At 44.5% G+C, this 72,089-nt stretch overlaps 4 protein-coding genes across 6 annotated transcripts in view; 2 read left to right on the top strand and 2 right to left on the bottom strand.

Moving 5' to 3' along the window:
• The window catches only part of LOC139387577 (guanine nucleotide-binding protein G(olf) subunit alpha-like), an 86,598-nt gene extending 79,534 nt beyond the window's left edge, over positions 1-7,064 (top strand). Inside the window, exons 9-11 of the mRNA XM_071133908.1 lie at positions 2,492-2,622; positions 6,361-6,431; positions 6,665-7,064. Of these exons, the coding sequence (XP_070990009.1) occupies positions 2,492-2,622; positions 6,361-6,431; positions 6,665-6,811 (349 nt within the window). The 3' untranslated portion in view covers positions 6,812-7,064. The remainder of the gene's footprint in view (positions 1-2,491; positions 2,623-6,360; positions 6,432-6,664) is intronic.
• An 8,494-nt stretch (positions 7,065-15,558) lies between these two features.
• On the bottom strand, positions 15,559-30,148 carry LOC139387126 (metallophosphoesterase 1-like). 3 transcript variants are annotated; one of them, XR_011629132.1, is made up of 10 exons: positions 29,746-30,148; positions 29,389-29,497; positions 27,961-28,064; positions 24,497-24,577; positions 23,909-24,020; positions 22,325-22,402; positions 20,433-20,555; positions 17,162-17,302; positions 15,729-16,498; positions 15,559-15,588 (listed from the first exon to the last, which is right to left on the bottom strand). XR_011629132.1 is itself a non-coding variant. In XM_071133146.1 (9 exons), the coding sequence occupies exons 1-9, from the start codon at positions 30,000-30,002 to the stop codon at positions 16,310-16,312; spliced, it is 1,194 nt and encodes a 397-aa protein (XP_070989247.1). In that variant the 5' UTR covers positions 30,003-30,148; the 3' UTR covers positions 15,713-16,309. The 3 variants fall into 3 exon arrangements, 2 of the variants coding, with proteins under 2 accessions (XP_070989247.1, XP_070989248.1); XM_071133146.1 differs by lacking the exon at positions 15,559-15,588 and having other exon boundaries at positions 15,713-16,498; XM_071133147.1 differs by lacking the exons at positions 15,559-15,588; positions 22,325-22,402 and having other exon boundaries at positions 15,713-16,498.
• Positions 30,149-33,830: 3,682 nt separating this feature from the next.
• LOC139386891 (cathepsin Z) lies at positions 33,831-47,477 on the bottom strand. The gene is made up of 6 exons (XM_071132756.1): positions 47,328-47,477; positions 40,780-40,943; positions 40,255-40,434; positions 38,875-39,022; positions 38,189-38,354; positions 33,831-34,583 (listed from the first exon to the last, which is right to left on the bottom strand). Exons 1-6 carry the CDS (start codon positions 47,465-47,467, stop codon positions 34,470-34,472), a joined length of 912 nt encoding a protein of 303 aa, XP_070988857.1. The 5' UTR covers positions 47,468-47,477; the 3' UTR covers positions 33,831-34,469.
• An 18,134-nt stretch (positions 47,478-65,611) lies between these two features.
• The window catches only part of LOC139387576 (piezo-type mechanosensitive ion channel component 2), a 291,891-nt gene continuing 285,413 nt past the window's right edge, over positions 65,612-72,089 (top strand). The window contains exon 1 of the mRNA XM_071133907.1: positions 65,612-65,851. Coding sequence (XP_070990008.1) covers positions 65,788-65,851 — 64 coding nt within the window. The 5' untranslated portion in view covers positions 65,612-65,787. The remainder of the gene's footprint in view (positions 65,852-72,089) is intronic.

Here is a 72,089-nt window from a genome sequence, read left to right as displayed (position 1 = left end):
AACATAAACCATGTAGACTATATGTCCATCATGGAACATAAACCCCTCCATGTAGACTATCTTGTCCGTTTACCAAAGACACGCTCCTCCAAACATTATTCAGTCCTATAAGGCCACATCAACGGCAGTCCTAGGCTTTATCTTGCTTATTGAAAACATGCCTCACACATACAATACCCTTTACAGGAGCCTAGGCTTTATCTAAAACATGCCTAACACACACAATACCCTTTACAGGAGCCTAGGCTTTATCTAAAACATGCCTAACACATACAATACCCTTTACAGGAGCCTAGGCTTTATCTAAAACATGCCTCACACATACAATACCCTTTACAGGAGCCTAGGCTTTATCTAAAACATGCCTAACACATACAACACCCTTTACAGGAGCCTAGGCTTTATCTAAAACATGCCTAACACATACAATACCCTTTACAGGAGCCTAGGCTTTATCTAAAACATGCCTAACACATACAATACCCTTTACAGGAGCCTAGGCTTTATCTAAAACATGCCTCACACATACAATACCCTTTACAGGAGCCTAGGCTTTATCTTGCTTATTGAAAACATGCCTAACACATACAATACCCTTTACAGGAGCCTAGGCTTTATCTTGCTTATCTAAAACATGCCTAACACACACAATACCCTTTACAGGAGCCTAGGCTTTATCTAAAACATGCCTAACACATACAATACCCTTTACAGGAGCCTAGGCTTAATCTAAAACATGCCTAACACATACAATACCCTTTACAGGAGCCTAGGCTTTATCTAAAACATGCCTCACACATACAATACCCTTTACAGGAGCCTAGTATTTTATACTGAGGAGAAGTGTGACGCATAAACATCTATACTTGTTGAAGCCAATGTCAGCATATTGAGCAAACACTGGATATTTTTTTTTTTACTGTATCAATCCACAATGGACTAGGACGAGAATATTCCCGTGCCCCCAGCCAAATTGGAGATGACAATGCTAATGCCGTCAATAACCTACAGAACTGGAAATGAACCGTCTTCAGCCATGGAACACGTTGATCGGCCAGTGAGTGGCCAAGCCTTCGTCACACCTTACAACTCTATTAGTCATTAAAAGCCAAACTTTCACGCCAACGGCAGCTATTACACTCATAATAATGGCTGTGAAAAATAGCAAAAATATTTCTGACGCACCCTTGACCTACAGTGGTTCCCTCCTTTTAAATGTTGCGTCGTATTGCAGCACACCTTGCAGCATTCTGTGGCACTGCAAGTGCTTTGGTTTACAGTCACATTAGGTTTGTTAAGATAAAGCCCCCGGAGTGAGACTAAAGACTTATACGATACAGAACAGTACAGCTTTAGAATCTACAGAATCATTTAAAGTTACTAGACTACCCGAATATGCCCATGAATCTTACACAGTTACATTTTTATGCTAGAACTGACAGTACAGGACTAGTCTAAAGCACCCCCACACCATCACACCTCCTCCTCCATGCTTCACGGTGGAAACCACGCATGCGGAGATCATCTGTTCACCTACTCTGCGTCTTACAAAGACACAGTGGTAGGAACCAAATATCTCTCATTTGGACTCATCAGACCAAAGGACACATTTACACTGGTTGAATGTCCATTGCTTGTGTTTTTTGCTCTAAGCAAGTCTCTTCTTATTATTGGTGTCCTTTAGTTGTGGTTTCTTTGCAACAATTCGACCATGAAGGCCTGATTCACTCAGTTTCCTGTGAAGCATTTATTTGGGCTGCAATTTCTGAGGCTGGTAACTCTAATGAACTTATCCTCTGCAGCAGAGGTAACTCTGGGTCTTCCTTTCCTGTGGTGGTCCTCATGAGAGCCAGTTTCATCATAACGCTTGATGGTTTTCCAGACTGCACTTGAAGAAGCGTTCAAAGTTATTGAAATGTTCCTCAGTGACTGACCTTCATGTCTTAAAGTAATGATGAACTGTTGTTTCTCTTTGCTTATTTGAGCTGTTCTTGCCATAATATGGACTTGGTCTTTTACCAAATAGGGCTATCTTCTGTATACCACCCCTACCTTGTCACAACACAACTGATTGGCTCAAACACATTAAGAAGGAAATAAATTCAACAAATTGACTTTTAACAAGGCACACCTGTTAATTGAAATGCATTCCAGGTGACTACCTCATGAAGCTGGTTGAGAGAATGCCAAGAGTGTGCAAAGCTGTCATGAAGGCAAAGGGTGGTTACTTTGAACAATCTCAAATGTAAAATATATTTTGATTTGTTTAACACTTTTTTTGGTAACCACATGATTCCGTATGTGTTATTTCATAGTTTTGATGTCTTCACTGTTATTCTACAATGTGGAAATAGTAAAAATAAAGAAAAACCCTGGAATGAGTCCGTGTGTCCAAACTTTTGACTGGTACTCTATATTTTAATCACACAGTCAAGTCTTTATCCTGGACCTGACATTTTTTAATGTTTGTTTGTTTGTTGTTAATCTCCAGATGGTTACGCACTATATCGGTCATATTATTTCTGAACAAGCAGGACATGTTGGCTGAGAAGGTATTAGCTGGAAAATCCAAAATCGAAAACTACTTCCCTGAATATGCCCGCTACACCTTACCCAATGAAGGTAGGCAGCTCACCACACCACATTAACCCACACCATCCCACATCACATTAACCCACACCATCCCACACCACATTAACCCACACCATCCCACACCACATTAACCCACACCATCCCACACCACATTAACCCACACCATCCCACATCACATTAACCCACACCATCCCACACCACACCACATTAACCCAGACCACACCACATCACATTAACCCACACCATCCCACACCACATTAACCCACACCATCCCACACCACATTAACCCACACCATCCCACACCACATTAACCCACACCATCCCACACCACATCACATTAACCCACACCATCCCACACCACATCACATTAACCCACACCATCCCACACCACATTAACCCACACCATCCCACACCACATTAACCCACACCATCCCACACCACATCACATTAACCCACACCATCCCACACCACATTAACCCACACCATCCCACACCACACCACATTAACCCACACCACACCACATCACCCCACACCATCCCACACCACATTAACCCACACCATCCCACACCACATTAACCCACACCATCCCACACCACATCACATTAACCCACACCATCCCACACCACATTAACCCACACCACATCACATTAACCCACACCATCCCACACCACATCACATTAACCCACACCATCCCACACCATCCCACACCACATTAACCCACACCATCCCACACCACACCACATTAACCCAGACCACACCACATCACATTAACCCACACCATCCCACACCACATTAACCCACACCATCCCACACCACATTAACCCACACCATCCCACACCACATTACATTAACCCACACCATCCCACACCACATTAACCCACACCACATCACATTAACCACACCATCCCACACCACATCACATTAACCCACACCATCCCACACCACATTAACCCACACCACATCACATTAACCCACACCATCCCACACCACATTAACCCACACCATCCCACATCACATTAACCCACACCATCCCACACCACATTAACCCACACCATCCCACACCACATCACATTAACCCACACCATCCCACACCACACCACATTAACCCACACCATCCAAAACCACATCACATTATCCCACACCATCCCACACCACATCACATGAACCCACATCACATTAACCCACACCATCCCACACCACATCATCCCTCACGACACCTCACCACACCACCCCTCACCACAAACCCCTCACTACACCACACCACACCAGGCTCACTACACCACACCATGCTCACTACACCACACCATGCTCACTACACCATACCACACCATACCACACCATACCACACCATGCTCACTATGCCATACCACACCATGCTCACTACACCATACCACATCATACCACACCATGCTCACTACACCATACTACACTATACCACATCATACCACACCATGCTCACTACACCATACCACACCATGCTCACTACGCCATCCCACACCACATCACATTAACCCACACCATCCCACACCACATTAACCCACACCATCCCACACCACATCACATTAACCCACACCATCCCACACCACATTAACCCACACCATCCCACACCACACCACATTAACCCACACCACACCACATCACCCCACACCATCCCACACCACATTAACCCACACCATCCCACACCACATCACATTAACCCACACCATCCCACACCACATTAACCCACACCACATCACATTAACCCACACCATCCCACACCACATCACATTAACCCACACCATCCCACACCATCCCACACCACATTAACCCACACCACACCATCCCACACCACACCACATTAACCCAGACCACACCACATCACATTAACCCACACCATCCCACACCACATTAACCCACACCATCCCACACCACATTAACCCACACCATCCCACACCACATTACATTAGCCCACACCATCCCACACCACATTAACCCACACCACATCACATTAACCACACCATCCCACACCACATCACATTAACCCACACCATCCCACACCACATTAACCCACACCACATCACATTAACCCACACCATCCCACACCACATCACATTAACCCACACCATCCCACACCACATTAACCCACACCATCCCACATCACATTAACCCACACCATCCCACACCACATTAACCCACACCATCCCACACCACATTAACCCACACCATCCCACACCACATTAACCCACACCATCCCACACCACATCACATTATCCCACACCATCCCACACCACATCACATGAACCCACATCACATTAACCCACACCATCCCACACCACATCATCCCTCACGACACCTCACCACACCACCCCTCACCACAAACCCCTCACTACACCACACCACACCATGCTCACTACACCACACCATGCTCACTACACCACACCATGCTCACTACACCATACCACACCATACCACACCATACCACACCATGCTCACTATGCCATACCACACCATGCTCACTACACCATACTACACCATACCACACCATGCTCACTACACCATACTACACCATACCACACCATGCTCACTACGCCATACCACACCATACCACACCATGCTCACTACGCCATACCACACATGCTCACTACACCATACCACACATGCTCACTACACCATACTACACCATGCTCACTACACCATACCACACCATGCTCACTACACCATACCACACCATGCCGCACCATACTACACCATACTACACCATACCACACCATGCCACACCATGCTCACTACACCATACTACACCATACTACACCATGCTCACTACGCCATACCACACCATACCACACCATGCTCACTACGCCATACCACACATGCTCACTACATCATACCACACCATGCTCACTACGCCATACCACACCGTACTACACCATACCACACCATACCACACCATGCTCACTACGCCATACCACACCGTACTACACCATACCACACCATACCACACCATGCTCACTACGCCATACCACACATGCTCACTACACCATACCACACCATGCTCACTACGCCATACCACACCGTACTACACCATACCACACCATACCACACCATGCTCACTACACCATACTACACCATACTACACCATGCTCACTACACCATACCACACCATGCTCACTACACCATACCACACCATGCCGCACCATACTACACCATACTACGCCATACCACACCGTACTACACCATACCACACCATACCACACCATGCTCACTACACCATACTACACCATACTACACCATGCTCACTACACCATACCACACCATGCTCACTACACCATACCACACCATGCCGCACCATACTACACCATACTACACCATACCACACCATACCACACCATACCACATCGTACTACACCATACTACACCATACCACACCGTACTACACCATACTACACCATACCACACCATGCCACACCATGCTCACTACACCATACCACACCATGCTCACTACACCATACTACACCATACTACACCATACCACACCATGCCGCACCATACTACACCATACTACACCATACCACACCATGCTCACTACACCATACCACACCATACCACACCATGCTCACTACACCATACCACACCATACCACACCATGCTCACTACACCATACCACACCATACCACACCATGCTCACTACACCATACCACACCATGCTCTATTTGAACTCCTTGGATGTCCTCTCTTGTTTTATCAGGCAGTTGAACCCGCAGTGTGTTTCTGTCTGTCTCTGTTCTACAGCAACTCCTGGTGAACCTGGTGAAGACCCCAAAGTGACTAGAGCTAAGTTTTTCATCCGAGACGAGTTCCTGGTAAGTATTCAGTATTACTAATTCATGTTCAAACCTACAATCTGGGATTTAAAAAAAACAAAAAAACAAATTGGCTGCCGTTTTGTTCAAAATGTCCAAACGTTAATGTAATATACCAATCACAGACTGTAGCTTTAAAAGTCCCTGTTTAACACCTGTTGTCATACTCTTGTTGATAACCCTGGCCTGATGTAGACTAATCAAACATGCCCTCTCACCTCTCCCGTCCTCAGAGGATCAGCACAGCCAGTGGAGATGGCAGACACTACTGCTACCCCCACTTCACCTGTGCTGTGGACACGGAGAACATCAGGAGAGTCTTCAACGACTGTCGAGATATGATTCAGAGGATGCATCTGAGGCAGTACGAACTCTTGTGAAGGAATAGACAGACAGACACATATATACACACACACACACACACCCATCAAGCCTTCTGGGGTTTTATTCAACCATTTTGCATCCTCGACCCCAAAAACTGACCTGCCCCTTCCTAACCCCACCCTCTGTCCCGTCCCTCTGTCCTGATGGGGACTACTAAGTACTACTGAGGTGACATCCTCTTCCTCTTGTTGGGAGACTGACTGGGGTGACATCCTCTTCCTCTTGTTGGGAGACTGACTGAGGTGACATCCTCTTGTTGGGAGACTGACTGAGGTGACATCCTCTTCCTCTTGTTGGGAGACTGACTGAGGTGACATCCTCTTCCTCTTGTTGGGAGACTGACTGAGGTGACATCCTCTTCCTCTTGTTGGGAGACTGACTGAGGTGACATCCTCTTCCTCTTGTTGGGAGACTGACTGAGGAGTCATGCTCTTGTTGGGAGACTGACTGAGATGACATCCTCTTCCTCTTGTTGGGAGACTGACTGAGGAGTCATCCTCTTGTTGGGAGACTGACTGAGGTGACATCCTCTTCCTCTTGTTGGGAGACTGACTGAGGTGACATCCTCTTCCTCTTGTTGGGAGACTGACTGGGGTGACATCCTCTTCCTCTTGTTGGGAGACTGACTGAGGTGACATCCTCTTGTTGGGAGACTGACTGAGATGACATCCTCTTCCTCTTGTTGGGAGACTGACTGAGGTGACATCCTCTTCCTCTTGTTGGGAGACTGACTGAGGTGACATCCTCTTCCTCTTGTTGGGAGACTGACTGAGGTGACATCCTCTTCCTCTTGTTGGGAGACTGACTGAGGAGTCATCCTCTTGTTGGGAGACTGACTGAGGAGTCATTCCTCCTTTTCACAGACATGAAGGAATGGAAGGGGAGTTTCCTGAGGTTTCCTGAAGCCTGAGGTTTCCTCCTCCTCCTCCTGTACTGCCGGGACATGTTGTTGGATTGGGCTAGTGGACTGACTCTTGCTGGCTGGCTGGCTGCCTAGGTGGGAGGTGGTGTGTACTGGACTGACTGACTGACTGGCTGGCTGGCTGGCTGGCTGGCTTGCTAGGTGGGTGGTGTGTACTGGACTGACTGACTGGCTAGCTGGCTGGCTGGCTTGCTAGGTGGGAGGTGGTGGTGTGTACTGGACTGACTGACTGACAGGCTAGCTGGCTGGCTGGCTGACTGGCTGGCAGGCTGGCTGGCTGGCTAGGTGGGTGGTGGTGTGTACTGGACTGACTGACTGGCTAGCTGGCTGGCTGGCTGGGAGGTGGTGGTGTGTGGATCAGTGTGTGTGTGTGTGTGTGTGTGTGTGTGTGTGTGTGTGTGTGTCACCCCCCCCCACCCCCCCCCCCCCCCGAATCACTTCCCGAAGAGAGAGTGATCACGGAGAGATGGAGAGAGGGAGGAGGAAGACAAACGAGGAAGAAGAACAGAAAATGCACTTTGCTTTAATGCACAGGTTGTTAAATACCTTTTGTTGTTGAGGAAGGATCAACACAATGTAGCATCACAATATTTAATACTCTGTCTTACACAGTACCAGTGTTCCACGTCGACTGAGGGATGTTGTTTGAGGCCCTAAAGGACTGATACAGAGCAGGGGAAGAGAGGGAGGGAGGGAGGGACAACTGGGAGCCAGGAAGAAAACAATGGAATGAACAGATGAACGAACTAATGAATGAAGAAAAGAATGGGACTAAGCCCTGTTATCTCTGCTTTCTGCCTGGCGTGACGCCGTCCTAGAGGGAACAACTAACCGACACATTGACTGACTGGCTGACTGACTGACTGACTGACTGGTCTGTCAGCAACAACAACCATCGTTTTAGCTTAGAACATCTATGACCGAGGGACGGGAGGGGCGGGGGACAGACAGAGGGGCGGGGGACAGACAAAGGGGCAGGGGACAGACAGAGGGGGGACGGGAGGGGCGGGGGACAGACAGGGGGGGGGACAGACAGAGGGGGGGGGGGGGTGGAGGGGCGGGGGACAGACAGAGGGGGGGGACAGACAGAGGGGGGGGGGGGGGGGGGGGGGGACAGACAGAGGGGCGGGGTCAGACAGAGGGGGGGGGGGGGACAGACAGAGGGGCGGGGTCAGACAGAGGGGGGGGGACAGACAGAGGGGGGGGGACAGACAGAGGGGGGGGGGGGGGTGGGGGACAGACAGAGGGGGGGGGGGGTGGGGGACAGACAGAGGGACAGGGGACAGACAGAGGGGGGGGAGGGGCGGGGGACAGACAGAGGGGCGAGGGACAGACAGAGGGGGGATGGGAGGGGCGGGCGGGGGACAGACAGAGGGGGGGGAGGGGCGGGGGACAGACAGAGGGGGGGGGGGTGGGGGACAGACAGAGGGGCGGGGTCAGACAGAGGGGGGGGGGGACAGACAGAGGGGGGGGGGGTGGGGGACAGACAGAGGGGGGGGGGACAGACAGAGGGGGGGGGGTGGGGGACAGACAGAGGGGCGGGGGACAGACAGAGGGGGGGGAGGGGGGGGGGACAGACAGAGGGGGGGGGGACAGACAGAGGGGCGGGGGACGGGAGGGGCGGGCGGGGGCGGCGACAGAATTGATTCCTTTTATTATTGTTTTCTGTTTATTTTGTTAGTTTAAAAACTTGTACTGAACTGAACACTGCTTCTTGATTTATCCTGTACAGACTGTAAAATGTAATAGTATTTTGTACAACTACTTTATTGAAAGAAACAAATCTACTTGTAGATCGTTGTGCCTTGATTATGTCTGTACCTGTACATTGAGCTGGGATGTTTCCTGACCCCTTGACCTGCGCTGTACAGCTTGATGTCAACAACCCTGTCTATAGAAGCACATGCAGCGCCGACAGATCAGACTGGTGAGGCGACAGATCAGACTGGTGAGGCGAAAGATCAGACTGGTGAGGCGACTCTCTGACTGCGGTGACAGATCAGACTGGTGAAGCGACAGATCAGACTGGTGAGGCGACAGATCAGACTGGTGAGACGACTCTCTGAAAGAGGTGACAGATCACACTGGTGAGACGACTCTGACTGCGGTGACAGATCAGACTGGTGAGACGACAGATCAGACTGGTGAGACGACTCTCTGACTGAGGTGACAGATCACACTGGTGAGACGACTCTGACTGCGGTGACAGATCAGACTGGTGAGACGACAGATCAGACTGGTGATGCGACTCTCTGACTGAGGTGACAGATCAGACTGGTGAGGCGACTCTGACTGCGGTGACAGATCAGACTGGTGAGACGACAGATCAGACTGGTGAGACGACTCTCTGACTGAGGTGACAGATCACAATAGTGAGACGACTCTGACTGAGGTGACAGATCAGACTGGTGAGACGACAGATCAGACTGGTGAGACGACTCTCTGACTGAGGTGACAAATCAGACTGGTGAGACGACTCAGACTGAGGTGACAGATCAGACTGGTGAGGCGACTCTCTGACTGCGGTGACAGATCAGACTGGTGAGACGACAGATCAGACTGGTGATGCGACTCTCTGACTGAGGTGACAGATCAGACTGGTGAGACGACTCTCTGACTGCGGTGACAGATCAGACTGGTGAGACGACAGATCAGACTGGTGATGCGACTCTCTGACTGAGGTGTTGTAGAGACACCCCTTTCTCTTTACAGAGTTTCTGCTTTATAATAAAAAGGAAATGCTGTTTAGCAAAACAAATAAAAAATAGAACCCTGAATATATTATGCAAATGAACCACCAACCTGCGAGGAGAAGATGAGACGTAGCGAATGAACGCCATGACTTGTGTCCCTGTTGGCACTGTAATTGAACCCTGTTTTTTATTTAACCTTTATTTAACTAGGTAAGTTAGTTTAAAGAACAAATTCTTATTGTCAATGACGGCCTAGAAACAGTGGGTTAACTGTCTTGTTCAGGGGCAGAACGACAGATTTTTACCTTGTCAGCTCAGGGATTCGATCTAGCAACCTTTCGGTTATCAGTCCATCGCTCTTAACAACGTGTAACACTGTAATTGGACCCTATTGGGCACTGTAATTGGACCCTATCGGGCACTGTAATTGGACCCTATTGGGCACTGTAATTGAACCCTGTCGGTAGCCTATTCCCTACATACTTTTGACCAGGGCCCATAGGGGCCCTATAGCACTACACAGGAAGTAGGCTACCATTTGGGAGCCACAAGCCTTTTCCCTCCCATCTTATCCAACATTTTTTTGGGGGGGAGGGGATTCTTCCCACAGCTTTTTAAAGGAAAAACACATTGGAAAGTGTTGAAACTGGACATTGTTTTTTTATAATAGAAGCCCAACTCTTTGAATGTATGTCTGAGAATCTGTACGTGTGGGAATTATGAAGATGATGATGATGAAGGAGAGCGAGTCTGTACTTGTAAAGTTGGTGTGTGTTACCTTTTATACATGGGATGTACATGTACAGGTATATATAAATATATATGTACAAAGTATATATGTTTAATTATGTGTGTACCTAGGAGGTGTACGGTCGGTATACATACCTGTATATGGTAAAATATTTATACATTACAAACATGCACTGAGGGGACAAAACATTAGGAACACCAGGTAATACTGTAGTCTCCATTGACTGTTCAAAACATTAGGAACACCGGCTCTTTCCATGACACAGACTGACCAGGTAATACTGTAGTCTCCATTGACTGTTCAAAACATTAGGAACACCATGACATAGACTGACCAGGTAATACTGTAGTCTCCATTGACTGTTCAAAACATTAGGAACACCATGACATAGACTGACTAGGTAATACTGTAGTCTCCATTGACTGTTCAAAACATTAGGAACACCATGACATAGACTGACCAGGTAATACTGCAGTCTCCATTAACTGTTCAAAACATTAGGAACACCATGACATAGACTGACCAGGTAATACTGTAGTCTCCATTGACTGTTCAAAACATTAGGAACACCATGACATAGACTGACCAGGTAATACTGTAGTCTCCATTGACTGTTCAAAACATTAGGAACACCATGACATAGACTGACCAGGTAATACTGTAGTCTCCATTGACTGTTCAAAACATTAGGAACACCAGGTAATACTGTAGTCTCCATTGACTGTTCAAAACATTAGGAACACCATGACAGACTGACCAGGTAATAATGTAGTCTCCATTGACTGTTCAAAACATTAGGAACACCGTGACATAGACTGACCAGGTAATACTGTAGTCTCCATTGACTGTTCAAAACATTAGGAACACCATGACATAGACTGACCAGGTAATACTGTAGTCTCCATTGACTGTTCAAAACATTAGGAACACCATGACATAGACTGACCAGGTAATACTGTAGTCTCCATTGACTGTTCAAAACATTAGGAACACCATGACATAGACTGACCAGGTAATACTGCAGTCTCCATTGACTGTTCAAAACATTAGGAACACCATGACAGACTGACCAGGTAATAATGTAGTCTCCATTGACTGTTCAAAACATTAGGAACACCGTGAAAGTTATGATCCCTTATTGATGTCACTTATTAAATCCACTTCAATCAGTGTAGATGAAGGGGAGGAGACGGGTTCAAGAAGGATTTAAGCCTTGAGACAATTGAGACATGGATTGTGTATGTTTGCCATTCAGAGGGTGAATGGGCAAGACAAAATATTTAAGTGTCTTTGAACAGGGTATGGTAGTAGGAGCCATGTGTACCGGTTTGTGTCAAGAACTGCAACGCTGCTGGGTTTTTTCACACTCAACAGTTTCCTGTCTGCATCAAGAACGGTCCACCACCCAAAGGACATCCAGCCAACTTGACACAACTGTGGGAAGCATTGGAGTCAACATGGGGCCAGCATCCCTGTGGAAACGCTTTCAACACCTTGTAGAATTCATGTCCCCGACGAAGTCAGGCTGTTCTGAGGGCGAAAGGGGGTGCAACTCAATATTAGGAAGGTGTTCCTAATGTTCTTTACGTTGAGTGTAAGTCAGCATGTTAAAGAAGGGAGAGGGAGAGGAGGAAGGATATGAAGAGCCCTGATGCGTTCCGACATGGCTCAGCCAGGCTGTCAGCAGCACCCAACAAGACAAGATCACCAATGGAAACCTATTATGGAACCCTATTCCCTATATAGTGCACTACTTTAGACCAGAGTCCTATGGGGCCCTATTCCCTATATAGTGCACTACTTTAGACCAGAGTTCTATGGATCCCTATTCCCTAATAGTGCACTACTTTAGACCAGTGTCCTGGAGTCCTATAGAATCCTATTCCCTATATAGTGCACTACTTTAGACCAGAGCCCTATGGAACCTTATTCCTTATATAGTGTACTACTTTAGACCAGAGTCCTATAGAACCCTATTCCCTATATAGTGCACTACTTTAGACCAGAGTCCTATAGAACCATATTCCCTATACAGTGCACTACTTTAGACCAGAGTCCTATAGAACCCTATTCCCTATATAGTGCACTACTTTAGACCAGAGTCCTATAGAACCATATTCCCTATATAGTGCACTACTTTAGACCAGAGCCCTATAGAACCCTATTCCCTACATAGTGCACTACTTTAGACCAGAGTCCTATTGAACCCTATTCCCTACATAGTCCTATGGGTTCCCTTTCAGAGTCCAGCCAGTGTTCATTGTGTGACTATTTCCTCTAGTCAGTTATGTTGTAATTCTGCTGAGTTATAGCGTGGTCTAGGTGGAAGCAGCTGTCCCCTTTAAACACATCCGTTTTCGGTAAGTCACGTCATCTGTTGCTATAGATGGTGATACTTTTCATAAATAGGTCGCTATGGTTCCCAGGCTACTTTCCACCTTTTTTTTAAACAACAACAACAACAACCTACTCGTGCTGCACTTTTCTTAACTAAATGACTGTGTCAATAAAGTAGCCGATCGCTATTTAAACCTCAGTTCAGGCCTAGTTAGTTCCTGGTCAACTAGTTAACTGGTTATCAACCCACCGTAACAGAAAAGGGTTACTACCTCCAGATGAACTGGGTTCTTCCGCAGCGTTCTACACTCACGACAAAATTCACCTGAACTCTAAAAACTGTTGACATAATTTCCTTTATTGGTATTTACATCAGGAATTTAAATAGATTTACATACATTTGCATACAGGAGGAGAAAAAAAGTTTTTTTATTTGTTAAATAACGAAAACAGCAGTAATAAAAGTCCATTACCGTTGTCAGAGAGACGTGTGTCTTTAATACATTAAATGCTGCTTGAAGACATGCACTTCTGGTATCAGTATATATAATAGAGATCAGGACCCGTTACCCACAAAGCCTCTCTGGGTAGGACTGCTGATCTAGAATCAGGTTGGTCTTTGAACAAGATTTTTATTTTTTAAAATAATAATATTTAACTAGGCAAGTCAGTTAAGAACAAATTCTTATTTACAATGACGGCCGACACCGGCCAAACCCGGGACGACGCTGGGGCCAATTGTGCGCCGCCTTACGGGTCTCCAAATCACAGCCGGTTGATGACCTGGACAGGAACAGCCTGATCCTAGATCAGCACTCCTCCTCTGAGTTGCTTTATGGTTACGGGCCACACAGAGGAAGATGGGAGACAGTGAACCTTGTACTTCCTGGTGCGAAGAGAGGAACATCTAGATGACTGACAGTGAAGTTGTCCTTCATCGTAGTTGAATGGTCCCTTTCCGAACGCCAGAACAAGGACAACGACCAGTACTCTCTGTACAAGGTGAGGGTATGAAAACACTGGCTCGGGCCTCTGGCGTTGTCAGGATAGTGGATCAGGATAGAGAACAGTGGTCAGGATAGTGGATCAGGTTGTCTGTTCTCTATCCGGATCCACTGTCCTGACCTCTATCTTGACCCCTGTTCTCTATCCTGACCCCTGCTCTCCATCCTGACCCCTGTTCTCTGTCCTGATCCACTGTCCTGACCTCTGTTCTCTGTCCTGATCCACTGTCCTGACCTCTGTTCTCTATCCTGACCCCTGTTCTCTGTCCTGATCCACCATCCTGACCTCTGTTCTCTGTCCTGATCCACTGTCCTGACCTCTGTTCTCCATCCTGACCCCTATTCTCCACCATGACCCCTGTTCTCCATCTTGACCCCTATTCTCCATCTTGACCTCTGTTCTCCATCTTGACCCCTGTTGTCCATCTTGACCCCTATTCTCCATCTTGACCCCTGTTCTCCATCTTGACCCCTGTTCTCCATCTTGACCCCTATTCTCCATCTTGACCCCTGTTCTCCATCTTAACCCCTATTCTCCATCCTGACCCCTGTTCTCCATCCTGACCCCTGTTCTCCATCTTGACCCCTGTTCTCCATCCTGACCCCTGTTCTCCATCCTGACCCCTGTTCTCTATCCTGACCCCTATTCTCCATCCTGACCCCTGTTCTCCATCCTGACCCCTGTTCTCCATCCTGACCCCTGTTCTCCATCTTGACCCCTATTCTCCATCCTGACCCCTGTTCTCCATCCTGACCCCTGTTCTCCATCCTGACCCCTGTTCTCCATCTTGACCCCTATTCTCCATCCTGACCCCTGTTCTCCATCCTGACCCCTGTTCTCTATCCTGACCCCTTTTCTCCATCCTGACCCCCGTTCTCCATCCTGACCCCCGTTCTCCATCCTGACCCCTGTTCTCCATCTTGACCCCTATTCTCCATCCTGACCCCTGTTCTCCATCCTGACCCCTGTTCTCCATCCTGACCCCTATTCTCCATCCTGACCCCCGTTCTCCATCCTGACCCCTGTTCTCCATCTTGACCCCTATTCTCCATCCTGACCCCTGTTCTCCATCCTGACCCCTGTTCTCCATCTTGACCCCTATTCTCCATCCTGACCCCTGTTCTCCATCCTGACCCCTGACCCCTGTTCTCCATCCTGACCCCTGTTCTGCATCCTGACCCCTGTTCTCCATCCTGACCCCTGACCTCTATCCTGAACTCTGTTCTTTGTTCTTTTTGGAATGTGGAATTTCACAGCTTTAAAGAAAGAAAAATACAGAATTTCAAAAACGTCCAAGTCTCTGTGGGGGGGAGGGGGTCACACAGGTTCTCTCCAGGTAGAGGCTGTCCTTAACTACAGATCTAGAGTCAGATTACTTTACCTCCCAATAGGATGACCAATTTTCCTTTTGGAAGGCTACTGGGTGTGCAGGCTTTTGTTTCAGCCCTACTCTAACAAACCTGTCAGCAAACCAGCAAGACTTGGTCCTGTGTTCACATGAACATGTCAGTCAGTGCTGTGGTGGAGCACAACCCTGCAAACCCACGGCAGCCTCCCAGGGCAGGAGCACCAGCCACCCCTGCTTTAGGGGGAGGACAGCGTGGCTACGTCCCAAGTTGCGCCCTATTCCCTACGTAGTACACTACTTCTTACCAGAGCACCTATGGGGCTAACCTGGTTAAAAGTAGTGCACTTAATAGGGAATAGGGTGCCATTTGAGATGGGATGTAGCCCATATCTCACCCTGTATCATTCAGCAGTCAGGGACAACCTCTACCTGAGACCGTCAGAGAAACTTGTGTTTGCTGATTGGACAGAGGATGAGGCACCGGAAAAGGCCTCGCATCCACAGGCAGTGGACCAGAGGGAGGAGGAAGAGGAGGCTGGCTCCTGTAGAGCAGTAGAGGGCTATCACTGTACTCTCCTCTGGAAGGAAACACTTAGACAGGCCATAACCACTGGAGGAGAACGAACCCTTGGAGAGGAGAGAGAGAGGGGTGACGGAGAGAGAGAGGGGTGACGGAGAGAGAGAGAGGGGGGTGACGGAGAGAGAGAGAGGGGTGTGATGGAGGGGGGAGAGAGGGGGGGGGGTGATGGAGGGGGGAGAGAGAGAGGGGTGTGACGGAGGGGGGAGAGAGAGAGGGGTGTGACGGAGGTGGGAGAGAGAGAGGGGTGTGACGGTGGGAGAAGAGAGAGGGGGGTGACGGAGGGAGAAGAGAGAGAGAGGGGTGACGGAGGGAGAAGAGAGAGAGGGGGGGTGACGGAGGGAGAAGAGAGAGAGGGGGGGTGACGGAGGGAGAAGAGAGAGAGGGGGGGTGACGGAGGGAGAAGAGAGACAGAAGGGGGGTGACAGAGGGAGAAGAGAGAGAGGAGGGGGTGATGGAGAGAGGTGTGACGGAGGGAGAAGAGAGAGAGAGGGGTGATGGAGGGGGAGGAGAGAGAGGGGGTGACAGAGGGAGAGGAGAGGGTGATGGAGGGAGAAGAGAGGTAGAGGTAGAGATGTGTGTGTACATCCTGGGATTAAAGGAGATGGCTGAAGCACAAACTGGTGTTGGATCAGGCTGAGGTACCAAGGCATTATTAGAGTTGCGGTACAGTAGGTATAATTAGTTCATTTATTTGTGAGTTAGTGACTTACCAGTATGAAACTGGGGTTGTTGCGGTTCCTCCAGTTGAAGGACGGAACACTGATCTCTGGGTACTTGTTGTCATGGAGAACCTGACAACCACTGTGGGTGTGGCCACTGAGAACCAGGCGGGGCTTAAACCACTGCAGCAGCTGGGTAGGAGGGTGAGAACCAATCAAACACTCTTGATAACCAGTTCCTGTATCTAGGTTTAGATCACCACTCTAATGAAAACCACTGCAGCAGCTGGGAAGGAGGGTGAGAACCAATCAAACACTCTTGATAACCAGTTCCTGTATCTGTGTTTAGATCACTAGATGAAAATCTGACTTTACATTCAGAAAGTATTCAGACCCCTTCCCTTTTTCCACATTTTGTTACGTTCTAAAATAGATCAAATTATCCCCCCCCCCTCATCAATCTACACACAATACCCCATAATGACAAAGAGAAAACAGGTTTCTAGATATTTTTGCCAGTTGTATTAAAAATAAAAAAACTGAAAAACCTTATTTACATAAATATTCAGACCCTTTACTATGAGACTCAAAATTGAGCTCAGGTGCATCCTGTTTCCATTGATCATCCTTGAGATGTTTCTACAACTTGATTGGAGTCCACCTGGGGTAAATTCAATTGATTGGACATGATTTGGAAAGGCACACACCTGTCTATATAAGGTCCCACAGTTGACAGTGCATGTCAGAGCAAAAACCAAGCCATGAGGTCGAAGGAATTGTCCGTAGAGCTCCGAGACAGGATTGTGTCGAGGCACAGATCTGGGGAAGGGTACCAAAAAATGAACGGTCACCTTCCAATAGGACAACAATCCTAAGCACACAGCCAAGACAATGCAGGAGTGGCTTCGGGAAGAGGCTCTGTCCTTGAGTGGCCCAGCCAGAGCCCGGACTTGAACCCGATTGAACACTGCTTGGAGACATCTGAAAATAGCTGTGCAGCAACACTCCCTATCCAACCTGACAGAGCTTGAGAGGATCTGCAGAGAAGAATGGGAGGTTCCTAGCTTGTAGTGTCATACCCAAGAAGACTGGAGGCTGTCGTCACTGCCAAAGGTGCTTCAACAAAGTACTGAGTAAAGGGTCTGAATACTTATGTAAATGTGATAGTTCTTAAAATACATTTTCAAAAATGTCATTGTGGGGTATTGTGATGTCATTGTGGGGTATTGTGATGTCATTGTGGGGTATTGTGATGTCATTGTGGGTATTATGGTGTCATTATGGGGTATTGTGATGTCATTGTGAGGTATTGTGATGTCATTATGGGGTACTGTGTGTAGATTGATGAGGGAAAAAAACTATTTAATCCATTTTAGAATAAGGCTGTACCGTAACAACATGTGGAAAAAGTCCAGGGGTCTGAATACTTTCTGAATGCTCTGTATAACCTATAGTACCGGGTGGCCCTCAACAAAATAATAATTTACTGGATAACCAAGACGCCCATAAGTAAGAGAGGTCAGAGAGAGCTGCATGATGACCACTGGCCACACTATAGATGGGGAAAGCTAACATGATGACCACACTATAGATGGGGAAAGCTAACATGATGACCACACTATAGATGGGGAAAGCTAACATGATGACCACACTATAGATGGGGAAAGCTAACATGATGACCACACTATAGATGGGGAAAGCTAACATGATGACCACACTATAGATGGGGAAAGCGGCAGGTAGCCTAGTGGTTAGAGGCAGGTACCCTAGTGGGGCGGCAGGTACCCTAATGGGGCGGCAGGTACCCTAGTGGGGCGGCAGGTAGTCTAGTGGGGCGGCAGGTAGCCTAGTGGGGCGGCAGGTACCCTAGTGGGGCGGCAGGTAGACTAGTGGGGCGGCAGGTAGCCTAGTGGTTAGAGGCAGGTACCCTAGTGGGGCGACAGGGACCCTAGTGGGGCGGCAGGTAGACTAGTGGGGCGGCAGGTACCCTAATGGGGCGGCAGGTACCCTAGTGGTTAGAGGCAGGTCGCCTAGTGGAGCGGCAGGTAGCCTAGTGGTTAGAGGCAGGTAGTCTAGTGGGGCGGCAGGTAGCCTAGTGGGGCGGCAGGTAGACTAGTGGGGCGGCAGGTAGCCTAGTGGTTAGAGGCAGGTCGCCTAGTGGGGCGGCAGGTAGCCTAGTGGTTAGAGGCAGGTAGTCTAGTGGGGCGGCAGGTAGCTAGTGGGGCAGCAGGTAGCCTAGTGGGGCGGCAGGTACCCTAGTGGGGCGGCAGGTAGCCTACTGGGGCGGCAGGTAGCCTAGTGGGGCTGCAGGTAACCTAGTGGGGCGGCAGGTACCCTAGTGGGGCGGCAGGTAGACTAGTGGGGCGGCAGGTAGCCTAGTGGTTAGAGGCAGGTAGCCTAGTGGTTAGAGGCAGGTAGCCTAGTGGTTAGAGGCAGGTACCCTAGTGGGGAGACAGGTACCCTAGCGGGGAGGCAGGTAGCCTAGCGGGGTGACAGGTAGCCTAGTGGTTAGAGGCAGGTAGCCTAGCAGTGAGACAGGTAGACTAGTGGTTAGAGGCAGGTAGACTAGTGGTTAGAGGCAGGTAGCCTAGTGGGGCGGCAGGTAGCCTAGTGGTTAGAGGCAGGTAGCCTAGTGTGGCGGCAGGTAGCCTAGTGGTTAGAGGCAGGTAGCCTAGTGGGCCGGCAGGTAGCCTAGTGGGGCGGCAGGTAGCCTAGCGGGGCGGCAGGTAGCCTAGTGGTTAGAGGCAGGTAGCCTAGCGGTTAGAGGCAGGTAGACTAGTGGTTAGAGGCAGGTAGACTAGTGGTTAGAGGCAGGTAGACTAGTGGGGCGGCAGGTACGATAGTGGTTACAGGCAGGTAGACTAGTGGTTAGAGGCAGGTAGACTAGTGGTTAGAGGCAGGTAGACTAGTGGGGCGGCAGGTACGATAGTGGTTACAGGCAGGTAGACTAGTGGTTAGAGGCAGGTACCCTAGCGGTTAGAGTGTAGGGGGGGCAGGTAGCCTAGCGGTTAGAGCGTTGGGCCAGTAACCGAAAGGTTGCTGGGTTGAATCCCCAAGCTGACAAAGTAAAAATCTGTCCCTGTTCTGCCCCTGAACAAGGCAGTTAACCCACTGTTCCTAGGCTGTCATTGTAAATAAGAATTTGTTCTTAATGACTAAAAACTAAAAACATGATGACCATAGTGACTGCCAGTCTGTTCATGTTGTCATGTCATCTCCCTGTCAGTTATTATTCAAAACATATTGCGCTTGAAAATAACAGCAATGGAGGTTGGCAAGAGCACACACTGATCTGGGACCAGTCTATCAGTGGTCCACGTACCCTGTGAGAGGCCTCCTGAGACAGCACGTCGTACTTCTCTCTGAACAGCAGGTGGCGCTCTTCAGGAGGAGCAGCATCCCGACCCGTACAGCCCGCATCACTCACCCGGTACAGAGGGTAATGCTGAGGGAGAAACAGACAGGAAAAGCTGTTGAATACCTGGCTTCCCAACAGGTACATGAAATAGTACAGAAAAAAACAAAAGACAATGTCACAAGTTCCAGATACATTTGAAAATGTGAAACAACTGCAGCTATAACGAACAGTGTCGTCAACCAGCGTCTTAAAAGCAGGACACTAACTCTCCTCACTTTATCTCTTGAAGAATGAAGAGGCATAGATGACATGGAGACGGGGGTTTGGCGACGAGTATGAAGCGAGGGCCAGCCAACGAGAGCGTACAGGTCGCAGTGGTGGGTAGTATATGGGGCTTTGGTGACAAAACGGATGGCACTGTGATAGACTGCATCCAGTTTGTTGAGTAGGATATTGGAGGCTATTTTGTAAATGACATCGCCGAAGTCGAGGATTGGTAGGATGGTCAGTTTTACAAGGGTATGTTTGGCAGCATGAGTGAAGGATGCTTTGTTGCGAAATAGGAAGCCAATTCTAGATTTAACTTTGGATTTGAAATGTTTGATGTGGGTCTGGAAGGAGAGTTTACAGTCTAACCAGACACCTAGGTATTTGTAGTTGTCCACGTATTCTAAGTCAGAGCCGTCCAGAGTAGTGATGTTGGACAGGCGGGCAGGTGCAGGCCGCGATCGGTTGAAGAGAATGCATTTAGTTTTACTTGTATTTAAGAGCAATTGGAGGCCACGGAAGGAGAGTTGTATGGCATTGAAGCTTGCCTGGAGGGTTGTTAACACAGTGTCCAAAGAAGGGCCAGAAGTATACAGAATGGTGTCGTCTGCATAGAGGTGGATCAGAGACTCACCAGCAGCAAGAGCAACATAATTGATGTATACAGAGAAGAGAGTCGGTCCAAGAATTGAACCCTGTGGCACCCCCATAGAGACTGCCAGAGGTCTGAACAACAGACCCTCCGATTTGACACACTGAACTCTATCAGAGAAGTAGTTGGTGAACCAGGCGAGGCAATCATTTGAGAAACCAAGGCTGTCGAGTCTGCCGATGAGGGTGTGGTGAATAACAGAGTCGAAAGCCTTGGCCAAATCAATGAATACGGCTGCACAGTAATGTTTCTTATCGATGGCGGTTAAGATATCGTTTAGGACCTTGACTTAATAGTGTAGTGGTTATTACTATGTAACAGTGTAGTGGTTGTTACTATGTAACAGTGTAGTGGCTGTTACTATGTAACAGTGTAGTGGCTGTTACTATGTAACAGTGTAGTGGCTGTTACTATGTAACAGTGTAGTGGTTGTTACTATGTAACAGTGTAGTGGTTGTTACTATGTAACAGTGTAGTGGCTGTTACTATGTAACAGTGTAGTGGCTGTTACTATGTAACAGTGTAGTGGCTGTTAATATGTAACAGTGTAGTTGTTATTACTATGTAACAGTGTAGTGGTTATTACTATGTAATGGGGTTATTACTATGTAACAGTGTAGTGCTGTTACTATGTAACAGTGTAGTGGTTATTACTATGTAACAGTGTAGTGGTTGTTACTATGTAACAGGGGTTGTTACTATGTAACAGTGTAGTGGTTGTTACTATGTAACAGTGTAGTGGTTGTTACTATGTAACAGTGTAGTGGTTGTTACTATGTAACAGGGGTTGTTACTATGTAACAGGGGTTGTTACTATGTAACAGTGTAGTGGTTGTTACTATGTAACAGTGTAGTGGTTGTTACTATGTAACAGTGTAGTGGTTGTTACTATGTAACAGTGTAGTGGTTGTTACTATGTAATAAAGATTGTATCTACCTGCAGGATGATAGGTGTTGTAGAAGGATAGGTCCACGCGTCTTGGCAGTATTCTCTTATAATTCTGGACTCAGAATTCTGGCAGATAACAAAACATTAAAGTGAAACAGAGGAGAGGAGCATTGTGGTACATACAGTCGCAATATACACACTGTTTTATCGCGCGTGCAATATTTTCCAAGACCCTTCTCCCCCGATTGCTTAGTTTTTGGGCAGCCAGCTCTAGCAAGAGTCTTGGTGGTTCCAAACTTCCTCCATTTAAGAATGATGGAGGTCACTGTGTTCTTGGGGACCTTCAATGCTGACATTTTTTGGTACCCTTCCCCAGATCTGTGCCTCGACACAATTCTGTCTTGGAGCTCTACGGACAATTCCTTCGACCTCATGGCTTGGTTTTTGCTCTGACATGCACTGTCAACTGTGGGACCTTATATAGACAGGTGCGTGCCTTTCCAAATCATGTCCAATCAACTGAATTTACCACAGGTGGACTCTAATCAAGTTGTAGAAACATTAAGGATGATCAATGGAAACAGGATGCACCTGTGCTCAATTTCGAGTCTCATAGCACTTTCATGTACTTTATGTACATAAAGTATTTCAGTTTCTAATTTTGAATAAATTAGGAAAACCTGTTTTCTCTTTGTCATGATGGGTATTGTGTGTAGATTGAAGAAAAACATTTTTTAAATCCATTTTAGAATAAGGCTGTAATGTAATTATGAGTTAAACAGTATGTAAACATTATTAAAGTGACCAGTGTTCCATTATTAAAGTGGCCAGTGTTCCATTATTAAAGTGATCAGTGTTGCATTATTAAAGTGACTAGTGTTCCATTATTAAAGTGACTAGTGTTCCAACTAGTGTTGGAGGGTACTATGGTGTTGAATGCTGAGCTGTAGTCAATGAACAGCATTCTCACATAGGTATTCCTCTTGTCCAGATGGGATAGGGCAGTGTGCCGCGTGATGACGATTGCATCGTCAGTGGACCTATTGGGGCGGTAAACAAATTGAAGTGGGTCTAGGGTGTCAGGTAAGGTGGAGGTGATATGATCCTTGACTAGTCTCTCGGAGCACTTCATGATGACAGAAGTGAGTGCTACACTCTATGTACATAAGTCATTTAGTTCAGTTATCTTTTATTTCTTGGTTCTTCAGTTATCTTTGCTTTCTTGGTTCTTCAGTTATCTTTGCCCACCCCCGCCTTTCTTCTTACCAGAGAGTTCATTGTTCCTGTCTGCGATGTACTAAGATCCCAGCTGGCTGTTTGGATAGGGACAGTATGTCCAGAGAGAGCCATGCTCTCATGAAACAGAGTATGTTACAATCCCCGATGTCTCTCTGGAAGGAGATCCTCGCCCTGAGCTTGTCTACTTCTTGGAGCGGACTCTGGAATAAGTTAAATTTCCCTGAGGGGGTACGAACAAAGGATCCACTTCAGGAAAGTCGTAACGAATCAGACTCCAGCTTTAACTCCTTTAAATGTCTGAGTTGTAGAGGGCACTCACTGAGAACAGTTTAGGTCCCTGGACTCTGTGTGTGTTTGTGGGTATGGGTGTGTGTGGGTGGGTAGAAGACCCACCTGTAGTAGTGAACAGTTGAGGTCCCTGGACAGTGTGTGAAGCTGTTTCTCCACTGATTGGCAGATAGGACAACCGTCACCATGCAACGCCACGCTGTTGACCAACAGAAAGCTAGAGAAAAAAACAACGAGAGACACAAACCTGTTCACCAGCAGAGTGACAACACCTTAGGGTTCATACCGTAGAGAGAGAGACAACACCTTAGGGTTCATACCGTAGAGAGACAACACCTTAGGGTTCATACAGTAGCAAGCGAGACAGCGATAAAAGAGACAGGGTAGAGATGATAGAGTGGGGATGGAGAGAGAAAGAGACAGAGGGAAAGAGGAAGAGAGAGGGGAACAAGCGAGACAGAGATAAGGGAGACAGGGTAGAAATGATAGAGTGGGGATGGAGAGAGAAAGAGACAGAGGGAAAGAGAGGAAGAGAGAGGGGAACAAGCGAGACAGAGATAAAGGAGACAGGGTAGAGATGATAGAGTGGGGATGGAGAGAGAAAGAGACAGAGATAAGGGAGACAGGGTAGAGATGATAGAGTGGGGATGGAGAGAGATTTACATAAGGAGGTCAAACAGCGCAGTGACTTACTTCACTCCTTTCTTGGTGACCATTCTGGTGGAGGTGGTATTGAAGGCCTTCTCAAAGCGTTGTAACTTGAACCAGTCCATTCTTCAGGAGGACAAAGAACCAAGCCAGTTAGACTTCAGTCCAAGTCCAAATTGCTGTGTGGATTATTTGTGAGACTTTATGGGCTTCTTATCATCTTGTTAACAGTTTGACACAATTCATAATTTATCACGAATGTTCATGTAACAGAGAGGTTACCGTACCGGAATGTTCACGTAACAGAGAGGTTACCGTACTAGAATGTTCACGTAACAGAGAGGTTACCGTACGGTACTAGAATGTTCACGTAACAGAGAGGTTACCGTACTAGAATGTTCACGTAACAGAGTCTGCCGTACGGTACTAGAATGTTCACGTAACAGAGAGGCTGCCGTACAGTACTAGAATGTTCACGTAACAGAGAGGTTACCATACGGTACTAGAATGTTCACGTAACAGAGAGGTTACCGTACGGTACTAGAATGTTCACGTAACAGAGAGGCTGCCGTACGGTACTAGAATGTTCACGTAACAGAGAGGCTGCCGTACGGTACTAGAATGTTCACGTAACAGAGAGGTTGCCGTACAGTACTAGAATATTCACGTAACAGAGAGGTTACCGTACGGTACTAGAATGTTCACGTAACAGGGAGGCTGCCGTACGGTACTAGAATGTTCACGTAACAGAGAGGTTACCGTACTAGAATGTTCACGTAACAGAGAGGCTGCCGCATGGTACTAGAATGTTCACGTAACAGAGAGGCTGCCGTACGGTACTAAAATGTTCACGTAACAGAGAGGCTGCCGTACGGGTACCAGAATGTTCACGTAACAGAGAGGTTACCGTACGGTACTAGAATGTTCACGTAACAGAGAGGTTACCGTACTAGAATGTTCACGTAACAGAGAGGCTGCCGTACGGTACTAGAATGTTCACGTAACAGAGAGGTTACCGTACGGTACTAGAATGTTCACGTAACAGAGAGGTTACCGTACTAGAATGTTCACGTAACAGAGTCTGCCGTAAGGTACTAGAATGTTCACGTAACAAGAGAGGCTGCCGTACGGTACTAGAATGTTCACGTAACAGAGAGGTTACCGTACGGTACTAGAATATTCACGTAACAGAGAGGTTACCGTACTAGAATGTTCACGTAACAGAGTCTGCCGTAAGGTACTAGAATGTTCACGTAACAGAGAGGCTACCGTACGGTACTAGAATGTTCACGTAACAGAGAGGCTGCTGTACGGTACTAGAATGTTCACGTAACAGAGAGGCTGCTGTACGGTACTAGAATGTTCACGTAACAGAGAGGCTACCGTACGGTACTAGAATGTTCACGTAACAGAGTCTGCCATAAGGTACTAGAATGTTCACGTAACAGAGAGGCTACCGTACGGTACTAGAATGTTCACGTAACAGAGAGGTTACCGTACGGTACTAGAATATTCACGTAACAGAGAGGCTGCCGTACGGTACTAGAATGTTCACGTAACAGAGAGGCTGGTATACGGTACTAGAATGTTCACGTAACAGAGAGGTTACCGTATGGTACTAGAATGTTCACGTAACAGAGAGGTTACCGTACGGTACTAGAATGTTCACGTAACAGAGAGGTTACCGTACTAGAATGTTCACGTAACAGAGAGGCTGCCGTACGGTACTAGAATGTTCACGTAACAGAGAGGCTGCCGTACGGTACTAGAATGTTCACGTAACAGAGAGGCTGCCGTACGGTACTAGAATGTTCACGTAACAGAGAGGTTACCGTACTAGAATGTTCACGAAACAGAGAGGCTGCTGTACAGTACTAGAATGTTCACGTAACAGAGAGGCTGCTGTACGGTACTAGAATGTTCACGTAACAGAGGCTGCTGTACGGTACTAGAATGTTCACGTAACAGAGAGGCTACCGTACGGTACTAGAATGTTCACGTAACAGAGAGGTTACCGTACTAGAATGTTCACGTAACAGAGTCTGCCGTAAGGTACTAGAATGTTCACGTAACAGAGAGGCTACCGTACGGTACTAGAATGTTCACGTAACAGAGAGGCTGCTGTACGGTACTAGAATGTTCACGTAAGAGAGGCTGCTGTACGGTACTAGAATGTTCACGTAACAGAGAGGCTGCTGTACGGTACTAGAATGTTCACGTAACAGAGAGGCTACCGTACGGTACTAGAATGTTCACGTAACAGAGAGGTTACCATACGGTACCAGAATGTTCACGTAACAGAGAGGTTACCGTACGGTACCAGAATGTTCACGTACTAGAATGTTCACGTAACAGAGAGGTTACCGTGCGGTACCAGAATGTTCACGTAACAGAGAGGCTGCCGTACCGTACTAGAATGTTCACGTACTAGAATGTTCACGTAACAGAGAGGTTACCGTACGGTACTAGAATGTTCACATAACAGAGAGGTTACCGTACGGTACTAGAATGTTCACATAACAGAGAGGTAGGGCTATACATTGAATTATTTCACTATTCCACATTATGCTTTGGCCTTTTCGTAATCCGCAAACGAGAAGGCAAAAACATAGATTTTGAAAAGGCCTCATTAACTTGACATAACATTCATAATTCAGATTTACAGTATGGACATGGCAACTTGGGCTACAGTATAATGTGCCATCAGTCTAGATTATACAGTATAATGTGCCATCAGTATCGATTCTACAGTATAATGTGCCATCAGTCTAAATTCTACAGTATAATGTGCCATCAGTATAGATTCTACAGTATAATGTGCCATCAGTCTAGATTATACAGTATAATGTGCCATCAGTATAGATTCTACAGTAGAATGTGCCATCAGTATAGATTCTACAGTATAATGTGCCATCAGTATTGATTCTACAGTATAATGTGCCATCAGTCTAGATTCTACAGTATAATGTGCCTTCAGTCTAGATTCTACAGTATAATGTGCCATCAGTATTGATTCTACAGTATAATGTGCCATCAGTATAGATTATACAGTATAATGTGCCATCAGTCTAAATTATACAGTATAATGTGCCATCAGTATAGATTCTACAGTATAATGTGCCATCAGTATAGATTCTACAGTATAATGTGCCATCAGTCTAAATTCTACAGTATAATGTGCCATCAGTATCGATTCTACAGTATAATGTGCCATCAGTCTAAATTCTACAGTATAATGTGCCATCAGTCTAAATTCTACAGTATAATGTGCCATCAGTATAGATTCTACAGTATAATGTGCCATCAGTCTAAATTCTACAGTATAATGTGCCATCAGTCTAGATTCTACAGTATAATGTGCCATCAGTATAGATTCTACAGTATAATGTGCCATCAGTATAGATTCACCAGTATAATGTGCCATCAGTATTGATTCTACAGTATAATGTGCCATCAGTATCGATTCTACAGTATAATGTGCCATCAGTTCATGGTGGATGTTCACTTACTCGTAGTGGAAGCCGATGTCGTGGTTTCCAACCAGAACTACCAGCTCTGTGTCACTGGGATGTCTAAACATCTTCTGGAAACGACAGACATCATCCTCCCAGTTCTGTTAGATGGGGAAATAAAACCCATGGTACAGTTGAAGTTGGGAAGTTTACATACACCATAGCCAAATAAATTTCAACTCAGTTTTTCACAATTCCTGACATTTAAAGTAAAAATGCCCTGTCTTAGGTCAGTTAGGATCACCACTTTATTTTAAGAATGTGAAATGTCAGAATAATAGTAGAGAGCTTTTATTTCTTTCATCACATTCCCAGTGGGTCAGAAGTTTACATACACTCAATTAGTATTTGGTAGCATTGCCTTTAAATTGTTTAACTTGGGTCAAACATTTTGGGTAGCCTTCCACAATCTTCCCACAACAAGTTGGGTGAATCTTTGTCCCCATGTGCAGTTGCAAACTGTAGTCTGGCTTTTTTATGGCGGTTTGGGAGCAGTGGCTTCTTCCTTGCTGAACGGCCTTTCAGGTTATGTCGATATAGGACTTGTTTGACTGTGGATATAGATACTTTTGTACCTGTTTCCTCCAGCATCTTCACAAGGTTGATTTTCACCAAAGTACGTTCATCTCTAGGAGACAGAATGCGTCTCCTTCCTGAGCGGTATTACGGCTGTGTGGTCCCATGGTGTTTATACTTGCGTACTATTGTTTGTACAGATGAACGTGGTACCTTCAGGCGTTTGGAAATTGCTCCCAAGGATGAACCAGACTTGGAGGTCTACAATTATTTTTCTGAAGTCTTGGCTGATTTCTTTTGATTTTCCCATTATGTCAAGCAAAGAGGCACTGAGTTTGAAGGTAGGCCTTGAAATACATCCACAGGTACACCTCCAATTGACTCAAATGATGTCAATTAGCCTATCAGAAGCTTCTAAAGCCATGACATCAATTTCTGGAATTTTCCAAGCTGTTTAAAAGGCACAGTCAACGTAGTGTATGTAAACTTCTGACCCATTGGAAATGTGATACAGTGAATTATAAGTGAAATAATCTGTCTGTAAACAATTGTTGGTCAAATTACTTGTGTCATGCACAAAGTAGATGTTCTAACCGACTTGCCAAAACTATCATTTGTTAACAAGAAATTTGTGGAGTGGTTGAAAAACAAGTTTTAATGACTCCAACCTAAGTGTATGTAAACTTCTGACTTCAACTGTACACATATATATATATATATATATATATATGAATACATGTTGTAGAATAGAGTAGAACAATAGTTATAAATACAGCAGATATATACACCATTACAGAAACACTATTACAGATACATGTAATAGTGTTTCTGACCTGAAACCCCCCCCCCACACACACACCACCAAATGTACTGCAGTAGACCTACAAGGTGCTTGTTATGGCTACATACCTTCGGAGAGCTCCATTTCCCCTCATCGAACACATCCCCCAGTATAAAGACGACCTCAGGTCGGAGCAGGGCCAGGGCGGTCTGGAAAGCTCGTTCCATCTGCCATTCCCTGGGTTGCACAGAGACAGACCTCACGTCAGTCAATCATCCGTCAGCTCAGCGCACCATGCATTACCCTTGCCTGTTGTTATTGCTGACGACTGAACTGCTCTAATCTGCTTAGAGACAGCGTGGATATAGGCTGACACCGAGCGTCATGCGTTCCCTAGAAACTATGCAAAACATACTTTTTTGTTGTTGTTGTTTCACAATCAAATAAAATGCATAATAACATATAGATTTACGAGGATGAATTACCTTCGCAGTTTGTCGAACCAGTGCCCTCCGACAGCGCCGAGGAGGTGCGTGTCTGACAGCACCATAGCGCGGAGAACCTCCGGCTCTGGTTGGCCGTCTGCGCTCCTCTCACTCGCCGGGGCACCATGGTCGATCCCAGGCCAACCACACTGTAATATCGCGGCGTAATAAATCAGATACTCACAGAATATGAAAACGCTGCAAACCGCTCCGAACAGGACAATAACAGCGCTGCATGCGACGCTCAAACACGACATGATATATCTATTGTTGTTTTCAGATGACCTGCAATAGAGGCGCACTGATGGAGCCGCGCTTCACCAGGCATCGTCTGTTTTTTATTATCTTCAAACCTAAATATCAATGCCTGCGTGACGTTCTCATCGCATTGTGCAAAATGTAATATAAATACCGTATAGGCCTATAATATTTTTTTTATTTTTAATTCAAAGATCCGACCGCGGAGGATGGCCTTATCTCCTCCAATCAAGCGGTCGATTGGTGAGCGGTTGAGTTCTGGTGGGGTGCTTTTTAAAGGGTATATTTTCACCACTTCCGGGGACATAATTGATGGGAGACTTTGTGGATTCTGCGGTCTTTTAAATGGCATTATCACCAGGGCTCATTCAGTAATATAGTTTCTTATGTAATTCCTGAGGATGTGTTTACATCACACTGGTCTAATGGTCATAACGACTCCTTGATAGTAGGATAATTATAAACCCAGGGTCGTTACAATAATATAGTTCACACATACTTCAGTTCATTTTTGGTCAATAAAGTCAATACACAAAGGTTTTGAGTTAAACACACTGAGGCCGTTTACTGTGCAGGCCAGTGATACGGTCTGGTGTAAACTGTATAGTCAATATGGGCCTAATGTAACACGCTGACCAAACTGGCTCTGCTCTGTGCGTCTGCGTCGGCCATCGTGCTGCGTGTTGATTTGTTCTATCCTCATGACATGCAAGTTAAAATACCAAAACTGTGAATCAACTATATTCATTTTTTTTGGGACATGTAGAAACACACGAAACATTCATGGACATTTAGCTAGCTGGCTGTTTCTAGCTCATTTGTCCTGGGAGATAAACATGGCGTTTTTATTTGACCTGAAATTATACGGTCTTTTTAGCTGGATTTATTATAGAATTTTGACCCATTTTTTAATTATACAAAATCGTGTGTTTCTCTATTCCCAACCATTACTCCACAGATAAAAGGGGAAACCGAGTTCGTTTCCCTTATTAATCTCTCATCTTCACGTTTCTTCTTCTGTGGATTTTATATGGCAGTTGGCAACTACCTTTAAGGTGCATCACCGTTTCCAGCTGGACTGGAGTGTGAACCCCCCCCCCCCCCCCCCCCCCCCCCCACATGGTCCTCCTAAAAACCAGTAGATGGATTACCTGACAACATCAGGAAAACGATGCGTACGCTTCAATGGGGGCAGGAGTCCGTGTGTTGTCGTGAGTCTGGATGGCCAGACAGCTACCAACAATGAACAAGAAACTGCCATGAGGGGAATCACAAGTGGCTCGTTTCATCTTTATCTTGAGGTGTTTGGCGGATTTCATGTCATTTAGCTAGCTAGCTAACCAGCAACTGTTACGATGTATTTGAGAGATAACAAGTGCTCATTGTGCAACTTTATTTTTTCAATCAACATTGGAGACTAAATATAGTTTACATGTATTCAACAATCTAAGCCAACCCCATTGCCCCATAGCTGTGCACCTTCAGTTTTGTTGCAGCATCTCAAGCCTCTAAAATAGAACCAGGTTCTGGTCCAATAGTTTGGTTCAAATAGAACCAAGTTCTGTTTAAATACAACCACGTTCTGGTCCATTAGTTCAGTTCCAATAGAACCACGTTCTATTTTAGCCCCTGGCAACGCAAATCTCTGTTGACGTACGCGAGCAGTTTGGATGAAATGATTGAATAATGTATGTGTATAAGTATTTTGAAATGCTTACACATGCAACGTGACATGTTTGGTGAGCAGTTAAGACTGTACTGCTGTGATGGTATTGTGATGGGAGACAAACAAATGAAAACTCCATCCCACAGAAAACAGGCTGGCATTTGAAGCAGCCTTTTCAAAACAGCTCTTACTCTAAAATAACATTGTCATCATTTCCTTCATTCCACAGTATCATTCCAACCTCATAGTGTGGAAGTATATATCATAAAAAATATATATATTTTTGACTGAACTGGGCCTTTAAATGAGATTAACGTCTTTAGAGCGGCTATCTAATTGACTAAACTAACGACAACAGCCTCGCCTGTAGAGATTAGTTTGTATCTGGGATTTGACCATCAGGACTGGACTCTCAGATTGGCAAACTATCCAATCTAAGAAAAGATCAGGAGCGTAATGTAACTAACCAGATTATCCTGATCATCCTAACCTTTCCTGACCTATGAACAGCTTTAAGGTACAATTACCAGCTTAAACCGGGTTACGTTAGAGCCATGTTTTGCTGTACAAACTACAAACCAAATGGAGGAGAAAAAAAAGGCACAAAAAAAAATCATTGTTTATTCTTTCAAAGACATTTGTTAATAAACACCAGTTAAATAGCCCTGTACAGAATTAGTGTGTCGTGTGGTTTAGTGTCGTTGTGTTTGACAGTGTTTCAGTGTTGTCACAAGACTGAAACATTGAGTTGAAAGTAGTCCGTCGCAGGACCTTGAGTGAGCTGAAAGCCATGGCCTGAGAAACAAATGTTCAGATTAAACTCCTAATATCAGTGGAAAGTTAGCGATTAGTTACAGAGAACTGCCCGTCTTTACAAAGCGTCTCAAAGTAGGAGTGCTGATCTCAGATCAGATCCTCTCTGTCCATGTAGTTCTTATTCACAACAATCTAAAAGGCTAAACTGATCCTAGATCAGCACTCCTACTCAGTTGCTTTATGAATACAAACCCTGACCTATAAATGATAGAAAAGCATCTTAGATGTGTCTATCCATCCATCTCTCTCCCTGGCCAGGGTAGGAGGGAGAGGAGAGAGGAGGAGGTAGGAGAGGAGGGAGAGGAGGAGGAGAGAGGAGGAGGTAGTTGTGGAGGAGAGAGGAGGAGGTTGGAGAGGAGGAGGTAGGAGAGAGGAAGAGGTAGGAGAGGAGGAGGAGGTAGGAGAGGAGGAGAGGAGGTAGTATAGGATGAGAGGGGAGGAGAGAGGAGGAGGTAGTAGAGGAGGAGAGAGGAGGGGGTAGTAGAGGAGGAGAGAAGGAGGTAGTAGTAGAGGAGGAGAGAAGGAGGTAGGAGAGGAGGAGAGAGGAGGAGAGAGGAGAGTAGGAGGTAGTAGAGGAGGAAAGGGGAGGAGAGAGGAGGAGGTAGTAGAGGAGGAGAGGGGAGGAGAGAGGAGGAGGTAGTAGAGGAGGAGAGAGGAGGAGGTAGTAGAGGAGGAGAGGGGAGGAGAGAGGATAGGAGGAGGTAGTAGAGGAGGAGAGGGGAGGAGAGAGGAGAGGAGGAGGTAGTAGAGGAGGAGAGGGGAGGAGGTAGTAGAGGAGGAGAGAAGGAGGTAGGAGAGGAGGAGGAGGAGAGAGGAGGTTGGAGAGGAGGAGAGGAGGAGGAGGTAGGAGAGGAGGAGAGAGGAAGAGGTAGTAGAGGAGGAGAGGGGAGGAGAGAGGAGGAGGAGAGGGGAGGAGAGAGGAGGAGGTAGTAGAGGAGGAGAGAGGAGGAGGTAGGAGGAGGAGAGGGGAGGAGAGAGGAGGAGGTAGTAGAGGAGGAGAGAGAAGGAGGTAGGAGAGGAGGAGAGAGAAGGAGGTAGGAGAGGAGGAGAGAGAAGGAGGGATGAGAGGAGGAGAGATGAGGAGGTAGTAGAGGAGGAGAGGGGAGGAGAGAGGAGGAGGTAGTAGAGGAGGAGAGAAGGAGGTAGGAGAGGAGGAGAGAGGAAGAGGTAGGAGAGGAGGAGAGAGGAGGAGGTAGGAGAGAGGAGGGGAGAAGGAGGAGAGAAGGAGGTAGGAGAGGAGGAGAGAGGAGGAGGTAGGAGAGAAGGAGAGAGGAGGAGGTAGGAGAGGAGGGGAGAGGAGGAGGTAGGAGAGAAGGAGAGAGGAGGAGGAGGTAGGAGAGGAAGAGGTAGGCGAGGAGGAGAGAGGAGGAGTTAGGAGAGGAGGAGGAGAGAAGGAGGTAGGAGAGGCTACTAATGAAGGACGAGGTAGGAGAGGAGGAGATGAGGAGGTAGGAGAGGAGGAGGTAGGAGAGGAAGAGGAGAGAGGCTACTAATGAAGGAGAAGGTAGGAGAGGAGGAGATGAGGAGGTAGGAGAGGAGGAGAGAAGGAGGAGAGAGGAGGAGATGAGGAGGAGAGAGGAGTTGGGGGAGGAGGAGAGAGGAGGTAGGAGAGAAGGCAGTAGGAGAGAAGGAGGTAGGAGAGGAGGAGAGAGGCTACTAATGAAGGACGAGGTAGGCTCCAAGTCCTATATTCACAAAGCGTAGGAGTGCTGATCTCGGATCAGATCCTCTCTGTCCATGTAGTTCTTATTCATTACAATCTAAAAGGCTAAACTGATCCTAGATCAGCATCTTGACTCTAATATGTTTTTTTAATGATGTCCCTATCAACTTGAACGTCCTACTATGGGAACCATTTGACACCACTTCCTGTTGACGGCAGCATCGATCAACTGTTTTAAGTGACGCACGGTATTCTCCAGTATTAATATTCAGTGATCAGGTCAGTCGGCTGATGGTTATGACACTCGTTTCCTCTTGTCCTCTACGTAATGATGGGGTCTCCGTAAGCACAGCTCTTCTCTATGGCCAGGTTGTACCAGTTACCTTTCCCTCCTTTATAAGCACTGGTTACGATCCTCGCCCAGCCGTACTCTCCCTGCAGAAACACAAAACAAAACACCGTTACCCTCCATGTTTACATCATAGATGTATAGATGAGTACAAGACACAGTTAATCTATAAAATCATCCAAAACAGGAACAACAGAAAGGGAAGCTCATACACTACATGACCAACAGTATGTAGACACCTGCTCGTCGAACATCGCATTCCAAAATCATGGGCATTAATATGGAGTTGTTCCCCCCTTTGCTGCTATAACAGCCTCCACTCTTCTGGGAAGGCTTTCCACTAGATGTTGGAACATTGCTGCTATAACAGCCTCCACTCTTCTGGGAAGGCTTTCCACTAGATGTTGGAACATTGATGCTATAACAGCCTCCACTCTTCTGGGAAGGTTTTCCACTAGATGCTGGAACATTGCTGCTATAACAGCCTCCACTCTTCTGGGAAGGTTTTCCACTAGATGTTGGAACATTGCTGCTATAACAGCCTCCACTCTTCTGGGAAGGCTTTCCACTAGATGTTGGAACATTGATGCTATAACAGCCTCCACTCTTCTGGGAAGGTTTTCCACTAGATGCTGGAACATTGCTGCTATAACAGCCTCCACTCTTCTGGGAAGGTTTTCCACTAGATGTTGGAACATTGCTGCGGGGACTTGCTTCCGTTCAGCCACAAGAGCGTTAGTGAGGTCGGGCACTGATGTTGGGTGATTAAGGCCTGGCTCGCAGTCGGCGTTCCAATTCATCCCAAAGGTGTTCGATGGGATTGAGGTCAGGGCTCTGTGCAGGCCATTCAAATCCCTTCACACTGATCTCAACAAACCATTTCTGTAGGAACCTCACTTTGTGCACGGGGGCATTGTTCATGCTGAAACAGGAAAGAGCCTTCCCCAAACTGTTGCCACAAAGTTGGATTCACAGAATCGTCTAGAATGTAATTGTATGCTGTAGCGTTAATATTTCACTTGAACTAAGGGGCCTAGCCTGAACCAGGAAAAACAGCCCCAGACCATTATTCCTCCTCCACCAAACTTTACAGGCACTATGCATTGGGGAAGGTAGCGTGCTCCAAACGCAAACCCAGATTCGTCTTGTTGGACTGCCGGATGGTGAAGCGTGATTCATCACTCCAGAGAAAGCGTTTCCACTGCTTCAGAGTCCAATGGCGGTGAGCTTTACACCACTCCGGCCGATGCTTGGCATTGCGCATGGTGATTTTAGGCTTGTGTGCGGCTGCTCGTCCATGGAAACCCATTTCATGAAGCTCCCGACGAATAGTTATTGTGCTGATGTTGCTTCCAGTAGCAGTTTGGAACTCGGTAGTGAGTGTTGCAACCAAGGACAGACGTCATTGTTAAGTTTCTTTGACATTCCGAGGCTGAACTACAACCTCCTATAGCCGAGGAGACGAATCATTTTTGACTTTACTTTGGGAGTAATATAATTCTGTCTATCAATTGATGAAAACAAATCAAGTCAAATTTTATGTTTATTTTTGGAATGAGTTGGACCGCAGAGTGAAGGAAAAGCAGCCAACAAGTGCTCAGCATATGTGGGATCTCCTTCTAGACTGTTGCCTCTGGAGAGTCCTGCGGTAGCAGGCAGTGCAGTTGCTGTACCAGGCGGTAATACAGCCCAACAGGATGCTCTCAATTGTGCATCTGTAAAAGTCTGTGGGGGTTTTAGGGGCCAAGCCAAATTTCTTCAGCCTCCTGATGTTGTCTGTGTGGACCATTTGATGAGTTGGAGTCATGCGTGGCCATGTAGTCATTTTTTGTTTGTCTTCCATTTCCTAATAAGTGCTCCCACAGTTGATTTCTCCAAACCAAGCTGCTTACCTATTGCAGATTCAGTCTTCCCAGCCTGGTGCAGGTCTACAATTTTGTTTCTGGTGTCGTTTGACAGCTCTTTGGTCTTGGCCATAGTGGAGTTTGGAGTGTGACTGTTTGTGGACAGGTGTCTTTTATACTGATAACAAGTTCAAACAGGTGCCATTAATACAGGTAACGAGTGGAGGACAGAGGAAGTTACAGGTCTGTGAGAGCCAGAAATATTGCTTGTTTGTAGGTGACCAAAGACTTATTTTCCACCATAATTTGCAAATAAATTCATAAAAAATCCTACGTGATTTTCTGGATTTTTTTCCTCATTTTGTCAGTCATAGTTGAAGTGTACCTATGATGAAAATTACAGGCCTCTCTCATCTTTTAAGTGGGAGAACTTGCACAATTGGTGGCTGACTAAATACGTTTTTGCCCCACTGTATGTGGTTTCCAGTTTGCATAGTCCAGTGTAGTTCTTTGAGGACCGTCGTGGTATCAGCTTGAGGGGGAATATACACGGCTGTGACTCTAACCGAAGATAATTCTCTTGGGAGGTAATACGGTCGACATTTGATTATGAGGTATTCTTGGTCGGGTGAACAAAAGGACTCTGTACGTCACAGTCACACCACGAGTAGTTAATCATGAAACATACACCCCCGCCTTTCTTCTTCTCAGAGAGTTCTTTATTCCTGTCTGTGTGATGTTCTAAGAACCCAGCTGGCTGTATGGACGGGGACAGTATATCCAGAGTTCTTTATTCCTGTCTGTACGATGCACTGAGAACCCAGCTGGCTGTATGGGCGGGGACAGTATATCCAGAGTTCTTTATTCCTGTCTGTACGATGCACTGAGAACCCAGCTGGCTGTATGGACGGGGACAGTATATCCAGAGTTCTTTATTCCTGTCTGTACGATGCACTGAGAACCCAGCTGGCTGTATGGACGGGGACAGTATATCCAGAGTTCTTTATTCCTGTCTGTACGATGCACTGAGAACCCAGCTGGCTGTATGGACGGGGACAGTATATCCAGAGTTCTTTATTCCTGTCTGTGTGATGTACTGAGAACCCAGCTGGCTGTATGGACGGGGACAGTATATCCAGAGTTCTTTATTCCTGTCTGTGTGATGTACTACGAACCCAGCTGGCTGTATGGATGGGGACAGAACAACAGAGTATGTTACAGTCCCTGATGTCTCTCTGGAAGGAGATCCTCGCCCTGAGCTCATCTACTTTATGATCCAGGGACTGAACATTAGCGAGTAATATACTCGGAAGCGGTGGATGGTGTGCACGCCTCCTGAGTCGGACTCGAAGTCCACTCCGAATACCTCTTCTCTCCTCCAGCGGAGTCTTGGAGCTTCTGAAATAAGTTCAATTTCCCTGAGGGGGTACGAACAAAGGATCCACTCCTCCGGTGGTGTTATGGAGCACAAAAAAACCGAATTACTGCAAAGTTGCTTAGGAGCTAGAAGCAGAGCTGCCATGACTGTCGGCGCCATCTTGCTTAAGCAATTCACTTTCTGTACAATAGAACACGTTTAAACCCAGACATCTTTTCTGGGATGTTGAAAGTCACTGAGCTCTTCAGTAAGACCATTCTACTGCCAGTGTTTGTCTATGGAGATTGCATGGCTGTGTGCTCAAAATGATATACCTGTCAGCAACGGGTGAGGCTGAAATAGCCCGAATCCACTCATTTGAAGGGGAGTCCACATACTTTTGTACATATTGTGTATGTTGTCCAGTCTTTCAATGAGTAAATATTCCATACAAGTCAAATAATGAATGTATTGTACAAGCGAGACTAACCCAAGGCTCTCCCCAGGAGTTGCGGACCACCCAGTACTCCGTCCCGTCCTCCGCCACCCCCCAGCCTGCTACTGAGATGATATGGTTCATTAGAGACAAGGGGTGGAACTCGGCAAACACACCACCACGATACGCCTCCAGGCCCTTCGTAGCCATCACACCGCAGCTGAGGAGAGGACGGAACAACAGCCACAATGTGAGAATGAGGTTTATCAAAAGCAAGAACACAAGATGTTACAAAGGACATTTTACTACGTGCATTACATGTACAGATTGCTAACGTTATACATTTCAACACTCAAGGCTAAAAAAGGACATTTTACTACGTGCATTACATGTACAGATTGCTAACGCTATACATTTCAACACTCAAGGCTAAAAAAGGACATTTTACTACGTGCATTACATGTACAGATTGCTAACGTTATACATTTCAACACTCAAGGCTAAAAAAAAGGACATTTTACTACGTGCATTACATGTACAGAGTGCTAACGTTATACATTTCAACACTCAAGGCTAAAAAAAGGCATTTTGTTGATATCAAAAAGATATAAATGGGAAAATCATATTTTCTACTTCTTGATTTTTTAAATTATTATTATTTTTTAAAACTTTTACTTGTGATTTTGTTCTTCAGACTGAGAGAAATGTTAACATGACGAACCAAAGAACACAGATCTCACCTGATTGGCCCGTTGGTGTATATCTCAGCCTTCATCTGGTTTCGTCCTGACACCTCCCCGTAGTCTCCTACCTTCCACAGGGTGTAGTTCTGCACCACAGCACACGCATCAGAGGAACAGGTCCCACACTGGTTGAACAGCTCACACTCTGTAGAACATAGAGCTCACTAGTTGAACAGCTCACACTCTGTAGATCATAGAGCTCACTGGTTGAACAGCTCACACTCTGTAGAACATAGAGCGCACTGGTTGAACAGCTCACACTCTGTAGAACATAGAGCTCACTGGTTGAACAGCTCACACTCTGTAGAACATAGAGCTCACTGGTTGAACAGCTCACACTCTGTAGAACATAGAGCTCACCAGTTGAACAGCTCACACTCTGTAGAACATAGAGCTCACCAGTTGAACAGCTCACACTCTGTAGAACAGAGCTCACACTCTGTTGAACAGCTCACTCTGTAGAACATAGAGCTCACTAGTTGAACAGCTCACACTCTGTAGAACAGAGCTCACACTCTGTTGAACAGCTCACTCTGTAGAACATAGAGCTCACTAGTTGAACAGCTCACACTCTGTAGATCATAGAGCTCACTGGTTGAACAGCTCACACTCTGTAGAACAGAGCTCACTGGTTAAACAGCTCACACTCTGTAGAACATAGAGCTCACTGGTTGAACAGCTCACACTCTGTAGAACATAGAGCGCACTGGTTGAACAGCTCACACTCTGTAGAACAGAGCTCACTGGTTAAACAGCTCACACTCTGTAGAACATAGAGCTCACTGGTTGAACAGCTCACACTCTGTAGAACATAGAGCTCACTGGTTGAACAGCTCACACTCTGTAGAACATAGAGCGCACTGGTTGAACAGCTCACACTCTGTAGAACATAGAGCGCACTGGTTGAACAGCTCACACTCTGTAGAACATAGAGCTCACTGGTTGAACAGCTCACACTCTGTAGAACAGAGCTCACTGGTTGAACAGCTCACACTCTGTAGAACATAGAGCTCACTGGTTGAACAGCTCACACTCTGTAGAACATAGAGCTCACTGGTTGAACAGCTCACACTCTGTAGAACATAGAGACCACAAGAGTGAGTGATGGAAAATGTAATGTAAACTACCAAAGTGTATTTGTGAATGGAAATGATGCACATGGATGAGTGACGATTCTATGAGACAAAATTCAAAATGTAACAATCCCATGCACCCTATCCCCCATAGTGCACTGCTTTAAACTAGCGCGTACAGAAAAATAGTTAGAAAAACAAATCTCTTATTACCCAAATCAGGTGTTATGAGGAACTAGCACAAATCAAAACAAGACGCAGGATAAAAACCTAAATGTTAAAAGCCATGTTATAGAGGCCCTACTTTGGTTCTTAGCCTGATAGTTGTTGCACGTCTCATCGGGGATGCCCTTCTGGTGAGCGTATTGGTACACCCCTGTGTGGTCTCCTCCGTAGCAGGACCCAGCATGGCCACAGTCTATCACGTTCTGGACAGACAGATAGGCTGATGGCCACGTACCACCACGCTTGATGTTGATACGGTCTGGGGGGGGGGGGGGGGGGGCAACAAACGTCAACAAATGTATTGATATGATAGAGGCATGACTGTAAATACATTTATTAAATCACTTTTATCACAAGGTTAGCCTGTAAAAACATAATACAGAGTGACATTTGTAACAATAATGACAGCTTGTGATTTGTTACATTGTAACATGTTAATTGTTCACGTTAAGATCATTGTTACAATGTTGTTTCTTTGTAACTAGTTAATAGTTCACGTTAAGTTCATTGTTACATTGTAACAAGTTAGTGAGTTATATCAGTCCAGAAATGGTCAAATGTGTATTATTGGCAACATTGCATAACATTGTGGAGGAGAAATTACCGGCAATTGCACTGCTAGATCCCATGGCCCAGCACGAGCCGCAGTACTGTGGAATGTGTTGGTTCCTCGTGATGCTGGCATAGTTTTTCCCCTCAATGTTTCTCCAGTCCCAAACTGCTGGCAGCTCAGATACATTAAGGTATTCATGTGGTCGGGGATATGTCCTGGGAAATGACAAGAACAAACAGCTCAGATACATTAAGGTGTTCATGTGGTCGGGGATATGTCCTGGGAAATGACAACAACAACAGCATGTATCTCCATTTCCTGCACTATTTATGGAGATACAGATTCAAAATAATGATAGTTTGTTAATAAAACACTGTTTAGGGATGGATCATATTTTACAGAATGGTTACCTGGAGGAACATGGGGGGAGGGGGCATGCTTTGTGTTTAGTATTTGTTTTAACACAGGGGAGGGTCATGTCATTTGTAATGATGATGACATTTCAATATTTCTTAGTATTTTAGAATGAGTTGCTCATTATTAGGCTAGATATTGACGTCAGATAATATCAAATGAGCTTACAGGCTATTCAGTGTGGTCTCAATCAAATGATCCATAGCCTGTGGGCTATACAGCAGGCTATACAGCAGGCTATAGTTATACAGCAGGTTATAGTTATACAACAGGTTATAGTTATACAGCAGGTTATAGTTATACAGCAGGTTATACAGAAGGTTATAGTTAGACAGAAGGTTATAGTTATACAACAGGTTATAGTTATACAGCAGGTTATAGTTATACAGCAGGTTATAGTTATACAGCAGGTTATAGTTATACAGCAGGTTATAGTTATACAGCAGGTTATACAGCAGGTTATAGTTATACAGCAGATTATACAGAAGGTTATAGTTATACAGCAGGTTATACAGAAGGTTATAGTTATACAGCAGGTTATAGTTATACAGCAGATTATACAGAAGGTTATAGTTATACAGCAGGTTATACAGAAGGTTATAGTTATACAGCAGGTTATACAGCAGGTTATAGTTATACAACAGGCTATAGTTATACAGCAGGTTATAGTTATACAGCAGGTTATACAGAAGGTTATAGTTATACAGCAGGTTATACAGCAGGTTATACAGAAGGCTATACAGCAGGCTTAACAAAGTACATTCTCGTAGAAGCACAGAGCAAAGTTATACATCTATGAAAATGTACTTCCTTCCTGAGTGTTTTTGTGCTGCTGGGATGGTGTGAATAAAACTAGGCTGCATTACACACTGCAATGGATATTCCAACCCTGATCCCCAGCCTGCTCTGCTCTTCCTGATAAAAACGTTGTTTTTTGTGTGTGCTCCTTATTAACCAATGACTGTGCTGTATAGGTCTACAGTGGTAGTTCAAGAGGAGAGTCAAAGGTTTCTTCTGAAAATAATGTTTGATTAGGCCTAGTCCCAAAACATGCACTTGGGTTATTGAGTTATTGACCTCACATTAAGACAGATTCTAGTAACTGACATTGTGGTTCTGAAACTTGAAGCAGCAGCAGCCACAATCAATCGGAAATGGACAGCTCACGGTGCTGAAAGTAGGCAAATTCCAGTAGGTACAATTAATTTAAACCATCTTCATTTTAATTAGACTCTACTAACAACAAGAGGGCTTTGTGTTTGAGCCTATGTCTTCCTATTTAAGAAAGAAGAGTTGGTCCTACCTGTTAGACAGACATTAGGCTATAAACTGCTATATCCATAGATTTGTAGGTAATTTCCTCCACCCACCATACACTCTTTAAATAGCCTTCCTCTGTGTCAGTGAAGGGCTGTTAAGTTAAAACCAGGACTGGATGTGGACACCTGTTCGTAGAACATCTCATTCCAAAATCATGGGCATTAATATGGAGTTGGTCCAACCCTTTGCTGCTATAACAGCCTCCACTCTTCTGGGAAGGCTTTCCACTAGATGTTGGAACATTGCTGCTATAACAGCCTCCACTCTTCTGGGAAGGCTTTCCACTAGATGTTGGAACATTGCTGCTATAACAGCCTCCACTCTTCTGGGAAGGCTTTCCACTAGATGTTGGAACATTGCTGTTATAACAGCCTCCACTCTTCTGGGAAGGCTTTCCACTAGATGTTGGAACATTGCTGCCAAAACAGCCTCCACTCTTCTGGGAAGGCTTTCCACTATATGTTGGAACATTGCTGCTATAACAGCCTCCACTCTTCTGGGAAGGCTTTCCACTAGATGTTGGAACATTGCTGCTATAACAGCCTCCTCTTCTGGGAAGGCTTTCCACTAGATGTTGGAACATTGCTGCTATAACAGCCTCCACTCTTCTGGGAAGGCTTTCCACTAGATGTTGGAACATTGCTGCTATAACAGCCTCCTCTTCTGGGAAGGCCTTCCACTAGATGTTGGAACATTGCTGCTATAACAGCCTCCACTCTTCTGGGAAGGCTTTCCACTAGATGTAGGAACATTGCTGCTATAACAGCCTCCACTCTTCTGGGAAGGCTTTCCACTAGATGTTGGAACATTGCTGCTATAACAGCCTCCACTCTTCTGGGAAGGCTTTCCACTAGATGTTGGAACATTGCTGCTATAACAGCCTCCACTCTTCTGGGAAGGCTTTCCACTAGATGTAGGAACATTGCTGCTTTAACAGCCTCCACTCTTCTGGGAAGGCTTTCCACTAGATGTTGGAACATTGCTGCTATAACAGCCTCCACTCTTCTGGGAAGGCTTTCCACTAGATGTTGGAACATTGCTGCTATAACAGCCTCCACTCTTCTGGGAAGGCTTTCCACTAGATGTTGGAACATTGCTGCTATAACAGCCTCCACTCTTCTGGGAAGGCTTTCCACTAGATGTTGGAACATTGCTGCTATAACAGCCTCCACTCTTCTGGGAAGGCTTTCCACTAGATGTTGGAACATTGCTGCTATAACAGCCTCCACTCTTCTGGGAAGGCTTTCCACTAGATGTTGGAACATTGCTGCGGGGACTTGCTTCTATTCAGCCACAAGAGCATTAATGAGGTTGGGCACTGATGTTGGGCGATTAGGACTGGCTTGCAGTCAGCATTCCAATTCATCCCAAAAGTGTTCGATGGGGTTGAGGTCAGGGCTCTGTGCAGGCCATTCAATGGTCTTCCACACTGATCTCGACAAACCATTTCAGTATGGACCTCGCTTTGTGCACGGGGGCATTGTCATGCTGAAACAGGACAGGGCCTGTCAATCCACTCATTTGAAGGGGTGTCCACATACTGCTGTATATATAGTGAAGCTGGGAAAGATGTGACTCCGATGCATAAGGGAATATCATTCTTTAGTTTATTTGACATTGAGGCTGAACTACAGCCTTCGATAGCTGAGGAGACAAAAAAAATCTGTCACTATCAATTGATTAGGCCATTAACTTTCTGTCCAATAGAAGATGTTTAAACCCACACAGCTTTTAGGGAAACACTTGTGACCTTCTCTCATTGGGTTAAACCACAGAAGAAGAGTAGCCAGCAGTTCATTAAAGCTTACGTTTTTCGGTAGGCCTACTCTGTCTGGGGTGGAAAGGTAGGCCTACTCTGTCTGGGGTGGAAAGGTAGGCCCTACTCTGTCTGGGGTGGAAAGGTAGGCCCTACTCTGTCTGGGGTGGAAAGGTAGGCCTACTCTGTCTGGGGTGGAAAGGTAGGCCCTACTCTGTCTGGGGTGGAAAGGTAGGCCCTACTCTGTCTGGGGTGGAAAGGTAGGCCCTACTCTGTCTGGGGTGGAAAGGTAGGCCCTACTCTGTCTGGGGTGGAAAGGTAGGCCCTACTCTGTCTGGGGTGGAAAGGTATGCCCTACTCTGTCTGGGGTGGAAAGGTAGGCCTACTCTGTCTGGGGTGGAAAGGTAGGCCCTACTCTGTCTGGGGTGGAAAGGTAGGCCCTACTTTTGAAAGTACCATGGTCAGATTCCTAATGACGTCTCAGATAAAAATTATTTTCAAACAGGGACAGTTTTGTTTCAAACAAGACACAGTGATTTGGCATTGGAGAAACATGATAAGATGAACACATATGCCTATCTCTCGGTCCATTCTTAGCCTGGAATTTAGGTAATTTGTATGGTATTAAAAATATATATTCTGCTAATATGTTAAATTATGTAGACTTGCATGAAATGTTCATAAAAGGCTATTTTTTTCTTGGATCTGCAAATACAATGATTTTGCTATAAAGATCTTTCCACTCCTACTCTTGTCCTCTGTGGTCTGTGAACCCACAACCCTCTGGCCAGCAGTCCTGATCAAAAGTCCTGCTTTGTAACGATTACAAGAAGAACAGTTTATAAAATGACATATCAAAGGCTATGCTCTGTCCAAGAAGTGAGGGTAAACGGTAGACATGTTATCCACTTCCTGTTTTAATTATTATTATGATTATAGGGGAGGGTCACTTGTCTTCTTTTCAAGCGTTCAGGTCGTTTACTAAAATACACAGAACAATAATGTAAAAACCAAACATGCACCAATTTCAACGATTTTACTGAGTTACAGTTCATATAATGAAATCAGTCAATTTAAATAAATTCATTTGGCCCTAATCTATGGATTTCACATGACTGGGCAGGCACGCAGCCATAGGTGGGCTTGGGAAGGCATAGGCCCAGCCAATTAGAAATCATTTTCCCCCACAAAAAGGGCTTTATTACAGACAGAAATACTCCTCAATTTAATCAGCTGTCGGGGTGGCTGGTCTCAGACGATCCCTCAGGTGAAGAAGCAGGAAGTGGAGGTCCAGGGACCTCATTTATACATGTTGCGTACGAACAGAAGTCGTTGGTAAACTTACGCTGTGTGCGATCCTTTCTAAGCAAAGTGTGTGATTTATCAATTTGTACTTATACTTGAGAATGTGTGTAAATTGAAGCACACCTCTCGACCCTGCGTACGCACACCACCTTGTGGGTGAGAAGCCAAACTGCATAGTGAAATACCATCCACCAAAATAGAGAAAGGATTGACATACTGGACCAAATAATCATAAAACTATGAAGAAAAAATATAATACATGAATAGTTTATTCATATATTTATTTGATATATTTTATTTATTTTAAAACTACTAATAGTTTTCTATCGAATTCTATAAACATGAAACCATTTAAGCCTAATTGAATAATAAAAGTGAATTAGAAAGAGAGTGGTGGGTAAGGTTGGAGGAAATTGAGTTAAACCTGTTCAATGATATAAAAAGGCAACACTGAGGCATTGTGACTTGGTGGAGGATCTGGCACAAGCTGCATCATGAGGCATTGTGACTTGGTGGAGGATCTGGCACAAGCTGCATCATGAGGCATTGTGACTTGGTGGAGGATCTGGCACAAGCTGCATCATGAGGCATTGTGACTTGGTGGAGGATCTGGCACAAGCTGCATCATGAGGCATTGTGACTTGGTGGAGGATCTGGCACAAGCTGCATCATGAGACAGTGTGCTGGTCCATAGCAGACCGTGAAGAGTCTCTCTGCCCTTCTTCTGTTGTACTTATATCATCATTTTGTTTTACGTTTTCAAATCAAACCATTTCTTTTTCATTTCATTAACTGTTCTGCACTCAGATGAGGCAGAATTTCCCACAGCTCTTAACCTGCTCTCAAGTAATATTTTTTCTCTTATTTGACAAGCTATTGCTGAGGGCTCCAAAAAGTACGGCTTGTTTTGCTTCCACTTTGGTGATCAAAGGTTCTATTTCCGCGTCCAAAAAGTTGTTTTTCTTTGTCTTCTTTGATTTCGTATTGGTTGGAGGACAGAAACTAGTGACATTTCTTGCAGATTTAAAGGGAAAGTTTGTGACCATAAATGGTCATGTAGGGCAGTTCTTTATGTAAATGAGACGTCACTTGTACTAGCACGGTGTTTTAGAACGCGTCTGATTTATCAAGGCAGTTCTACATTTTCTTTGTACAAGTTAATTTAGAAGCTTTTTTACACAACGTTGGTAAATGATGGGCCCTTGGTTGGCGTGGATACACGTGGTCTGCGGTTGGGAGGGCGGTTGGAGGCGGCATATGGCAGAGTAATGAACATAAAATTATCTGGCAACAGCTCTGGTGGACATTCCTGAAGTCAACATGCCAATTGCTATCTCCCTCAAACATTTTGACATCTGTGGCATTGTGTTGTGTGACAAAACTGCAGATTTTTAGAGTGGCCTTTTATTGCCCCCAGCACAAGGTGCACCTGTGTAATGCTCATGCTGTTTAATCAGCTTCTTGATATGCCACATCTGTGAAGTGGATAAATTATCTTGGCAAAGGAGAAATGCTCACTAACTGGGATGTAAAAACAAATGTGTGCACATTGATAATTTATGTGATCTATAACTTCAGCTCATGAAACATGGGACCAACACCTTACATTTTGCAGTTATATTTTTGTTCAGTGTATATTTTGCTAAAGGGATGGCCATTCATTTTAATTGAATGGGTCCGACTTTCTCAATGTAACTCTTACTATAAATAACATTCACTCCCTTGTGTAACTTCACAGTAGTCGACTGGGAAAATCTTTGCGGTGATTTTCTGCTAAAAATATCTCTGATCAACGACCACTTACTTGACAGATGTAGGTCTACCGTCCCGGATAGGTTTGTAGCATGCGCCTAACGTACTCAGGAAATCGCTGTCCGCTGCTTCCAAAATAAACAATTCGTTGGACAAAAATGACAACAAAAACACTGTGACAGCTGACGCCATGTTGCTGTACTTCTTCTTCGTTGATATGTTTAATGCGCGTCTATGCTGTAAAGGCGAACGGGTGCCACCTAGCGTCACGGCTTGTAAATAATCTTATTCCGGTGTTATTTCTGTGCTATTACCGTTCAGTAGACTTTTACACTGTTCATTGTGCACAGTGGTGTAAAGGACTTAAGTAAAGATAATTTAACGTACTACTTAAATCGTTTTTTGGGGTATATGCACTTTATATTACTATTTATATTTATTGACTGCTTTTACTTTTTACTTCACTACTTTCCTAATTAAAATTATGTACTTTTTACTTAATACATTTTCCCTGACACCCAAAAGTACTCGTTACGTTTTGAATGCTTAGCAGGACAGGAAAATGGTCCAATTCACACACTTATGAAGAGAACATCACTGGTCATCCCTACTGCCTCTGATCTGGAGGACTCACTAAACAGAGAACATCCCTGGTCATCCCTACTGCCTCTGATTTGGAGGACTCACTAAACAGAGAACATCCCTGGTCATCCCTACTGCCTCTGATTTGGAGGACTCACTAAACAGAGAACATCCCTGGTCATCCCTACTGCCTCTGATCTGGAGGACTCACTAAACAGAGAACATCACTGGTCATCCCTACTGCCTCTGATCTGGAGGACTCACTAAACAGAGAACATCCCTGGTCATCCCTACTGCCTCTGATCTGTAGGACTCACTAAACAGAGAACATCCCTGGTCATCCCTACTAGCCTCTGATCTGGAGGACTCACTAAACAGAGAACATCCCTGGTCATCCCTACTAGCCTCTGATCTGGAGGACTCACTAAACAGAGAACGTCCCTGGTCATCCCTACTAGCCTCTGATCTGGAGGACTCACTAAACAGAGAACGTCCCTGGTCATCCCTACTAGCCTCTTTTCTATGAAGGTATCTTATCATTTACTCAAGTATGCCATTTTCTATGAAGGTATCTTATCATTTACTCAAGTATGCCATTTTCTATGGAGGTATCTTATCATTTACTCAAGTATGCCCTTTTGTATGAAGGTATCTTATCATTTACTCAAGTATGCCATTTTGTATGAAGGTATCTTACCATTTACTCAAGTATGCCCTTTTGTATGAAGGTATCTTATCATTTACTCAAGTATGCCCTTTTGTATGGAAGGTATCTTATCATTTACTCAAGTATGCCCTTTTGTATGAAGGTATCTTATCATTTACTCAAGTATGCCATTTTGTATGAAGGTATCTTATCATTTACTCAAGTATGCCCTTTTGTATGAAGGTATCTTATCATTTACTCAAGTATGCCATTTTGTATGAAGGTATCTTATAATTTACTCAAGTATGCCATTTTGTATGAAGGAATCTTATCATTTATTCAAGTATGCCCTTTTGTATGAAGGTATCTTATCATTTACTCAAGTATGCCCTTTTGTATGAAGGTATCTTATCATTTACTCAAGTATGCCATTTTGTATGAAGGTATCTTATCATTTACTCAAGTATGCCCTTTTGTATGAAGGTATCTTATCATTTACTCAAGTATGACAACTGGGTTCTTTTTCTAAACCTGCTTCTCTTTTTTTCTTTGTACTTAAAAAAAAAACTAGTTAAGAACAAATTCTTATTTACAATGACGGCCTGCCAGAGTGGGTCAACTGCCTTGCTCAGGGGCAGAATTAAAGCTTTTTTTTTACATTGTCAGGTCGGGGATTCGATCTAGAAACCTTCTGGTTACTGGCCCAACGCGTTAAGCACCTGCCTAGCCCCTGTTTCTGTAATCATCATCATCATCATAACATTATAGACTACAGTGTAGTTTCATTGAGATAAGGTCAGAACACCTACAGTCTTTCTCAGAGGCCTGAAGAGGAAAACATTGACGGTACTAGGCCTTCTAACTGTAATTTATTACTGCACCATTAGGGGGCACTGTTTAGCTGACATTGATAAGGATGACTCGGAAACAATCATTACATTTGCAATATCCCCCTTTTCACCAGCAGTACAACGATCCAGCAGTCCAGTTAAACACACACTCCTTCTCCAAACAAAACTTGTGTGATCGCTTATAATCACACAGATTCTTCATAACTCAGCAGAAAAGTTTTTTTTAATGATTTCCATCAAGCTTGATGTTGAGAATGTAATACACCATTAAACATATTCTGTTCCATTGCCTGGATGATCAAGGTACCAGTTAATCCAATAGAAGTTATCAGTGTGAGGTTTGCATGGATAATACACAGCTAATATGGCTATTACAAAGCTCTTATGGCTGTAGGTAAATGGGAGCCTCAACTCATCTACTCCCATTAAGGCTTTGGGATTTGCGTCCCGAATCGCACCCCTATTCTCTATATAGTGCACTACTTTAGACCAGAGCCCTATGGAACCCTATTCCCTACATAGTGCACTACTTTAGACCAGAGTCCTATGGAACCCTATTCCCTATATAGTGCACTACTTTAGATAGGAGCCCTATGGAACCCTATTCCCTATATAGTGCACTACTTTAGATAGGAGCCCTATGGAACCCTATTCCCTATATAGTGCACTACTTTAGACCAGAGCCCTATGGGGCCCTATTCCCTATGTAGTGCACTACTTTAGACCAGAGCCCTATGGGACCCTATTCCCTATATAGTGCAATACTTTAGACCAGAGCCCTATGGAACCCTATTCCCTATATAGTGCACTACTTTAGACCAGAGCCCTATGGAACCCTATTCCCTATATAGTGCACTACTTTAGACCAGAGCCCTATGGGACCCTATTCCCTATATAGTGCACTACTTTAGACCAGAGCCCTATGGAACCCTATTCCCTACATAGTGCACTACTTTAGACCAGAGCCCCATGGCACCCTAGTCCCTAGATAGTGCACTACTTTAGACCAAAGTCCTATGGAACCCTATTCCCTATATAGTGCACTACTTTAGACCAGAGCCCTATGGGACCCTATTCCCTATATAGTGCAATACTTTAGACCAGAGCCCTATGGGACCCTATTCCCTATATAGTGCACTACTTTAGACAGGAGCCCTATGGCACCCTAGTCCCTAGATAGTGCACTACTTTAGACCAGAGCCCTATGGCACCCTATTCCCTATATAGTGCACTACTTTTGACTAGGGTTTCTATTGGGTTCTGGTCCAAAGTAGTTCACTATATAGGGAATAGTGTGCAATTTGGGATGTATGCTTGTTTTTGTTGCTGAGTCTTGGAAGCACATTGGCTGTCTCTGTTAATGACATTTTAAAAAAAAACATGCATTAGGTACATTTGCATCAGGTCGCTAACAAGCACTACAGGAACATTATAGGGCACGGTTCACTCAGTGGTCAATAGTGTTATTACTGTGGGCTGTACTATCATCCATCTTCTAATGTTGGTCCATCTCCTGATGTATAGGAAAAGCCATGTAAAGATGAACACGGGGCTCTTTTCCCCAATAACTTTGCCGATAGCTGCTTTATTTAATTTAATTTATTTCACCTTTATTTCACCAGGTAGGCCAGTTGAGAACACCTTTATTTAACCAGGTAGGCCAGTTGAGAACAAGTTCTCATTTGCAACTGCGACCTGGCCAAGATAAAGCAAAGCAGTGTGACACAAACAACAACAACAGAGTTACACATGGAGTAAACAATAAACAAGCCAATAACACAATGAACAAATCAATGACACAGTAGAGAAAAGAAAGTCTATATACAGTGTGTGCAAAAGGCATGAGGTGGTAAGGCAATAGACCATAGGAGTGAATAATAAACAATTTAGCAGATTAACACTGGAGTGATAAATGAGCAGATGAACATGTACAGGTAGAGATATTGGTGTGCAAAAGAGCAGAAAAGTAAATAAATATAAACAGTATGGGGATGAGGTAGGTACTGTAGATTGGGTGGGCTGTTTACAGATGGACTATGTTCAGCTTGAGGAAAGTATAACTCTTTTTGTTATTTTTACACTGACTGTAAGAGGTGGTTGTCATTCTGAGCTACCTTAAGATGAGCTGCAAGGCGCTCTGGGTAAGAGCGTCTGCTAAACGTCTACAATGTAAAGACGTTTACATTCATTCTGGAAGGGTACTGTATGTATTCAAAACATATTTATTGAACGTTCTCAGGTATTTTCTAGAATACACATGAATGTGGTCTACTAAATCAACTGTCATGAAAATGTAGACTACTAAATCAACTGTCATGATAATAATTTTGACTAAATCAACTGTCATGAGAATAATTTTGACTAAATCAACTGTCATGAGAATAATTTTGACTAAATCAACTGTCATGATAATGTAGACTACTAAATCAACTGTCATGAGAATATAGACTACTAATTCAAATGTCATGAGAACATAGACTACTAAATCAACTGTCATGAGAATATAGACTACTAAATCAACTGTCATGAGAATAATTTTGACTAAATCTGTCACACCCTGACCATAGTTTGCTTTGTATGTTTCTATGTTTTGGTTGGTCAGGGTGTGATCTGAGTGGGCATTCTATGTTACATGTCTAGTTTGTCTAGTTCTATGTTTGGCCTGATATGGTTCTCAATCAGAGGCAGGTGTTAGTCATTGTCTCTGATTGGGAATCATATTTAGGTAGCCTGGGTTTCACTGTGTGTTTGTGGGTGATTGTTCCTGTCTCTGTGTTTTGCACCAGATAGGACTGTTTTAGGTTTTTGCACGTTTGTGGTTTTGTTAGTTTATTTGTGTACAGTTTCTTTATTAAAGTACAATGAGTAACAACCACGCTGCATTTTGGTCCGCCTCTACTTCACCCCAGGAAAACCCTTACAAAATCAACTGTCATGAGAATATAGACTACTAAATCAACTGTCATGAGAATATAGACTACTAAATCAACTGTCATGAGAATATAGACTACTAAATCAACTGTCATGAGAATATAGACTACTAAATCAACTGTCATGAGAATATAGACTACTAAATCAACTGTCATGAGAACATAGACTACTAAATCAACTGTCATGAGAATATAGACTACTAAATCAACTGTCATGAGAATATAGACTACTAAATCAACTGTCATGAGAATATAGACTACTAAATCAACTGTCATGAGAACATAGACTACTAAATCAACTGTCATGAGAATATAGACTACTAAATCAACTGTCATGAGAATAATTTTGACTAAATCAACTGTCATGAGAATATAGGCTACTAAATCAACTGTCATGAGAATAATTTTGACTAAATCAACTGTCATGAGAATATAGGCTACTAAATCAACTGTCATGAAAATAATTTTGACTAAATCAACTGTCATGAGAATATAGGCTACTAAATCAACTGTCATGAGAATCATTTTGACTAAATCAACTGTCATGAGAATATAGACTACTAAATCAACTGTCATGAGAATATAGACTACTAAATCAACTGTCATGAGAATATAGGCTACTAAATCAACTGTCATGAGAATATAGACTACTAAATCAACTGTCATGAGAATATAGACTACTAAATCAACTGTCATGAGAATAATTTTGACTAAATCAACTGTCATGAGAATATAGGCTACTAAATCAACTGTCATGAGAATAATTTTGACTAAATCAACTGTCATGAGAATATAGGCTACTAAATCAACTGTCATGAGAATCATTTTGACTAAATCAACTGTCATGAGAATATAGACTACTAAATCAACTGTCATGAGAATATAGACTACTAAATCAACTGTCATGAGAATATAGACTACTAAATCAACTGTCATGAGAATATAGACTACTAAATCAACTGTCATGAGAACATAGACTACTAAATCAACTGTCATGAGAATATAGACTACTAAATCAACTGTCATGAGAATATAGACTACTAAATCAACTGTCATGAGAATATAGACTACTAAATCAACTGTCATGAGAACATAGACTACTAAATCAACTGTCATGAGAATATAGACTACTAAATCAACTGTCATGAGAACATAGACTACTAAATCAACTGTCATGAGAACATAGACTACTAAATCAACTGTCATGAGAACATAGACTACTAAATCAACTGTCATTGGCATTTCAAATAGCATTAATAGACAAGAACAACTCAAGGACAGAACTACATCAATACAAAAATGGCACACACAGCCTACATATCAATGTATACACACAAACTATCTAGGTCAAATAGGGGAGATGCGTTGTGTCCTGAGGTGTTGCTATATCTGTTTGCTGTTTATTTGAGCAATATGACATGGAAGGGAGTTCAAAGCAAGAAGGGCTCTATATAATACTTTCTTGAATTTGTTCTGGATTTGGGGACTGTGAAAAGACCCCTGGTGGCACGCATGGTAGGGTAAGTGTGTGTGTGTGCCAGGGCTGTGTGTAAGTTCACAACGCAAACCATTTGGAATTTCCAACACATTAATGTTTTCTTATCAAAACAAGAAGTGATGCAGTCGGTCTCTCCTCAACTGTTAGCCGAGAGAGACTGACATGCGTATTTGTTTCTATAAGTACGCTTAGCCGCAGGTACGGTATCTCAGATCATTATTAGTGTGTGTTTTAAAAGGTTTAATTGTATTACCGTGTGCATTAAAACCTCAGTGAGAATAGAATTTCCTACGACGAGCAAACGGTTTCAATAATGTATGTCTTTCTGGGCTTTCTCATATATTAGCCCTTCCACAGTGTATTAGTCCAAGTCCCGTAGGCACAGCTGGACACTGTAAAGGTAATGCCTGTCTGTATGGGCAAAGCCCAGCCTCAACGTGGTACTAAAGATGGACAGACAAGGATAATGTTTTAGGGAAATAGGATGTTGTTTATGTTACTCATCATCCAGGTGGTAATAGGAGAGATGCTTCCTGAAACACTTTGAGATTAGGTAAACAAATAAATGAACAATTCTCCTGGATGGCAGAGTGATAATGAAGGATATGGAAGGTGATTTATAGGTAATTGAATATGCTATGATACTGAAGGACATTACTTAATAACAAACAAAACCGTGCATCATCAATCCATATCATTTTCTTCAATTTACAATTTAGCAAAGGTGAAAGGGCAGTCCATCTAAAACTGAGCTGGAATCTAGAGTACCAGTCAAACGTTTGGACACACCTACTCCTTCCAGGGTTTTTCTTTATTTTTTAAAACTATTTTCTACATTGTAGAATAATAGTGAAGACATCAAAACTATGAAATAACACATATGGAATCATGTAGTAACCAACAAAGTGAATGCAGCGGTCTAAGGAACTTCATGTCAGTGCTAGACGCGTCACTACAGACCCTGGTTTGATTCCAGGCTGTATCACAACCGGCCGTGATTGGAAGTCCTGTAGGGAGGCACACAATTGGCCCCAGCGTCGTCAGGATTTGAGTAGGCCGTCATTGTAAATAAGAATTGTTCTTAACTGGCTTGCCTGGTTAAATAAAAATATATATATTTGAGATTTTTCAAAGTAGCCACCATTTGCCTTGACAGTTTTGCACACTCTTGGCATTCTCTCAACCAGCTTCATGAGCTAGTCACCTGGAATGCATTTTAATTATAAGGTGTGCCTTATTAAACGTTCATTTGTGGAATTTCTTTCCTTCTTAATGTGTTTGAGCCAATCAGTTGTGTTGTGAGAAGGTAGGGGTGGTATACAGAAGATAGCCCTGTTTGTTAAAAGACCAAGTCCATATTATGGCAAGAACAGCTCAAATAAGCAAAGAGAAACAACATTCCATCATTACTTTAAGACATGAAGGTCAGTCAATCTGAAACATTTCAAGAACTTTGAACGTTTCTTCAAGTGCTGTTGCAAAAACCATCAAGAGCTATGGTGAAACTGGCTCTCATGAGGACCGCCACTGGAAAGGAAGACCCAGAGTTACCTCTGCTGCAGAGGATAAGTTCATTAGAGTTACCAGCCTCAGAAATTGCAGCCCAAATAAAATATTCACAGAGTTCAAGTAACAGACACATCTCAACATCAACTGTTCAGAGGAGACCACGTGAATCAGGCCTTCATGGTCAAAACAGCCATAAGAAGAAGAGACATGCTTGGGCCAAGAAACACGAGCAATGGACATTATACCAGTGTAAATCTGTCCTTTGGTCTGATGAGTCTAAAATTAGAGAGTTTTGGTTCCAACCGCCGTGTCTTTGTGAGATGCAGAGTAGGTGAACGGATGATCTCGCATGTGTGGTCCCCTTCGTGAAGCATGGTGGAGGAGGTGTGATGGTGTGGGGGTGCTTTGCTGGTGACACTCAGTGATTTATTTAGAATTTAAGGCACACTTAACCAGCATGGCTACCACAGCATTCTGCAGCGATACGCCATCCCATCTGGTTTGGGCTTAGTGGGACTATCATTTGTTTTTCAACGGGACAATTACCCAACACACCTACAGGCTGTGTAAGGGCTATTTGACCAAGAAGGAGAGTGATGGAGTGCTGTTTCAGATGACCTGGCCTCCACAATCACCCGGCCTCAACCCAATTGAGATTGTTTGGGAGGAGTTGAACCGCAGAGTGAAGGAAAAGCAGCCAAATATGTCGGAACTCCTTCAAAACTGTTGGGAAAGCATTCCAGGTGAAGCTGGTTGAGAGAATGCCAAGAGTGTTCAAAGCTGTCATCAAGGCAAATCGAAATTATATTTTGATTTGTTTAACACTTTTTTTGGTTACTGACATGATTCCATATTGTGTTTTTCATAGTTTTGATGTCGTCACTATTATTCCACAACGTAGAAAATTGTTTAGGAAAACCCTTGAATGGGGAGGTGTGTCCAAACATTTGACTGGTTCTGTAGGTCTCCCGTAAAGTGATTGTACAAACAAAATGTGTTGTGTGATATTGTCTCAAATCAGATGTCGGGCCTCCTTACAGTTTATGGATCATAGCACTGTTTTCAATGTTCCAGAACATATACCTGACGCTAAGAGGGTTCTGTTCTGAGATCCAAACATGTTTTCAGCCTACAGCCACAGAAGAGAAACACTGTAAAGACCACTTAAACAGGCCGCAGTAGGATACACACACACACACACACACACACACACACACACATGTAAACACACGGACAGGAGTAGCATACAAGAGCCACTTAAATAGATGTTGCATGAAAAAGTACATCCTTGTGGATATTGAACAACAAAACATGGTGTGGTTTTCATTGGTCATTGGTCTGCAAGAATGTGTTGTGGTGAGGATTCTGTTTGGACCTGTTTCTGAAATGAAATACATGGTTTCTTTAAAACAACAAAAACACAAAACAAACGTGTGGTAAATTGTGAATATGATATCCTAGCTGAATCCACCTGCTGTCTTTACAAATCCATTCCCTCTGTTCTATGTATAGAATTTACCTGTGGTGCACAAAAAAGCTTTTTAGGTGCATTACCTCAATCCTACTTCAGTTTTCTTTAGGTGCATTACCTCAATCCTATTTCAGTTTTCTTTAGGTGCATTACCTCAATCCTATTTCAGTTTTCTTTAGGTGCATTACCTCAATCCTACTTCAGTTTTCTTTAGGTGCATTACCTCAATCCTAATTCGGTTTTCTTTAGGTGCATTACCTCAATCCTACTTCAGTTTTCTTTAGGTGCATTACCTCAATCCTACTTCAGTTTTCTTTAGGTGCATTACCTCAATCCTATTTCAGTTTTCTTTAGGTGCATTACCTCAATCCTATTTCAGTTTTCTTTAGGTGCATTACCTCAATCCTATTTCAGTTTTCTTTAGGTGCATTACCTCAATCCTACTTCAGTTTTCTTTAGGTGCATTACCTCAATCCTACTTCAGTTTTCTTTAGGTGCATTACCTCAATCCTATTTCAGTTTTCTTTAGGTGCATTACCTCATTCCTATTTCAGTTTTCTTTAGGTGCATTACCTCAATCCTATTTCAGTTTTCTTTAGGTGCATTACCTCAATCCTATTTCAGTTTTCTTTAGGTGCATTACCTCATTCCTAATTCAGTTTTCTTTAGGTGCATTACCTCAATCCTAATTCGGTTTTCTTTAGGTGCATTACCTCAATCCTATTTCAGTTTTCTTTAGGTGCATTACCTCATTCCTATTTCAGTTTTCTTTAGGTGCATTACCTCAACCCTACTTCAGTTTTCTTTAGGTGCATTACCTCAATCCTACTTCAGTTTTCTTTAGGTGCATTACCTCAATCCTACTTCAGTTTTCTTTAGGTGCATTACCTCAATCCTACTTCAGTTTTCTTTAGGTGCATTACCTCAATCCTACTTCAGTTTTCTTTAGGTGCATTACCTCAATCCTACTTCAGTTTTCTTTAGGTGCATTACCTCAATCCTATTTCAGTTTTCTTTAGGTGCATTACCTCAACCCTATTTCAGTTTTCTTTAGGTGCATTACCTCAATCCTATTTCAGTTTTCTTTAGGTGCATTACCTCAATCCTAATTCAGTTTTCTTTAGGTGCATTACCTCAATCCTAATTCAGTTTTCTTTAGGTGCATTACCTCAATCCTATTTCAGTTTTCTTTAGGTGCATTACCTCATTCCTATTTCAGTTTTCTTTAGGTGCATTACCTCAATCCTAATTCGGTTTTCTTTAGGTGCATTACCTCAATCCTAATTCGGTTTTCTTTAGGTGCATTACCTCAATCCTAATTCAGTTTTCTTTACAGTAAGGACATAAAGACACTGTACATTTCTCTCCACTTCACTATTAAACAAATCAAAAGTTCTGTATATTATGTTGTTTAAAAGTTTGAGAGACCATAAAAACACGGTGACCCATGTAGATAGCCCTACAGCCATCACATGCAAAAGACTAATCAGGTCAAGAAATCCTGTACAGTTTTACAGGTAGACTACAGGTAGACTACAGGTAGACTACAGGTAGACTACAGGTAGACTACTTCAGTTTACATTTCAACTCTAACATGAAGTCTCAATAGTACTTCTCTATAATGTCTTACTGTGATGTGTAGTACAGGAGGGCCAGAGAATGTTCCAGATATCCACCGTCTTCCTAGAACGTCCTATACAGGCTACTTAAAACTGCTCCGTCCATTTGGTTCATGAACTTATCAATACCCTCCTTCCCTCCCTCCCTCCCTCCTTCCCTCCCTCCCTCCTCCCTTCCTCTCAAGGAATGGATGAATAATGTATCAAAGACAAGTGGACGATATCTATCCATCTATGTGAGGGACTGAAGTTTCTGAGGTTTGCTCTTTAGACTAGTATGGGAACAAATCGATGGATGACTTCTGTGTAGTATATATCGATTCGTTGGACAGAGGCCCTAAGGCACCGTGTTGCTTGCTGACTCTTTTTGCCGAACAACATCTTTTGGGGCCCTGTCCAAAAATGTTCAGCCTGGTGCCCAGACTAGTTTATGTTGTCTTGCCAACTCCAATGGCCTTACACAGCACAAACAGATCTAGGACCAGGCTAAACCTGGTAACCCCTAGTAAAGCCCAGGCTAAACCTGGTAACCCCTAGTAACGTCCAGGCTAAACCTGGTAACCCCTAGTAACGTCCAGGCTAAACCTGGTAACCCCTAGTAACGCCCAGGCTAAACCTGGTAACCCCTAGTAATGTCCAGGCTAAACTTGGTAACCCCTAGTAACGTCCAGGCTAAACCTGGTAACCCCTAGTAATGACCAGGCTAAACCTGGTAACCCCTAGTAATGACCAGGCTAAACCTGGTAACCCCTAGTAATGAAAGGGGGTAAAGGGAGTGAAAGGGGGTGAAGGGGGTTAAAGGGAGTGAAGGGGGGTAAAGGGAGTGAAGGGGGTAAAGGGAGTGAAAGGGGGTAAAGGGAGTGAAAGGGGGTAAAGGGAGTGAAAGGGGGTAAAGGGAGTGAAAGGGGGTAAAGGGAGTGAAAGGGGGTAAAGGGAGTGAAAGGGGGGTAAAGGGAGTGAAAGGGGGTAAAGGGAGTGAAGGGGGGTAAAGGGAGTGAAAGGGGGGTAAAGGGAGTGAAAGGGGGTAAAGGGAGTGAAGGGGGGTAAAGGAAGTGAAAGGGGGTAAAGGGAGTGAAAGGGGGGTAAAGGGAGTGAAAGTCGGTAAAGGGAGTGAAAGGGGGTAAAGGGAGTGAAGGGGGGTAAAGGGAGTGAAAGGGGGTAAAGGGAGTGAAGGGGGTTAAAGGGGGTGAAGGGGGGTAAAGGGAGTGAAAGGGGGGTAAAGGGAGTGAAGGAGGGTAAAGGGAGTGAAGGGGGTAAAGGGAGTGAAGGGGGTAAAGGGAGTGAAAGGGGGTAAAGGGAGTGAAAGGGGGTAAAGGGAGTGAAGGGGGGTAAAGGGAGTGAAAGGGGGGTAAAGGGAGTGAAGGGGGGTAAAGGGAGTGAAGGGGGTAAAGGGAGTGAAGGGGGTAAAGGGAGTGAAGGGGGTAAAGGGAGTGAAAGGGGGTAAAGGGAGTGAAAGGGGGTAAAGGGAGTGAAAGGGGGTAAAGGGAGTGAAAGGGGGTAAAGGGAGTGAAAGGGGGGTAAAGGGAGTGAAAGGGGGTAAAGGGAGTGAAGGGGGGTAAAGGGAGTGAAAGGGGGGTAAAGGGAGTGAAAGGGGGTAAAGGGAGTGAAGGGGGGTAAAGGGAGTGAAAGGGGGGTAAAGGGAGTGAAAGGGGGGTAAAGGGAGTGAAGGGGGGTAAAGGGAGTGAAAGGGGGTAAAGGGGGTAAAGGGAGTGAAAGGGGGTAAAGGGAGTGAAAGGGGGTAAAGGGAGTGAAGGGGGGTAAAGGGAGTGAAGGGGAGTGAAGGGGGGTAAAGGGAGTAAAAGGGGGTAAAGGGAGTGAAGGGGGGTAAAGGGAGTGAAAGGGGGTAAAGGGGGTAAAGGGAGTGAAAGGGGGTAAAGGGAGTGAAGGGGGGTAAAGGGAGTGAAGGGGAGTGAAGGGGGGTAAAGGGAGTAAAAGGGGGTAAAGGGAGTGAAGGGGGGTAAAGGGAGTGAAAGGGGGTAAAGGGGGTAAAGGGAGTGAAAGGGGGGTAAAGGGAGTGAAGGGGGGTAAAGGGAGTGAAAGGGGGTAAAGGGGGTAAAGGGAGTGAAAGGGGGTAAAGGGAGTGAAGGGGTTAAAGGGAGTGAAGGGGGGTAAAGGGAGTGAAGGGGAGTGAAGGGGGGTAAAGGGAGTGAAGGGGGGTAAAGGGAGTGAAGGGGGGTAAAGGGAGTGAAGGGAGTGAAAGGGGGTAAAGGGAGTGAAAGGGGGGTAAAGGGAGTGAAGGGGGGTAAAGGGAGTGAAAGGGGGTAAAGGGAGTGAAAGGGGGTAAAGGGAGTGAAAGGGGGGTAAAGGGAGTGAAGGGGGGTAAAGGGAGTGAAAGGGGGTAAAGGGAGTGAAGGGGGGTAAAGGGAGTGAAAGGGGGTAAAGGGAGTGAAAGGGGGTAAAGGGAGTGAAAGGGGGGTAAAGGGAGTGAAGGGGGGTAAAGGGAGTGAAGGGGGTAAAGGGAGTGAAGGGGGTAAAGGGAGTGAAGGGGGTAAAGGGAGTGAAAGGGGGTAAAGGGAGTGAAAGGGGGTAAAGGGAGTGAAAGGGGGTAAAGGGAGTGAAAGGGGGGTAAAGGGAGTGAAAGGGGGTAAAGGGAGTGAAGGGGGGTAAAGGGAGTGAAAGGGGGGTAAAGGGAGTGAAAGGGGGTAAAGGGAGTGAAGGGGGGTAAAGGGAGTGAAAGGGGGGTAAAGGGAGTGAAAGGGGGGTAAAGGGAGTGAAGGGGGTAAAGGGAGTGAAGGGGGTAAAGGGAGTGAAAGGGGGTAAAGGGAGTGAAAGGGGGTAAAGGGAGTGAAGGGGGGTAAAGGGAGTGAAGGGGGGTAAAGGGAGTGAAAGGGGGTAAAGGGAGTGAAGGGGGTTAAAGGGGGTGAAGGGGGGTAAAGGGAGTGAAAGGGGGGTAAAGGGAGTGAAGGGGGGTAAAGGGAGTGAAGGGGGTAAAGGGAGTGAAGGGGGTAAAGGGAGTGAAAGGGGGTAAAGGGAGTGAAGGGGGGTAAAGGGAGTGAAAGGGGGGTAAAGGGAGTGAAAGGGGGGTAAAGGGAGTGAAGGGGGATAAAGGGAGTGAAGGGGGTAAAGGGAGTGAAAGGGGGTAAAGGGAGTGAAAGGGGGGTAAAGGGAGTGAAAGGGGGTAAAGGGGGTAAAGGGAGTGAAAGGGGGTAAAGGGAGTGAAGGGGGTAAAGGGAGTGAAAGGGGTAAAGGGAGTGAAAGGGGGTAAAGGGAGTGAAAGGGGGGTAAAGGGAGTGAAGGGGGGTAAAGGGAGTGAAGGGGGGTAAAGGGAGTGAAAGGGGGGTAAAGGGAGTGAAGGGGGTGAAGGGGGGTAAAGGGAGTGAAGGGGGTAAAGGGAGTGAAAGGGGGTAAAGGGAGTGAAAGGGGGTAAAGGGAGTGAAGGGGGGTAAAGGGAGTGAAGGGGGGTAAAGGGAGTGAAAGGGGGTAAAGGGAGTGAAGGGGGGTAAAGGGAGTGAAAGGGGGTAAAGGGAGTGAAAGGGGGTAAAGGGAGTGAAAGAGGGTAAAGGGAGTGAAAGGGGGGTAAAGGGAGTGAAGGGGGGTAAAGGGAGTGAAGGGGGGTAAAGGGAGTGAAGGGGGTAAAGGGAGTGAAGGGGGGTAAAGGGAGTGAAGGGGAGTGAAGGGGGGTAAAGGGAGTAAAAGGGGGTAAAGGGAGTGAAGGGGGGTAAAGGGAGTGAAGGGGGGTAAAGGGAGTGAAGGGAGTGAAAGGGGGTAAAGGGAGTGAAAGGGGGGTAAAGGGAGTGAAGGGGGGTAAAGGGAGTGAAAGGGGGTAAAGGGAGTGAAAGGGGGTAAAGGGAGTGAAAGGGGGGTAAAGGGAGTGAAGGGGGGTAAAGGGAGTGAAAGGGGGTAAAGGGGGTGAAGGGGGGTAAAGGGAGTGAAAGGGGGTAAAGGGAGTGAAAGGGGGTAAAGGGAGTGAAGGGGGGTGAAGGGGGGTAAAGGGAGTGAAAGGGGGTAAAGGGAGTGAAAGGGGGTAAAGGGAGTGAAAGGGGGGTAAAGGGAGTGAAGGGGGGTAAAGGGAGTGAAGGGGGGTAAAGGGAGTGAAAGGGGGGTAAAGGGAGTGAAAGGGGGGTAAAGGGAGTGAAAGGGGGTAAAGGGAGTGAAGGGGGTAAAGGGAGTGAAGGGGGGTGAAGGGGGGTAAAGGGAGTGAAAGGGGGTAAAGGGAGTGAAAGGGGGGTAAAGGGAGTGAAAGGGGGTAAAGGGAGTGAAGGGGGTAAAGGGAGTGAAGGGGGGTAAAGGGAGTGAAGGGGAGTGAAGGGGGGTAAAGGGAGTGAAAGGGGGTAAAGGGAGTGAAAGGGGGGTAAAGGGAGTGAAGGGGGGTAAAGGGAGTGAAAGGGGGTAAAGGGAGTGAAAGGGGGTAAAGGGAGTGAAAGTGGGGTAAAGGGAGTGAAGGGGGTAAAGGGGGGTAAAGGGAGTGAAGGGGGGTAAAGGGAGTGAAGGGGGGTAAAGGGAGTGAAAGGGGGTAAAGGGAGTGAAGGGGGTGAAGGGGGTAAAGAGAGTGAAGGGGGTGAAGGGGGGTAAAGGGAGTGAAGGGGGGTAAAGGGAGTGAAGGGGGTAAAGGGAGTGAAGGGGGGTAAAGGGAGTGAAGGGGGTAAAGGGAGTGAAGGGGGGTAAAGGGAGTGAAGGGGGGTAAAGGGAGTGAAGAGAGTGAAGGGAGTGAAAAAAAGGTTATTTCCTCAAACCAGTGCGCCCATAACCTACTACCATACCCCGTTTAAAGGCGCTTAAATATTGTCTTGTCCATTCACCCTCCGAATGGCCACATACACAATCCACATTGGCGTGGATTTAACAAGTGACATCAATAAGGGATCATAGCTTTACCTGGATTCACCTGGTCAGTCTATGTCATAGAAACATAGAAATGTTTTGTACACACAGTGTAGCTTCGGCCCAGACGGACTGTCAGCTGTGGGACCTTATATGAGCATGTCACAGCAAAAGTGTGTGAATACATTTTCAATACATTTGCAAACATTTCTAAAAACACGTTTGCACATTGTCTTGATGGGGTATTGTCTGTAGATGGATGAGAGAGAAAAAAGTGTTTTAATCCATTTTAAATTCAGAACTGTAACACAACAACACGTAGAATATGTAAAAGGGTATGAATACTTTTTGAAGTCACTGTAAGTGCTTTCTATTTCGTATACGTAGTTTCGGCATCGTCTAGTTCTCATTTTGATACTTTTTTTGGTACCTTTTTAAAGAGCACAGATGGCCTCCTATCATTCCTAGTTGCTTCATCACCCATGAGTATTCCAGGGAAAATTCCCTTGTTCTGATGTTTTTTTTTTTGTTGGCCATTCTAGTGATTATATTTCAATGGCTTTCAAGGGTGATGATTAGTTTGCTCTTAGCGATGACCTAATGCACTAGCTATACTTTGGAGGAAACATCATGGATCATTTCCTGGTCAATAAAGATTATTAATACATATTGATGAACGCAACCAATTCATAATTGATCTGTTTTTTGTTTGTTTTTGTATATATATATATATATATATTATTTTTTTTAACAACGTTTGCATTAATGTTGCATTAGAGTTATACCTTGGCAGTGGGATGGATCCAAAACGGCAGACGAGTAAATAAAAGATCAGGACTCCATATTAATTCTACGCTCGTAAATTCTCTTGACCTTTAAAGCCATTTAATGCAGTTTCTCTCTACACTATATTATTTTGAGCCAGGAATCAATTAAGAGTTTTGAAGGCACTGTGTGTCCTTTAGGCAGTATATTCACCAAAGTCAGGATGCATACAATGTCGCCATGGAGACCTTCTAGGACCTTCCTTTAATAGATTCAAGGAAAAAAACCTAGACGGAGCAAATTTTTATGTTTGAATAATCTATCATCTTTGGGGCCATTATGTGGATGCACAGGTTGAAGTACCAACAGTTGGATTACTTAAAAAATTTTTTTATAAAGGCAAAAAAATATATACAGTAAATGTAGTGGTGGTCTGTAGTTGAGATTATTAAATATCCTCTGGGATTTAAACGTTTTTTTTTTTTTTGCCACAACACACAGTTTAACACTAACCACGTTTCTATCCACAATTTTATGTGAGTAAAGTCACACTATATAAAAAAAATATAAAAAATAAACTAAGACAGCTGTGATGGAAACAGGAAGTTTCAGTACAATTTTATATATGCCAACAGATAATTCGTTTGTTTGACATGGTGGGATTTTTTTGTGTGTCAGTAAAATGTATCATGCGAGGAATTGGCGGTGAAAACGCATTTATGCGCAAATATTTAAATAAATAACCGTCATATTGAAGTAAACTTGTGAAGTGATGATAAGGTGTGTGGTCCTCCCGTTATGACTTGGGAAACCATGCAGTTTATTAGGCTACAGAAGCTTGGTTTCCATCAAATTAGCGACAGATTCTCTCGCGAATATTCTAACATCTGCATAAAAACAATACGCGCATTTTTCCAAACAAGAAATGTGTTTCCATCAAAATTGACTTGTTGCAGATAAAACGGCTGTGCGTGATGACATAGTGCTCATAATATAACTTTTGCCGTTAAATTCCCATGTACGCTACGGAATAAAAAAATAACAAGTTAAATTGGTTTCCATGGCATTTTCAACTCAACTGGTGGTTCGTGGAAAGTACTCCGTTTCTTTTTGTGATAAGGGTAGCCCACCATGGCTTGGCGCTGTTTACAGTCATTACGAGGGGAAGTGTCCCATCCCTCTGCCTAATTAACAAGGGACAAACCACTTACTCAGAGAAGCCTTCTGAGTGGCTGAAACCCCTATCAATCATATGGTGGTCCTGCGGAGTTCCATTGAGGAACCAGAGTCAACCCAGAAGTCGGAAAGTTACATTTCACCAATGCGTCAAAATCTGTGACCGGTCAACTGAAGAGTGAACTATAGTCATAACTTCATCAACTAGAGTTACGTTATAACGTTACCGTTTTCCACGACGGTTGTGATTTCTATGGTACTTCATTCTCTCCTTAAAAATGATTCATTTTTCCGTAAAAGGTCGGCTTCACAGGACCGGATAACTTGCCCGCGGTTTGGCGTTATTCATCTGTAGCTCACGCAGAACCCGTCTCTCGCACGCACCTGAGTCTGAGGACCGTTATGTAGTATTTTTACAAGCTCAACATGTCGTGAAAATGTAAAATGTTCTTTTTCAACAGCTTGAACAATTTCAAATACATGTTTTTATAAACAAAACAAGTGAAATTGCTGATGGTCAAGGTACAATTTCTCATTTTGGAATTATAGTTCGACAGGTTGTCAAAAAGAAAACTGATGCTGATTTTACTGGGATTAGAAAGAGAGCAGGATTTTACTTTACCGGAACGGATGTCAGACACCCACCGTGCGTGAGACCATCCTCTCCCCGTTTACCTGGTGGTAAGACTGGCTACCCTAAAGCGATGGCGTCCGAGGTGGTCTGCGGGCTGATCTTCAGATTGCTTCTTCCGATATGTTTAGCAACAGGTATGTTTTACACATGAAAAGCTACCGCATCTCTTTGCGCATGAAAAATATACCGCATCTCTTGTGCACTGAATGTGCCATCCAAATAGACATGAAAATAGTCGGGGGGAGAAAAAAAAACCTCACAGCCATTGCAGATGACACACTACAATAATACAATACTAATGTATATTAGCCTAATAAAAATAGTTATTATACTTTTATAAAGGAATTAAAATATCTTAAACATTTACAGAAGGCTGATCAAACGCCTGAGTAGTGTGTTGGGATTCTTGTTTTGCCACTAGTATACAGTTCTCTGTGATTTGTACTAACCATGTCTTTTACTGAAATCTATTTATTTATGGAAAAAGCCTAAAAGATGTGCCCATATTATTTCACACTGGTTGATTGCGCTTCTCATGACCTTTCACCTTTCAGTCGTATTCCAAACCCTATCTGCTCCAAGTTAATATCTGAAATAGCTTGGTTTGTTGATTAGCTGGTCAACAACATGTGTCTTATTCAATAAAGCGCTTCTCTTCCCATTCACTTCCCATTCACTTCCTGTTTGTTACAGTCGCATTGCCTTTTGTAGCTGGTCTAGCTTCTAAAAAAAAGTAATGCCTTTCTCTTAGGTGGTATTTAAAGTAGGCAACCAAAATGGGTTATAGCCAATTTATTACCCGTTTGGTATTGGGTTATAGCCGATTTATTACCTATTTGGTATTGGGTTATAGCCGATTTATAACCCATTTGGTATTGGGTTATAGCCGATTTATTACCTATTTGGTATTGGGTTATAGCCGATTTATTACCTATTTGGTATTGGGTTATAGCCGATTTATTACCCATTTGGTATTGGGTTATAGACGATTTATTACCTATTTGGTATTGGGTTATAGCCGATTTATTACCCATTTGGTATTGGGTTATAGCCGATTTATTACCCATTTGGTATTGGGTTATAGCCGATTTATTACCCATTTGGTATTGGGTTATAGCCGATTTATTACCCATTTGGTATTGGGTTATAGCCGATTTATTACCTATTTGGTATTGGGTTATAGCCAATTTATTACCCATTTGGTATTGGGTTATAGCCGATTTATTACCCATTTGGTATTGGGTTATAGCCGATTTATTACCCATTTGGTATTGGGTTATAGCCGATTTATTACCCATTTGGTATTGGGTTATAGCCGATTTATTACCCATTTGGTATTGGGTTATAGCCGATTTATTACCCATTTGGTATTGGGTTATAGCCGATTTATTACCCATTTGGTATTGGGTTATAGCCGATTTATTACCTATTTGGTATTGGGTTATAGCCGATTTATTACCCATTTGGTATTGGGTTATAGCCGATTTATTACCCATTTGGTATTGGGTTATAGCCGATTTATTACCCATTTGGTATTGGGTTATAGCCGATTTATTACCCATTTGGTATTAGGTTATAGCCGATTTATTACCCATTTGGTATTGGGTTATAGCCGATTTATTACCCATTTGGTATTAGGTTATAGCCGATTTATTACCCATTTGGTATTGGGTTATAGCCGATTTATTACCCATTTGGTATTGGGTTATAGCCGATTTATTGCCATGTTTTTGCTTAAAACATCTTCATGGTGAGAGAAATGCAGATTAGAAGTCACAGCCATCGTTCAGTTTCAAACACTTGAAGCGGGAACATGGATTATTGTATTAGTTTATCACAAGTATAAATTGTATTCACACTTATGTCAAGTGATATGCAAAGTCATTCTTCAGCATTGCCTAGGGTGCTATGTGGGTACACAGGTGAACCAGTAACCTGAAAGTTGTCTGGTCCAAGTCCCCGAGGCAAAAGACGATTTTCCATTCCAACCAAATGGACAATAACATATCTATCCTATTCTATATTCCATTTCCTGTAAATACATTTGGCCCGCAGCTGAAGGTTTAACTGGCACCAGTTAATGTACTGTACACATTCATGTTAACACAACAGCTTTGTCTACTTATTATTGCATTGTCAAAACAGAGCTGGTCCTATTCACACCTTTTATACAGCTTCCAGTGACTCAGGTTTGCTGTTTGTGTGTTGCATTGTAGGTAGGCCAAGTCTGCTGTGTGTGTGTGTGTGTGTGTGTGTGTGTGTGTATTGTACTGTACAGCAATATTCTGTGGTAGGCCACAATGGAAAACGATTAAGACATAACCACTAACAACTGTCCACTAGTACAATGTCTGTCTGTGTCCATATAGGACCACGACCAACCGCTCTTCTGGCTATAACAGCACTGACACGCCAACCAGACCAGGGGCTTTCTATAGACCAGCTCCATCAGTAGAGATGACTGTTCCAAACGGCACCCTATCCCCTATGTAGTGCACTACTCTTGACCAGAACCCTATGGAGATTAGTGTTCCAAACTGCACCCTATCCCCTATGCAAGTGCACTACTCTTGACCAGAGCCCTATGGAGAAGAGTGTTCCAAACTGCACCCTATCCCCTATGCAAGTGCACTACTCTTGACCAGAGCCCTATGGAGAAGAGTGTTCCAAACTGCACCCTATCCCCTCTGCAAGTGCACTTCTCTTGACCAGAGCCCTGTGGATATAGGGCACCATTTTGGGATGCAAGTTTTGGGATGCAAGCCTAAGGACGATAATGCACCTCTTGACAGGCTTGAAGTTGAAACCCCCCTTCTGTCTCTTCCAGAAGCCACGGCGAGGCCACGGCTCGTCTCTGTTAATTGGTGGAAAGTCGTTTTAACAGGATGAATTAATAATGCGGTTGTAGAGGGATGAGAAGAACTGCCTTTCCTGTTATCGTAAACGTACCTTTAATATTTGATGTTTATTCACAAAGTGCCAATGATCAGGAGTCAATCCCAGGAACAGGGACGACTCACAGTAACTGGAAAACTGATAGAGAAGAGACAAAGCAAAGACAAGGGGGTAGCTAATGGAAACATAAACGGGGGGTGTTGGTGTGTGTTGTAATGTGAAGAGATGTTTTAGCCTGTAAAAAAGGGGATTTCCCGAGGATGAGATTTATGTCAATGAAGCTGAACACAATACAACTTTTTTTTTGCCCAAACAATTTGTGATACTCCCTGGTGTTACAACAGTATAGAGTTACTCCCTAGTGTTCCTCTGGTGTTACAGCAGTATAGAGATACTCCCTGGTGTTACAACAGTATAGAGATACTCCCTGGTGTTACAACAGTATAGAGATACTCCCTGGTGTTACAGCAGTATAGAGATACTCCCTGGTGTTACAACAGTATAGAGATACTCCCTGGTGTTACAAGAGTATAGTGATACTCCCTAGTGTTACTCCCTGGTGTTCCAGCAGTATAGTGATACTCCCTAGTGTTACTCCCTGGTGTTACAGCAGTATAGAGGTACTCCCTGGTGTTACAACAGTATAGAGATACTCCCTGGTGTTACAGCAGTATAGAGATACTCCCTGGTGTTACAACAGTATAGAGATACTCCCTGGTGTTACAAGAGTATAGTGATACTCCCTAGTGTTACTCCCTGGTGTTCCAGCAGTATAGTGATACTCCCTAGTGTTACTCCCTGGTGTTACAGCAGTTTAGAGGTACTCCCTGGTGTTCCAGCAGTATAGTGATACTCCCTGGTGTTACAACAGTATGGAGTACTCCCTAGTGTTCCTCTGGTGTTACAGCAGTATAGAGATACTCCCTGGTGTTACAACAGTATAGAGTTACTCCCTGGTGGTACAGCAGTATAGAGGTACTCCCTGGTGTTCCTCTGGTGTTACAACAGTATAGAGATACTCCCTGGTGTTACAGCAGTATAGAGTTACTCCCTGGTGTTACAGCACTATAGAGATACTCCCTGGTGTTCCAACAGTATAGTGATACTCCCTAGTGTTCCTCTGGTGTTACAACAGTATAGAGATACTCCCTGGTGTTACAACAGTATAGAGGTACTCCCTGGTGTTAAAACAGTATAGAGATACTCCCTGGTGTTACAGCAGTATAGAGTTGCTCCCTGGTGTTACAACGGTATAGAGATACTCCCTGGTGTTACAACAGTATAGAGTTACTCCCTAGTGTTCCTCTGGTGTTACAGCAGTATAGAGTTACTCCCTAGTGTTCCTCTGGTGTTACAACAGTATAGAGGTACTCCCTGGTGTTTCTCTGGTGTTACAACAGTATAGAGATACTCCTTGGTGGTACAGCAGTATAGAGATACTCCCTGGTGTTACAAAAGTATAGAGATACTCCCAGGTTGTACAGCAGTATAGAGGTACTCCCTCGTGTTAAAACAGTATAGAGATACTCCCTGGTGTTACAGCAGTATAGAGTTGCTCCCTGGTGTTACAGCAGTATAGAGTTACTCCCTGGTGTTAAAGCAGTATAGAGGTACTCCCTGGTGTTACAACAGTATAGAGTTACTCCCTAGTGTTCCTCTGGTGTTACAGCAGTATAGAGTTACTCCCTAGTGTTCCTCTGGTGTTAAAACAGTATAGAGGTACTCCCTGGTGTTTCTCTGGTGTTAAAGCAGTATAGTGATACTCCCTGGTGTTACAGCAGTATAGAGATACTCCCTGGTGTTACAACAGTATAGAGGTACTCCCTGGTGTTACAACAGTATAGAGATACTCCCTGGTGTTACAACAGTATAGAGTTACTCCCTGGTGTTCCTCTGGTGTTACAGCAGTATAGAGTTACTCCCTAGTGTTCCTCTGGTGTTACAACAGTATAGAGGTACTCCCTGGTGTTTCTCTGGTGTTACAACAGTATAGAGATACTCCCTGGTGGTACAGCAGTATAGAGATACTCCCTGGTGTTACAGCAGTATAGAGTTACTCCCTTGTGTTACAGCAGTATAGAGTTACTCCCTGGTGTTAAAGCAGTATAGAGGTACTCCCTGGTGTTACAACGGTATAGAGATACTCCCTGGTGTTACAACAGTATAGAGTTACTCCCTAGTGTTCCTCTGGTGTTACAGCAGTATAGAGTTGCTCCCTAGTGTTCCTCTGGTGTTACAACAGTATAGAGGTACTCCCTGGTGTTACAACAGTATAGAGATACTCCCTGGTGTTACAACAGTATAGAGTTACTCCCTGGTGTTCCTCTGGTGTTACAGCAGTATAGAGTTACTCCCTAGTGTTCCTCTGGTGTTACAACAGTATAGAGGTACTCCCTGGTGTTTCTCTGGTGTTACAACAGTATAGAGATACTCCCTGGTGGTACAGCAGTATAGAGATACTCCCTGGTGTTACAAAAGTATAGAGATACTCCCAGGTTGTACATCAGTATAGAGGTACTCCCTGGTGTTAAAACAGTCTAGAGATACTCCCTGGTGTTACAGCAGTATAGAGTTGCTCCCTGGTGTTACAGCAGTATAGAGTTACTCCCTGGTGTTAAAGCAGTATAGAGGTACTCCCTGGTGTTACAACAGTATAGAGTTACTCCCTAGTGTTCCTCTGGTGTTACAGCAGTATAGAGTTACTCCCTAGTGTTCCTCTGGTGTTACAACAGTATAGAGGTACTCCCTGGTGTTTCTCTGGTGTTAAAGCAGTATAGTGATACTCCCTGGTGTTACAGCAGTATAGAGATACTCCCTGGTGTTACAACAGTATAGAGGTACTCCCTGGTGTTACAACAGTATAGAGATACTCCCTGGTGTTACAACAGTATAGAGTTACTCCCTAGTGTTCCTCTGGTGTTACAGCAGTATAGAGTTACTCCCTAGTGTTCCTCTGGTGTTACAACAGTATAGAGTTACTCCCTGGTGTTTCTCTGGTGTTACAACAGTATAGAGATACTCCCTGGTGGTACAGCAGTATAGAGATACTCCCTGGTGTTACAACAGTATAGAGTTACGCCCTGGTGTTACAGCTGTATAGAGTTACTCCCTGGTGTTACAACAGTATGGAGTTACTCCCTGGTGTTACAGCAGTATAGAGATACTCCCTGGTGTTACAACAGTATAGTGATACTCCCTGGTGTTACAACAATATAGAGATACTCCCTGGTGTTAAAGCAGTATAGAGATACTCCCTGGTGTTAAAGCAGTATAGAGATACTCCCTGGTGTTACAACAGTATAGAGATACTACCTGGTGTTACAACAGTATAGAGGTACTCCCTGGTGTTCCTCTGGTGTTACAGCAGTATAGAGTTACTCCCTGGTGTTACAGTAGTATAGAGTTACTCCCTGGTGTTACAACAGTATAGAGTTACTCCCGGGTGTTACAGCAGTATAGAGATACTCGCTGGTGTTA

Source organism: Oncorhynchus clarkii, chromosome 28 (assembly GCF_045791955.1).
Source record: "Oncorhynchus clarkii lewisi isolate Uvic-CL-2024 chromosome 28, UVic_Ocla_1.0, whole genome shotgun sequence".
NCBI classification, from domain to species: domain Eukaryota; kingdom Metazoa; phylum Chordata; class Actinopteri; order Salmoniformes; family Salmonidae; genus Oncorhynchus; species Oncorhynchus clarkii.
The sequence above is the reverse complement of the archived record's forward strand: the minus strand, read 5'-3'. Positions and strand labels throughout refer to the sequence as shown.

Bases quoted from the DNA above. Each gene is read 5' to 3' on its own strand.
- LOC139387126 (XM_071133146.1), bottom strand. From the start codon at position 30,002: ATGTCGTGTTTGAGCGTCGCATGCAGCGCTGTTATTGTCCTGTTCGGA. The intron at 28,065-29,388 runs GTATGTAGCCAT...CCCATCTAACAG, and splicing joins GGAAATGGAGCTCTCCGAAG to AACTGGGAGGATGATGTCTG. The intron at 24,021-24,496 runs GTAAGTCACTGC...TTTTTTCTCTAG, and splicing joins GTCACCAAGAAAGGAGTGAA to CTTTCTGTTGGTCAACAGCG.
- LOC139386891 (XM_071132756.1), bottom strand. From the start codon at position 47,467: ATGGCGTCAGCTGTCACAGTGTTTTTGTTGTCATTTTTGTCCAACGAA. The intron at 40,435-40,779 runs GTAATTTCTCCT...CCCCCCCCCCAG, and splicing joins ATCTAGCAGTGCAATTGCCG to ACCGTATCAACATCAAGCGT. The intron at 39,023-40,254 runs GTAGGGCCTCTA...TATGTTCTACAG, and splicing joins CTATCAGGCTAAGAACCAAA to AGTGTGAGCTGTTCAACCAG.